Source organism: Carya illinoinensis, chromosome 10 (assembly GCF_018687715.1).
Source record: "Carya illinoinensis cultivar Pawnee chromosome 10, C.illinoinensisPawnee_v1, whole genome shotgun sequence".
Classification (NCBI taxonomy): domain Eukaryota; kingdom Viridiplantae; phylum Streptophyta; class Magnoliopsida; order Fagales; family Juglandaceae; genus Carya; species Carya illinoinensis.
Genome location: NC_056761.1, coordinates 19428751 through 19494332, shown reverse-complemented (window position 1 = coordinate 19494332; position 65582 = coordinate 19428751). Strand labels below are relative to the sequence as shown.

Sequence of the window (65582 nt, the reverse complement as noted above, 5' to 3'; positions counted from 1 at the left end):
AGAACTACGGAAGATGTTAGTAGTTTGGTTTTAAAACAACAAAACACAAAAAAAATAAAAATTTATTGAGAAGGACCAAGGTTATGGAAGTGATCATGATGCAGCTGAGGAGGTGAGGGATGCTTTAAATGCTTTAAGATTGGCAAAGGCTGTATATCAACCCTGCTGGGACCAATGATCGTATTAAACTAGAATTCTCGTGGACTTGGGAACCTAGAGGGAATTTGAATCCTTCATGACTTAGCCAGAAGGGAAGGTCTCGAGGTCATGTTTTTGCAAGAAACACGACTACATGCTAAAGGCAATGAAAAAGTTGAAATTTAGTTTGGATGATATGAACTCGTGAGAATGGAATTCCTTGAACTCACAGTCAATTTGAAAACTCACCTAAGAAAACTAAAATCAAGCCAATGAAAAATCTAGATCCGTCGAGGAACTTTTTTCAAGAACCTAAATTATAAGGAATAATGCAATAAAGGTCATGATTTGCTTTTATAAGTTCAAAAGTTCATTCAAGAACAAAAGGATATAAACTCAACTCAATGAATAAAATTCATCAAATTTCATAAAACTTCTTAAAATGAGGCTACAAGAAGTATTTAAACCATTCCCAAAACATAACCCTAGCTAAAATAAAATTAAGTCTTCCAAAAATACCCTAAGTGAATAGTGCTATGATCACAATAACGTGGCTATAGTAACTCGGCTACAATAGCTTAAAAAGCCTCTTGAAACCCTAGTTCAACAAAATAAAACATATGTGAGCCAAACATCCTTAAACCCAATTATTCTAGACTAATTCTTATAACTAATAAAAAGTCATTTTAATGAGTTAAATAAGTTCAAAACCTCAATCACATAAACATAATAATAAGCCCAAATAATTAATTCTAAGTCATGTCTTCTGTAACTTGTATCACGTGAATCAAAACTAGATTTCTTTGTTTCAAGCCAATCTTGGATGTTGGAGTCTTGATAGTTTCATCTCAAGTTGATTGTACCAATTCTTGTATTATTTTTCTGAGCTTCTTAACTCTTGGCCTTGTGATTGACCCATCTGGAACTTGTAAGCGATCTTTAAGACTCAGCTCACCTTAGGGCCTATTATTGGGTTTTGATAATTGTAAGGCTGTAAGCAATAAAAGAAGAAGTGGTGGCACATTATTTTAGAAGAAGCACACTTAAATTACTATTATTAACTATTCTAAGTCACATACACATGCCCAAGTTAAAGTGGAAGATAGTAAAGTTGAACCATGGTTCCTTACTGGAGTTTATGGCCAACTTGATGTAGCTAGGAGACATGAATCATTGACTCTCATTAGATTCTCTAAAAGTGCCTCATGATTAAGCTTGGTTATTACTTGGTGACTTTAATGAGATTCTAAGTAATCAAGAGAAATGTGGGGGAAAGGCCCTACTAGAAAGAAAAATGATAGAGTTTAGATCCATATTAGATGATTGTGAGCTATATGATATGGGCTATAAAGGGCATCAGTTTACTTGGTGCAACAATAGGGAGAAAAATCAATGCATAAGTTAGAGACTTGATAGATTCCTTGATAATTTGAGATTGTGCTCCAACTATCACATGGCAAGTGTTCACCATGGGACAATAGCTCATTCTAACCACGTACAATCATACTGAAGATGCAAGCAGATCATTATCAAAGGAAGGGTAAAAAATTGTTTAGATTTGAGGCTACTGGGTGGAATCAATATACTGTAAAAAAAAGTAATAGAGGAAGCGTGGAAATGAGTTTTAGGTACAAAAGAGTTGAGCACAATGATGAGGAAAATTTAGAGATGTGGAGAGAAACTGGAAGTTTGGGACAAAAACAGCCTTGGGCATGTGAAAAAGAGCATAGAAAAGGCTAGACTATAGTTGCGAATGTTGCATAGTACTGATCCCCTTTGTCAAAGAAGAGATGAACATAGTGAATCTAGAGCTGAAATGCAAAAATGGCTAGAAAGAGATGAAATAATGTGGAGGCAAAGGTTAAAAGCATTGTAGTTAAAAGAAGGGGAAAAAAATATAGGTTCTTTCATAATAAAGCTACTAAGAGGAAGAGAAAGAATCTTATAAAAGGAGTTAGGGACACATAAGGTATTTGGCAACTGGATTAAGGAAGGAATAAGATTATCCTCTACTTTTTCAGGACAATCGACTTCTAAACAGAATGGTAATCTGGACTTCTTGGATAGACTTGTTGGAAGGATTAACACAAGTATGAATGAGAGGCTCACTCAGGCGTTTAGTGTAGATGAAGTCACTTTGGCGTTTAGACAAATGAACCCTACTAAGGCACCAGGGCTTGATGGCATGGCCCCCATTTTCTTTAAAAAATATTGGGTTGTAGTTGGAAAGGATGTGACAGATGTTGTGCTAAGGGCTCTTAACAGTGGTTAGTTTCCAAATGAGATAAATCACACATTCATTACCTTGATTCCAAAGAAGAAGAAGTCTAAGTTAGTTTTTGACCATGGGCCAATAAGTCTATGCAATGTCACTTATAAGTTGATTTAAAAAATTCTTGCAAATAGACTTCAAGACATCTTACCAAGTCTGATATCAAATTTACGAAGTACTTTTGTTCCAGAGAAGCTTATTACTGATAGTGTCCTTGTAACTTATGAATTGGTTCATTTCCCCAAACAAAAAAGAGTTGGAAAGAAAGATTTCATATCTTTGAAGCTTAATATAAGTAAGGCCTATGATAAAGTTGAATGAGGCTTCTAAAAGTGATGAATAAGATGGATTTTGGTGAGAAGTAGGTGAGTTTGATTATGTTGTGTGTGAAATCAGTGTCTTTTTCCATCTTGGTGAATGGCGAGCCAAAAGGACCTATATATCCACTCGAGGTCTGAGACGAGGGGATCCCCGATCCCCCTATCTATTTCTGTTGTGCACTGAAAGCTTGATCTCACTACTACAACAGGCTGAGGTGAATCAGCAAATAGATGGAATAAAGATCTGCAAGGGAGTACCGAAAATAAATCACCTTTTTATTTGCATATGACAGTGTTCCTTTTTGTAGGACAAATATGCAAACAAATTTGACTAATCAACATCTACTTGACATTTATGAGAAAGCCTTAGGTCAGAAGGTGAACAGAGAAAAGGCCCCATAGTTTTTAGTAAAAATGTTCCTAATAGCCAACAAAAAGTGATCATGGCCTTTTGTAAGGCACAAAATTACCAACAATATGAGAAATATCTTGGACTTCCTCCTATGATTGGTAGAGTAAGGAATAAAGCTTTTTTAGAGCTGAAGCACAAAGTATGGACCAAGCTCCAAGGCTGTAAGGAAAAATTGCTATCTCAAGGGGGTAAGGAAGTCCTTATCAAAGTTGTGGCATTGTTCATTCGAACATATACGATGAGCTGCTTTAAACTCCCTAAAATCTTTGTACTAAGTTGGAAAACATGATGAAAATATTCTTGTGGGGTCAAAAAAATGATGAAAACAAAATTCGATGGGTGAGTTGGAAGAAGTTGTGTGAGTCAAAAATAAATGGAGTTATTGGTTTCAAGGACTTGTAGACTTTCAATTTCGCTCTACTAGCCAAGCAGGGATGGAGGATTTTAAAAGAAGACACAACTTTGCCGCATAAAGTTTTTAAGGCCAAGTATTTCCCAAAAACCAGTCTCAGTGAGTCAACATTTGGTTCAACCCCTTCCTATATATAGAGAGATATATGTGAGGCAAAAAAAGAGCTTGATGCAAGGATGCAGGTGGAGAGTAAGGGATGAGAAATCTATTAACATATGGATAGATTTCTGATTCCGAGATCATAAACTCATGCCAAATACTTCGACTACACCCAAAGATCAAGATAATGAAATAGTGGCTAACCTTATTGATGATGTCACAAAGTGGTGGGATGTGAATAAATTTAGATGGGTTTTACCACCAAGAGAAGCAACTGAAGTTTTGAAGATTATAATCAGCTAAAAAAAAAGAGTACACTGTCTCATATGGGAACATGAAAAGAATGAGATTTATAGTGTCAAAAGCACATATAGGTTTTTTCATGCACTTGGACAATCCAGGCAAGTCAGTGAAAGCTCAAATGCTAAGGAGCAAAGACAATCGTGGAAGAGGATATGGAAAATGAAGGTAACAAATCAAGTAAAAGTGTTTGCATGAATGACCTGCAAAGATGGGATTCCAACTCTGAAGAATTTGAAGTATAGAAAAGTGATTATGGAGGAATACTACAAGTGATGTAATGAGGAGGAGGAAGATGTGAATCATGCTATTTTTAACTGTCCTTCCATAAGAGACTGTTGGCAAAAATAGTTTAGCTACTTGATGTCATCTGAAGATAAAGAAGACTCTATACATCTTGTAAAGAAATTCATGATCAGGGGGAGTAGCGGGGATGTGGAGAAGTTTTTTCTTATGGCTTGGGGCATGAGGTATAGAAAGAACCAAAAAATGTATGTATAGAAGGAATCAAAAAATGTATAAGGATAAAATCCTAAAACCTGAGCAAGTAGTAGATTATGCTTTGTCTTTATATCAAGAACATAAGGAAGCTCATGAAAATCAAGAATAGATAAAGGCTTCAAGTTGTAGTTGGCTACCTCCTTCTTAGGGCATGTGGTATAGAAGGAACAAAAAAATGTATGAAGATAACATACTAAAGCCTGAGCAAATAGTAGCTTATGCTCTGTCTTTATATCAAGAACATAAGGAAGCTCATGAAAATCAAAAGCAAATAAAGGCTCCAAGTTGTAGTTGGCTACCTCCTTCTTGAGGGGTGTTGAAATTAAATGTTGATGGGGCTATATTCCATGATCAATATAGCGCAGAAGTGGGGATTATTTTAAGAGATGATAAGGGTGGGGTCATATTGTCTGCTAGTAAAAAAAAAAAAAATGAGGTGAATAATCTAATGGAGATTTAACTGATTGCTATCGTGAGAGGTTTACAATTGAGTATCCCTTTGGACCTACATGAACTACACATTGAAAGTGATTTTCTACTAATGTTTAATGAATTACTTGTTGATGGAGAATTCATGTCTTTGTTGGGCAACCTGGTATATGCGATAAATGCAGTTGATCCTAAGATGCACTATCCAACAAAATTGGACGCATGGCTAATAAAACAGCTCAAAGATGACAAAACATGCTTGGAGTCTTGATGACTTATAGTTTGATGGGATTCATATTCTGATTGTATTTCACAAATTATTTGATTTGATTCTATGACGTAAGTTTAGTTGTTTTGTATAAAACGATCTCTTGATATATATTTAGTAATTTAAATGCGTGAAACGAGGAAAATCAGAAATATATCTAAATGAAAATGTGTTTTTGGAAGAATTGTTGATTTTTACATGTTTGGTTCGCACCTTAAAAATGTTGCAAAAAAGAATTTCTCTACAATTTATCTTTATTATAAAATATATTTCTAATTTTGTAAAAAACATTTAATTAAAGTTCTTTCGGAAAAAGTTAAAATCTACAGGTGGTAATTTATAATAATAAAAAATGACTTTTGGCCTTGAAAATAAGTCATTTTTCACTCTAGACACATCATTTTTCTATTAACTTACCAGTTAAATTTTAGTGACCTCTCCTCAATATATTTTCCAACTAGGTTAAAAGATTAAAACAAAATATTTCATTATAAAATTAAAGAGAAATAACAAGAGAATTAAAAGATTATAATATATAAAATTAGCTCTTCAGAAACTTAATATAATTCATTTCGAATTTTTTAGATCTTATAAATGATCTTGAGACACATTTTTATAAGCATACAAGAATAAGAAATATAAAACAGTAACATATAAATTAATGAGATATATTAAAAAATTTAAAAATCTTAATACTTAATATATATATATATATATATATATATATATATTTTGAAACAATCAGCTAACATATATATTGATAAAAGAAACAAGCAGTTATATTTACAAACTTAATACTTAATAGATGAATAGACTAAAATCCTAAAAGATAAAATCTGAATATGGGTAATGAAGTTACCGAACTTACGACAATGTTAAATATTTTTCAATTTTAATTTTTTATATCAATTTTTTTTTCTTTTTTTTTCTTTTTTTTTTTTTTGTGTCTTCTTTTAAAAAAAAAAAAAAAAAAGTAAACAAATATAATAATAAAAAATAAACAAACACAAATATTAAAAACGAGTCGACCATCAAATCAACAACGTACATGAATTTGCTCTCGAGACATCAGCCCAGCTGAATCAACCAAATACTCTGGTAAACGACCGCCTTCTATAGCCATCGTCTTGGCGACTTCTACTCTTACCTGCCCCACCTCCCCTCTCCCATTACCCTCTTGCGCCGCTTTCAGGTAATCGGTCTTTCACTTCGTTGCTTCTGATGTACAAGATTCCTGATGAAATTTCTCTACTTTTTTCTTCTTGCTGACTATTGAGATTTCCATTGGGTCTCGCCATAGCATATGTAGCTAGTGTGTTGAAATCACAGAATGAAGAAATTGACCTTTTTTTTTTTCGGTGGTATTGCAACTTGAGACTCTTGGGACAATTAGTCCGTCCATAATGACGCTCCTTTGAGCCGAGTCTAAAGCTTGAATTTTCGGATCTATTTTGCATAATTGAGCTGCAAAGGCTGTACATATGAGCTATATTAAGTAATATAGTGATTCTATTTTGATTGTAATTGTTTTCTCCAAACACCACATGGGATGATTATCTTTTACGATATTATATCTGATTTTTCCCACTCTGCTTTAGTTTCTTCCCCCTTTTTACAAATTGAAGTCCATTATATCAACTTTTCGTATGCTTAACCAACCATCAAAAGGTTTGCTTATAAAACTGCTAAGGTCAGATAGAGGAAATACATAAAATAATTATTGAAAATAACCCTCTCTACAATGCCATTCGTGCTCAGAGGGTTTTGTGACCTTATTGCCATATGCCAAATGCCCTTAATGACTTGATTGATGTGGACGCTTTTTATATTAGAGTTTGTTAGATGTTATTCTTTATGTATTTGTGATGCTATTTTTGGTCTATGATATAATTGGGGAAGTTTGTGCTATCTCGATAGTTTTTCAGATTAGTTTGTGAACTGCAAAGCTGAAAGAGAGATTTTGAAGCATTTTTTAGATGGGGTAGTTCATGGATTTTATTTTTGGCTTTGGTTTCAGGGATTCAGTTGAAACTTCATTTGAGTATTTTTTGGCTCCTCTACTCGATAGACAAAAAATAACAAATTGTCTTTTTTTTTTTTTTAATGATGTAATTTATAGTTTTTTGTGAGTGCCCATCCGTCAGAATGGTCTATTGATTGTTTTGATGAGTAAGTCCCATAATGTGGTGTTCTGAACCCAGCTTGAAGGGGTGGAGTTTTCTTTTTCTTTTTGGTAAATGATTAAGCTATATCCAAGATTGGATGTCCTAAAAAAAAAACTCATTAAATTGCAAGCCCAATACCGGGTGGTGTAAGGAACATCTGTATATATGTTTTGGCATTTGTAGCAAAGCACTGTGACACTACTTGATTAATGGGTTTTTAGTTTTTCCTAAATGCACATTTATTTAGTTTTTCTTTTTAATTCTGCACTACATTTTATAAATATAATATGATTTTATTAACCACTTATACAAGACGATCTTCAGTTTTGTAACTAAAGGGCTTGGTTTATTGAAGTTGAAAAATGCCATCAATGGCCCTCCTTTCCGTTCTCTCTCTTTTTATTTTTTTTTTAATTTTTTTTTCAGTCTCTGTGGGTCTTAAATATGCACATAGGTGATCCAAATACATCTTCTATCCAGACTTCTTCTACTTGTAAGAAAACTGGGGTGATCTGCTCAAAGTTATAAGGTTAAGATTAATATTTTTTATTTATTTATTTATTTTTATAAGTATTTTTTATTTATTTATTTAGAAAACAGATTATGTGTGTGTGTGTGTGTCCAGAAGGAAGTTATAGCTATTTATTAGCATTTCACAATTTTAAAGGCACTTTCATCCTCTCTCTCTCTCTCTCTCTCTCTCTCTCTCTCTCTCTCTCTCTATATATATATATATATATATATATATATTTTGCAGACTTATAATTCATGAAAGATTGAATTTGTCTTAAGGTTGTCTCAGCTTTTTTCTTCCATTAGAATCATTAGAACATTAAACTATGGGTTTCATGAAGTTGAATTAACATGTGCCCTTAGGGACGTGCAATCCGCACAAGTTGTTCTCTGGCTGGCACCATATCTGTGTCTCATTTACAAATAGAACATTTAGCCTGTTGTGGCATTGATGAAATTTACCACAGTTACTTATTTTCTTGGTTCCACCATCCATTCTAGGGGTGAAAATGTAGGCATGGAAAATAATTTTCTTGTCAGAACACCTAAAATGTAGAAATTATGTTCTGTTATCCCGAGGTGGGAATCTTTACTGGATCTTTCTTCTATTATCCTAAGCAATATTAGTTGAAAGAAATTGGCTCCTCGACCCCTTTGAAATTTATTGTTCTGGGCTGGGTTTATGATCCAATAATCAATTTGTTTAGAGTTTGTTTGTGAGCTTAAATTTGCATTCATTCTTCAGGCTGTAGCCTTCATGTATTCAGCATTTCCATGACTGGTACTCCTGCATGAAAACCAATTTGCTTTTTTTGCTTTGTTATTCTGTAATTTGAACCTAGCAGTTAACTTTTTATGGGTATAAAATTGCAGTATTTCTGGCGTGGGGAAACATGTTTAATTTCCAGTAATCCATTAGATCGATTGGGTTTTCTGAGATGGATACAATGGAAGGAAAGATGAACACTCAAAAAGCGGACCCTAAACCCGAGGAAAACAAAGTTTCATCTGTAAAGATAAAGGTTCTGTTCTTTGCAAGAGCTCGAGATCTTACTAGCTTGACTGAGATGCCATTGGAGGTGCCATCTGGCAGTTCTGCACATGATTGTCTGAATGATCTTGTTGCCAGGTTTCCGGGCTTGGAAGAGATCCGTGAGTGCATGGTTCTTGCTCTAAATGAGGAGTACACTACAGAGTCAACAATTGTAAAAGAACAAGATGAGTTGGCCATTATACCTCCCATAAGTGGTGGCTAATTTTTTCTTTTTCACCCTGCAAAAAATGTCTATTCAATATTTCACTCTAATAAACCTCGGATTTTCCATGAAAACATGTGAATTTAAAACTTCGTTTACAACAACATCGTTTCCTATACGACTAATTGTTTTACATTTTGCATTCAAAATATCAAAATTGATATGTTGCATCTTTAAATTACAAAAAAGTTGTAATTTCTACTGTCATTAAAATCTAGTAGTTAAGATTATATTAATGTGAGTTCTGCTACAAACAGTCACTCTTGCGTACTCTTTGTGTACTTTACTGATGTGATTAGTCAAAACAATTATTTTATATTAAAAGAAAATGATACAACTAATCACATTAGTAGGGTGTACAAGTAATACGTAAAAGTGATTATATATAGAGTTTCCTTACGTTTCATCCCTCTTAATTATCAAAATTTGGTAAAAGAATTATTATTTTTATATAATTAGAGGAAACACCATGTCGTTTTATTTTCTAGAGAGAAAAATACAAAGATATAACACTTGAAAATTAAAAACATTAAAAAAAAGTACACTTTGCATCCCCAAATTACTGAAAATGACATATTGCATCCTCGAATTATAAAAAATTGTCTCTTTAGTTTTACTATTAAGATAGATGAAAAGCAAGTAGGGGTGGCACTTTGTATTTTCAGGTGGTGTTTGTGCCTTGTCGAGTCATGAATATTTGATTATATGAATTAATCCAAACCTGACTCATTAAGGTAAACGTATCAAACTTTCAAACTCTTACTTAACCCATTTAGGTAACAGATTATGTCATGTCACCTATTTTTAATAATTAATTATAAATAGGTTATCACAACACGATTAATTTAAACATGTTTTATGTAAATAGGTTGAACTAACAATTATAACTTATTTGACCTCATTGACATAATTTTATATAAAAGTTAAAATCTATATTTATTCGTAACCACAATATTTTTTAAAAAGTAAGAATACCGACTAACAACAATATCAATGTTTTTCAAATTTTAACATGTAACAAAACCAATATTACAAATCCTATAATAACAAATATGAACATAGGTCAATAATTACAATTTCAACAATAAAAATATAAATATCTTGAGAAATATTAATATTACAATTCAACAATAATAAAATTGTACTTTTGAAATAAAATCAAAACGGATTAATTTTGGATTAAGAGGGTTGACCTGCTTATAAATTGTGTCTTAACTGGTTAATATGTTTTGATTCAAACAAGTTAACATCAAATTCAAATCTGCTAATTTCGTGTTGTGTTCGTATCGAGTTCACGAGTCGTATAATATATTGTCACTCCTAAAAATACGTAACAAAAAACAATTTTAGAAATTAGATATTAAGGAATGGTGCATTGTCTCAATATTTATTAAGTTAAGGGTTCACTGTCTTAATGTTAATAGTTTGAAGTGTAAAATACAAGTTACGCATGTTAAATATCTTTTTCATTCCCAATTTCCCCGTCTCTCTTGAAACTTTTTGGGGTTTGTTGATCTGTCAATTAGAAATTTGAATGGTAGTTGCCTTGGCTTTTTCTTATAGTGCTTCGCTTGGTGGCTTTCTCTCTCCCCGAGTTTTCCCTCAATTTGTGGGGAGCAATGGTTTGAATAAGTAGATTCGGATTTAGCCTTTAAACTTTGAAGATTTGTTAGGGCAGTGATCTAAAGCTCCAAAAAAGTTGAAAATTTTGAGGAAAATGAGAGGACAAAAGAAATGGAAAATTTTTAAATATAAGCCCATACATCACACACCACACTTTTTTTTTTTTTTTTACTAAATGTTTAGAATATAGATAATAAGTAGAAAAATTCAATTAGTTTAAGAAAAATAAACCCAAAAACAAATTTTAAAAAAATCAATAAAAAAAAAGTGTGGTGTGTAGGTGATGAAAACATACTACTTATCTTTGCATCATTCTCTTGGTATCATTTTCGTATGCAAAGCTACATCCTTTCCTTTCCGCATGGAAACCATGAAAACAATGACGCACTTATGTTAGAATACTAATGGAACCATGCCATGCCAAAGGTCATCAGCCCGAAGGCATAACACTCAAGTCTCCAAAATGGAGGTCTTGGGTTTAACCCCTCTCCCCCAATTAGAACCATGACCTGGGTTTAGGTATAGTTATTAATGGTCTTTTACCTAAATTAGCAATCTTAGAACATTCTTTTCCTGGTGAGCATTCATGCTTTTTGGCCAAACTATGGACAAGAATTTAAAAGGGCCACCAACTCAACCCCTACATCCAATTGTGATTGATTTGTGATATAATTGTGATTTGTAATAGTTTGGTTTCCACCACTGGGCTATGATCTCTAATCAATTAGCATATCTTATTTGGTAAGTTTCTCCACCTTGTCCAAGACATGCACTTGTGCACACACACAAACACACACATTCACTTACTGTGATGCCTCCAAATTCTACTTGGGATTGAACAAACATTTGAAGTGTCGAGACATGAAACACAAGATTATATACCTCCGTTCATGATATATAAGATGCAATATTCCTAATATGCATCTAGCATTATACAATATTCGCAGCAGATAATTTTTTTTATGCAATACTATGTACCAAATTGATAATATCTCAAATACTTAAAACATATCCATACATATTGAAATACTAACCATCCATAATTACAATATGAGTCCAAAATGACTGCAATCATAAGAGTATTGGAGATTGAACTCCTTAAGTAAAAGTAGTAAATTAGAGCAACCACTAGGCTATCCATCGAGTAGCTTGCTCAACTCATCCAGGGATGCCACAATACTATCTATAAATCAGAGCATCGAGGCTACGAGTTTTGTGTCATACTATTGTTGTCTAATCAACCATCTCTAGTTGGTCGGCCTCTTGTGCGCCTTTTGATCTTGATACATGTTCTACCATTAGGGGGAATGGTAGTTAGGACTACTATAGTAAGATTTGATTATAAATCTTAGTAAGTTAATAGAAAACTTCCATATAGATTAATGATGCATACATGGTAGTAAAGGGATGAATGCATAATCAAATTCATAAGTAAGCACAACATCACTTGACATATAACATGGCATGAATTGACTTAACTTGAACTAAAACGTAAACTGAACATGAACTTAACATGACACGACATAAACTTGAGTGTGAAATACATGAATTTGGAATCTTGTTCAATAAACTGAACTTAAGCATGAACTTAAACATGAACATGAACATAAATTGAACTTAAGTATGACGTGAACGTGAACTTGAAACAGAGCATGTGAACTTGAAACATGACTCAATATGAACTTGAATTCTGACAATCAAAATGATTTCTCCAGTTGTTTCGTCAGGTTTAGTAAATAATCAGAATAATTTTGCCCAACATATTCCATTTGAGATACTTAGAAAATCAAAATAATTACATGATACTCACCAAATAATGCTTCCAAGTATAAAAACAGATTTAAAATGCAATGAGAGTGTCCAAGGTCATTTCCACCAGGTTAACTATATCATAGTCAAGCAAAGTTAAGTCAAAACAATTAAAGAAAAGAAGTATATGGTAAAACAATTTTCCTTTATTGAGTAGGTTTGGTGGAATCTACCAAGGGTAAAGAATGGGCTATATGCACTAGATTTTTACAAAATGTAGGATGGTTTGGTGATTTATCATCTGAAGCGAGGGGTTTGATTTACTCTAAGAAAATGTTTTCATAAAAATGGGTCTACAACTTTAACTGTCTCCCGTTCCCTTCATCTCCGTTTCTCTATCTTCTAACCGTCTCCTCTTCTCTTCTCGAATCTGCCCTCTAGAGGAAAACTTCTTCTTGAATGTTCCCATTTGGATGTTGCAACTTCAATGCAACATAGTTTTGAGTGAGTCGAGTAATGGGCCTTTAAAGGCTGGGCCATGTAGTTGGTCTGATTGCCTTATGAGTTCGAGCTTTAGTATAAGGCTGGGCCTTAGTACCTATAAGAAAAAACTGTTTAGCACATGAACAAATAGGTAAGTATCACTTAAATTTACAATTCCAAAGGGCAAGGCTCTTTTCCTCAAAATATGACATTTAAGGTGGGTTTGGATATTGAGAATTGTTGAGAAGAGTTGTAAATAATAATAAAAAGTAGGTGAGAAGTAATAATAAAGTAATGAATAGTAATAAAAAGTAGGTGAAAAATAATGAATAGTAGTAAAAGTAGATGAAAAGTAATGAATAGTAGTGAGACGTGTTGAGAGTACCTCAGTACTCTCAGTACCCAAATGCAGCCTAATCTCACTTATGGAACTACTCAGACTCAATTTTGCTCTCTTTTAGGTAGATTTTAATCAAAATATCTTGACAATCATTACACCATGAGTATTTTAAATGAATACCCTAATAATTAGAATGATTACGCTATGAGTACTTAGTAATACTCTGACAATCAGAATGATTATATCATGAGTATTTTAAAATGAGATACCTTAACAATCAGAGTGATAACGACATGAGTATTTGAGCAGAGCTATTATAATAATTAGAGTGATTACGCTAGAAGTACCTCGCGTGAATGACAAATAAAGATGCGCAAACAATCATAGTGATTATATTGCGAGTATCCTAGGCATGATTGGCTTGACTTGACATGACTTGAAAGGCTATTCTTGATATACACAAATTGTACTCAAGACAAAAGATGACATGAAACAAAAGGATAGAAGTCCTAATGTAGCGTAACATGATATGAACATAAGTTGAAAGACATGACGTACTTTGAAACTGAAAACATTTCATAGCATGACGTAACATGTAAAAGACAACATTTCTAACATGGCATAACATGTAACAGATGGCATACGTAACATGACATACTTGCAATAGTGAATATTATATGACATGACATACATGTAGCAGATGACATAACGTAACATAACATACTTGCAACAGATAGCAATATGTGATAAAATATACTGTGTAACAGATAAATATTTTATGACAGAATAATGCGTAAAATAGATAAACATGTAATTATATGACATGAAATGACCTATATAATAACATACATACATAAACTGTAGTTCTCTTACCCATCATACATACATAGTAAACTAATAGTAAGTTAAAAACTAACTTACCTCGATTGTCGCATTTTACAAGAATTCAAGGGTGAACATGAGGAACTGTAAGTAGTGATTCTTGGCACCTATTGGGTACGCTTTGCTTACGAGTGCATGCCAAGTTTCTGTTACACTTGTGGTCTGCTTGGACATGTCCACAAGGATTGCCCTCTATAGAAGGGTAGGGGTGTGGATGAAGAGGAAGGATAGTTGCCTTATAGACAATGGATGAGAGCAGGGGACAACTCTGGCAAATGGCTTGAACAATGTGAATATCAGGTGAAAGGAAACAGAGGTAACTAGGGCTCTGTTCTGGCGACGGGGAGACTCGAGGTAAACCAAGTAGGGAGTGCCACTAAGGAGTTCACGTTGGCGGGATAAGTTCAAAATTCTAGTACTTTTATTGAAAAGAGTGCTACTCATGCGGCGATGTCAGGTAAGGAGGTCAAGCGTTATGGTGAAGGGATGGCACATGACACTTTGGGTACCAAGTACTTCACTTACGAAAAATGTTGAGAGAAAGGTCAAAAAGGGGAACGAGAAGGGGGGACAGGTCACTATAGAAGCACCCTTTGAATAAAGGGGTCCTAGGGAAGAGCCTGTAGAACAAAAGGCAATGTTCATGAATAACCAATGGTTAATGGATTAAGAAAAGAACCTGGTGGATTTTCCCATTTCTCAATCAGAGGCCCAACCCATTACCTTGAGAGGTGAAAGGCCGTGGGCAATGGAGGTGGACCCAGTAAGTAGGCCATTCTTAAAAGCCCATCAATAGGGTAACCTCAGGAGGGGTTTACACAGGAAAGGGGACTTGATTGCTAGCCAATGTTTAGTTCAGAAAAGGCAGAAGGCAAATGGTTATGGAAAAAAGGATGAAGAGGAGGGATTAGTGGATGCTAGAGACCAGCCCTACCGAAAGCAATGAAGTTTTTAAGTTAAAACTCCTGCCAGGGAGTTAGAGACCTTTGTGATGTTATCAAGAAGGAAGGTCTTGTGCTTGTATTCTTATAGGATATGAAGCTGTTGGCTTGTAGGATGCAGACCATGAAGTTCAAGGTGGGGTTTGATTTTTGTTTGGGCATAGATAGTGAGAGGCGAAGTGGTGGGCTTGCAATGCTTTGGTAGAAGGAGCTCAACGTAATGATTTCTAGTTATTCTAAGTACCATATTAGTGCATACATCACCAAGGGGGTGGAAGAGGAGAGGTGGTTTGTCACGGGAGTGTATGGCCATCCCGAGACTTCTAGAAGGATGGAAACTTGGAGCAAATTAGAACACAAGCAGTTTTGGGTAACCCCTAGCCATGGCTTGTTTTGGGAGATTTTAACGAGTTGTTGAGCAGAGAGGAAAAGGTAGGTGGTCGAGATGGGCCAGAGAGACAACTAGTATTGTTTAGGGCCACTATCGATGGTTGAGGCTTAAAGGGCCTTGGTTTTGAAGGTATAACATTTACATGGTGCAACAGGCATGGAACTGAGGCCAGTATTAGAGAGCGTCTGGATAAATGCCTAACCAACTAGTTGTGGTGTCAACGGTTCCTGCATGTGAGAGTGGTTCATGGACAAGCAGCTCACTCGAATCATCTCCTCATTTGTTTGCACTTGAAGGCAACTTTATCCAGAAAAGGAGAAGGAGGAGGCCATTCAAGTTTGAAGCCATGTGGATCGAATTGGAGGAGTGCAAGCAGATCATTGCGGATGTCTGAGAGGGTGAGGAGGAAAGACTAAATCTTGATGTAGTCGGGAGTTATCGATTTGGAACCATGAAGTGTTTGGCCAGGTTCATAACCACATCAACCAGGTGAGAGAGCCAATCCACCAGTTGCAAGTTGAGGATCCGAGATTTCTTAGAAAGGAGGAGCAATAGAGCTCTCGGGCTAAGCTACAAAGTTGGTTAAAGCGAGAGGAGATCATGTGGAGGCAACGGTCCAAGTCCTTATGGCTGAAGGAGGGTGACCACAACACAAAGTATTTCCACCATAAAGCCTCTCAGCGACGGTGGAAGAATTCCATTAAGGAAATCCTAGATGAGAGGGGTCAATGGCAAGTAGAATACAGGAGGGATCAAGTTATTCTGGACTATTTCCAGAATATCTACTCCTCTTCAGTGCAGCACGATGTGATAGGGAGCAAACTAGGATGTTTGGAAGGTTTGGAGGGGCGCATTAATGAGGAGATGAATCAGCTCCTTATTAAGGATTTCGAAGAGCAGGAAGTCTTCAAAGGCTCTCCAAAAAATGCACCCATCAAAGGCACCTGGCCCCGATGTATTGGCTCCCGTGTTTTTTCAGGTGTATTGGAAGACCATCGGAAAGACAGTGACCTCAATAGTGTTGGAAGCTCTCAACTTTGGTAAGTTTCCTAGTTCTATTAATCACACGTTTATAACATTGATTCCAGAGAAGCTGAAACCTATTAGAGTCATAGATTATCAGCCCGTTAGTGTTTGCAACATAGTTTATAAACTGATGGCAAAGGTGCTTAGACTGCATTCGTGCCATGACGGCTGATCACGGATAATATATTAGTTGCTCATGAGGTGGTTCACTTCCTGAAACATAAGAGGGTGGGAAAAATAGGGTACATGTCACTCAAAATGAACATGAGTAAGGTGTATGATAGGATCGAGTGGCCCTTTCCTGAGAAGACAATGATGAAACTAGATTTCCATGAAAAGTGGGTGAGAATTATCATGAGGTGTGTGCAAATGGTGTCCTTCTCTATTCTTATCAACGGAAGCCCTACATGTTTTTTTCTCACTATCGAGAGGTCTGAGGCAAGGCGACCCCTTGTCACCTTACCTCTTTCTCTTGTGTTCTGAGAGCCTTATATATTTACTTCATAATGCAATGGCAAGTTGTAGTATTGTAGGTCCAAGATTTGTAGAGGGGCGCCCTATTTGAACCATCTACTGTTCGCGGACGATAGCATATTATTTGGTAAGGCCACTTTATAGGAATGTAGAAATATTCAAAGGGTGCTAGTGGAATATGAGCGAACCTCGGGACAAAGGGTGAATTGCCAAAAAATAGCCATGATATTTAGTAAACACGAGACCTCGGGAATGCAGCAACAGATCCTTAATTTCTGGGTGTACAAAGGTCCAACCAGTTTGATAAATACTTGGGGTTGCCACCCATGATAGGTCGAGCAAAGAGGGAGGCCTTTTCAGATATCAAACATAAGGTGTGGACAAAATTGAATAAATGGAAAGAGAAATTATTGTCTCAAGGGGGGTAGGAAGTACTCATCAAGGCTGTGGCCCTTTTGGTTCCAACTTTTTTCATAAGTTGTTTCAAAATACTTGTTTCCCTATGCTCTGAGTTGGAAAAATGATGGCTAGTTTTTTGTGGGAGCAAAAGGGAGGTGAGAAGAAGGTTCACTGGATTAGTTGGGCCAAAATGTGTGCTTCAAGAGCAGAAGGAGGAATGGGGTTCAAAGACCTCCGTACCTTTAACATGTCCTTTTTGGCTAAACAAGGGTGGTGTATTTTGCAGGAAACAGATTCCCTACTTCACCATGTATATAAGGCTAGATACTTCCCTCAAAGCCACTTGTTTCAAGCAGGTTTAGGATGACATTCGTCCTATGCATGGCGGGGAATATGGGAGGCATCAAAGATTTTGAAGGAAGGATGCATCTGGAGGGTGGGGAATGGATGTTCAATTGACATTTGGGAGAATTACTGGATCCTAGGGTTTAGGCCATCAAGCCTTCGCTATGGTGGAACAGCACAACACTACCCCAAGTCCACTGCCTCCAGTCTTATTGACCTAGTCACTAAGTGGTGGGATCTACTCAAACTCAGGAGGCTCTTTTCTCCTGATTGTAGCTCCAATTACCTACCTAGGATTGAGCTTAGAGGACCACGAGGATAAGTTTATATGGGGGGAAACTCAGGATGGTAGGTATAGTGTTAAATTTGCTTATAGGTTTGGTAGAAACCAAGCTCAAGTTTAAAGGGAAGGGGAAAGCTGCTCGGGTGGGGGGCACAAGATGGTATGACAGAGGATTTGGAATTTAAAAATCTCTCAAAGGATAAAAATCTTCTTGTTATCATCGCAACTTTTTCATCTTTGTCGTCACTTTCCTCATCTTCATCACTTTCACTTTCATGAGAAACAGTTTTAAGTGACAAGCTCTTCTTGGCTTTCCTTCTTCTTCTCCTATTTTCAATGTGTACTCATGGGTGGTAAGTGACCCGATGAATTCATTCATTTCGAGTTTCTTGAGATCTATATCTTCAAGAATCGCTGTCACTTTTGATTCCCAGCATTTTGATAGAGAGTTGAGAATTTTTTTTACTATCTTCACCTTGGAATAAACTTTGCCGAGAGCTGTCAAGTTATTTATGATGTTAGTAAAATGAATGTACATACAATAAATATATTCATCATCATTCATTTTAAACATTTCATATTCATGAGTAAGAATATAAATTTTTGATTCATTGACTTGCAAAATTCCTTCATAAATAACTTCCAAGTTATCCCAAATTTCCTTTGCCGTAGTGCAAATCATTATTCTAATGAATTCATTTCCATTGAGAGCATTATATAAGAAATTCATAGCCATTAAATTCAATGTATAAATTCTATCATATTCACGATCAAACTCTTCTTCTTCATTTTTGACATTTACTCCATCAACCACTTTTGTTGGGATATAATGTCCATTTATAATACATTTATAGATTTCTCGACCTTGACCCTGAAGGAATATTCTCATTCTAGATTTCCAGAATGAGTAATTATTTACACAAAAGAGTGGAGGCCGACTACTAGATTGACATTCACCAAATAAAGTTGCAATGTTAGCCATAAGATCTTAACTCAAAAGATAGTTAATCTTACAACAAAACCCTTACTCTGATACCAATTGTTTTCCATATGACTAACACAAGAGGGTGAATTGGATTGTATTTTAAAATTAACAATTATAAATCAAATATAAAATATAAAATATAAACAAAATACGAAGCAGTAATAAATATAAAGAGTAAAGGTAAGAGAGAAGTAAACTTAGTATGTTAACGTGGTTCGGTCCCACTGCCTACATCCTTGCCTCAAGCTACCCCTTTAGAATTTTTAAATTCATTATTCAACCTCCTTTAGGTCGAGATAGAAATCTATTACACATTTGAACAACACTGCTACAAAAGATCAGTATAGAATACCCTCTACACTTGCAATCACCTTACACGTGGTGATTCAACTATTTCCTGTGTAGAACACTTTCTACACACACAAAGGTTATACACACCCTTTTACTGATACAAGAGCTGATAGTATGTAGGTTATCAGAAAAAACTTCTCAATGAGTGAAATAAAAACAATACAGCGCAAACTATATCTCTCTCAAAATGAATAAGGGTTAAGGCTCAATACTTAGAGAAAATAGATTGAAAACTTTGAATGAATATTACAAAACTTGCAATGATATGCATATACTCTTGGTGTTGTGAATTTGAAGATCTCAATTGAGCTATTTATAGGCATATGAAACATCATATTCAAATTTGAAAAGATTCATATGTCAAAGACAATATCATTCACTTTTTAAAAAATTCAAATAAAAGTTTCTTCTTTTTCGATTGTGAAAAACATTATCCATTTTTCAAAAAATTCAAATAAAAGTTTATTCTTTTTCAATTATCAAAGATAACATAATTCACTTTTTAAAAATTTTAAACCTAATTTTTTTACTTTTAGCATATGACAAAATGAGTATTATTTACTTTTCAAAATTTTTAAATAAAATCATCTACCTTTTGCATAAGTCAAAAAGAACATTAATCACTTTTGAAAATATTCAAATAAAACATGCACATATGAATGATGACAATTAATTATTTTTAATATTTTCAGAATTCAAACTTTTAATCATGTCATATACATGTTATGGATGACAATCAATCATCTTTCAAAATTTTCAAAATATTCATGTACATATGAAAAATGTATTTTAATGCTTGTTGATAAAATATTAATTTTGAACACTAATCCTAATTTCAATTTTTCAAGAGTTATACAAAATTACTCTATGAGCTTTAATGTGAACTTGTTCCATTTCTTACTCATGCTTAGTTCATTGATGTGCTTGGCTCCATTTGTATAGAAAACTTGAGGTTGAAACTCTTTTATACTTTTTTTTTTTGAAATAGACTTCAATTCATTACTGAATGAAGGAAGTTACAGCTGTGACCAATAATTACGGGTAACAAGCCCCGATTACAAGCCAACTACCCATCGGTTGTACGCTCCCCCGTACACAATTTTCATTGCGCCAGACTATGTCTAAAAACTTCTAAGCTCTCCAATGACGACACCATATTGAGATGCGAGACTCTGATAAACAGAAGTGTCCATCTCGGCTCGTTTGCGAGAAAAACAACACAAATCATCCTCACCCTCTAAAAGAGGACGAACTATCCAACCTTCACCCTCTATAAGAGGAGAGGACTCACAACCCCCATCCTCAAAAGAGGAGAGGTACTTGCCTATTTCAAAAGATATTTATTAAGATCTAAAAAAACAACATAATAGACACTGAAAAAACAAACTAATAAGGCATATGCCTTATGCCCACTCGCTTTTCGCCCAACCCCTTTCTGCCCATAGATTTCTGTCAGCCCATAGCCTGCATCACACACATAGCCTACACCACGCAATTCCTGCACAAGGATTTCTAACAACAAACCAACCGTAACAGAGCCACTTCCTGCACCAAGGGTTTCTCACCGTTGCCAGCTTCATCCCCGTCACCGTCGCCAGCCCATAACCACCAAAACCATCCATACTCCACTTCGACTAGACTAAACGGAGACAGAAACGAAAACCAAAACCAAAACAGAGGCTTATTCCATACGCCCAACCAAAAGAACCAGATCTAGCCAAATCTAAACAACCAAAACGAAAACAAAGAAGAACTAAGAAACCATCTAAACACTGCGACACCCGGTTTCCACCACCAATCAAAGGAGTGACCACCATGAGTTGCACCCGGACTCCACCCCAAAACCCCTTTAAAACCTCCATGCAGCTCGGCTTACAACCTGAAAACAACCCTCTGTTTTCCATGGATAAAACAGAGATCCTTTACCCCGCAGGAAGCTCCCCAAACCAACATGCAAAAACATCATCTCCAGGAGCAAGTCACCCGAATCAACTCACACCGTAACCCTCTGAGAAATCCCCACAGCAGACTATACCAAAACAGTCAGGAAACTCGCCCAAAACGAAACCGAAAACCTCCACCCCCAAAATGAAAAGTCTCTCCACCCAGCTGGGTGTAAAAATGGAGAAGAGGTCTCGGGACACAGCCTCTGGTGGAGGCCTCCGGATACAGATCTTATTTTTAGAAGAAAGGCAATGAAAAATAGAAGAAGAAATGTTTGGGGGAGGGAGGGAGGAGCCGAAACTCCACCTCCCTCGAACGGTTTTCAATATAGACTCTTTTATATTTGAATTCATTTGTTATCATCAAAATTCATGTGTAAATATATAATTACTCGAAACTTGAAACTTTGGGTTCAACATTCATCAATGATACATACATTGTGTTGATTCCAAAGAAAAAAAAAAGTTGTCAAGTGTACTTATTTTAGGCCTGTAAGCCTTTGTAATGTTTTGTACAAGATAATTTCTAACGTACTTGTCAATAAAACTTAAGAAAGTGATGAATTCTATCATTTCACCAAATTTGAGTACTTTTATACTTGGTTGGCTTATATTTGATAATATCATTGCTGCTTATGAGACTTTACATACCAGAGGGTTACATGACTTATATGGCTATTAAGTTGGATACGAGCAAAACTTATGATTTAGTTGAATGATGTTTTCTGAAATAAGTGATGGAGAAGTTGGGTTTCAAAAACACGTGGATTTCTCTCATTATGGAGTGTATATAACATTTGTGCCTTATTCGATCTAGGTGAACGGTGAACCTTAGGAAAAACTCAAACCCGGTCGGGGTTTAAGGTAAGGACATTTATTGAGTCCTTATCTTTTCTTGTTGTGTTCATAAGTTTTTAGTTGCTTAATCACATATGCTTAAGGTCAACAAATTCTCTATAGGGGGAGGTTTGGTTTCCCACTTATTTTACTTTTCATCAAAGCCAATTCTCTTGAGTGGAGTAGGTTACAAGGCTTATTAGAGTTGTATGAGTGAGCTTTGGGACAACAATTGAATCATGAAAAAACAACTCTGTATTTAAGTAAAAACACCAATTAAGAGATGAGATGTCAATTCTCAATATTCTCAATATTAGGACTGTTCATCTGGGTTTCGGACCGGGAATCCGGATATACCCGACCCGAAACCGAGTTCCAAATCTGGACCGGATTAGTGCGGATTATGACCCGGGCCGAAACCCGGATGAATCAGGATTTTTACAATCCGGAATCCGGGTTCCGGATTATACCCGAGTTTTTTTTTAAATATATATAACGAAATCTTACTTGTTAATTTTTTTTTTCAAGAAAATGATAGTGTTGAAAAGCATAATTGTTTTTTTTTAATCTAAAAGCCTATATTCTATACAACTTTTTCAAGAAAAAATGTTGAAAAGCATCATTTTTTATATATAAAACAAAAAATATTTCTGGTTAATGTTATATGAAGTTTTTCCTTTCAAAAAGAAAATAAAATAAAACTAATTACCTTTTTAACTAATTACATTATTTGATATTTATACATTACATTACAAAACACAACTATAATATATGAAAATTACATATCTAATGGTCCTATTTTACTGCAGGAGCCTGTTTCATTTATCTGGAACACTAAGGACATAGCACTGCCCATGAAGTCGATCACTGCATTAGCTTTTTTCAATAAGCAGATTACCTAACCATATGTAACCTTTGGTCTGTTGAAGTAGTTAACTTCAACGCCATCAAGCAGTAAACCACTAGAATTAGCTTTCATGGAGCAGAGAAGAGCCTACAAGAAAGAATAACAAGGCAAGCCAACGCCAGCAATGGCTGATTCATCAGTATTCTTTACCTTCATCCATTCATAGAGATCTGCTGATGTAATTACACCTGCATCTAAAAGGTCCTTGCCCCTCATTTCACAATACCTCATCATACTCTGCCAAATCTATTGCAGTTTCACAAAAACACAAATTATTTCTTTCACTTATAATAGAACAAGCTAGAGGGTTGATTAATAAAGATTTTTTTTTTAAGTTTTAAAATTATGTATTTTCCAAAATGCAACTTGTTCAGTTAGAACTTTATATAATTGGTATTACTATCAAAGAGATCCTTTGCAAAATGATTCTTTTACATCTAGATAACATGGCAATGTTCAGACAAAAATCTAGAGAAAAAATTTCTATTAATTTCCCTTCCACTAAAACAATCAAATAGTATGAATTTAAGAATAGTGTTCCTTTCCTATGACCAGATTTCTAGGTAGTCAAAGTTATATTCTCCAAAAGTGAGGCTTTATAAGAATAGGGAAGAGTACCCTATTATCGAAAATTTTCTCACCAAGTTAATGGTTAACATGGGCTTCATGAAGCTTTAAGAATTGTACATTTCAAGAGAGATTATATTTGTGTACCGTGACCATGTTACCTGGACTACAACTTAACAGCTCATCCAAAAAAAAAAACATAAAAAAAATAGCAGTGCAAGATAGAAAAAATTGACATACACTGATATCTCAAAAGTTTCATGGATAGAAAGAATAGACAACAGTTTTTTTTTTTTAATTAAAGAATGCACATTAAAAGCACAAATATTTTTCAACTGTCTATATTCAAACTATTATTCAAAATTATCTCCATATGATGAAAAAAAATTATGTCAAAAATATAATTATTAAAAGCATACTTTTAAATTAATTAATTTTCATTAGTGACAAGAAAAAAAATGTGACGCTTCCAAATCCCACGTACGGATACGGAGAAATCGAGACGTTCAGATGATGACAACAAGAGTCACCACCCTATCGCCAAGTGCCAAGTGTGTATACATGCAATAAGTGTACAAAGAAAACACGCAGCGGATAAACAAGTCATATAACTAAGTATCAGAATTTTTCTTTGTTTAATACAAAGCCGTTCAAAACATACATAATAAAATATTACAAGTTACAAATATAGTTTCAAAACCAACTACAAGGCATAAACTCCAACTCAAAACTCCGGCGGAGCCGCCTCCTCGGGTTCAGCCTCCTCTTCCTCTTCAATCTCTGCATCAAAATCTACGGTACCAAAAATAGTGCCGCAGATAAGTAAGATCCAAACGCCACAAGATAAAAACATATTAAACTCAAACAATATGCATGAAAGAATGCAAATGCACGTCCTATAAAAACCACATTTTTTCCACGCACGCCAAAATCCCATTTTTGGCCCAAAAACATAACCTTTAAAACCAGTCTTGCCATTATCCCAGATAATGGCCCAAAGCAAGAAACTACCATTTTTCCAAAAAATGGATCGCAAAGCCTCAACGTAACCTGACCATTTTTCCCGAAAATGGCCCGTATCCGAAATCCATAAAACCGATCCAATTATTGCATGCACCATGATCTCCCTAGGGATCATTCGCACACTTTGGCTCTTGTGCCACACCGCAGGTAACGACTACACGTGTGACACCTAAACGAGTGATACCCAGTACTCGCGCCCAGCGCGTCCCTGGACCAGGCCGTCCTCTAGTCCCCGTCACTCTAGGGACCACGGAGTCGACACGACAACGTTACCATATCGTGCGATCCGGTCGTTGCCCAACGATAACCCAGGGGATGTCACTCAGTATTATCCACTCCCGAGTGACCAGAGGAGCTCCACCGAGATAATATCTCATCCCGGCTTGGAGTCGTGATACACATGCACCTGAAAATTCATTTACATGAATAAAATAGGATTTTCTAAATTTAAATAAAATGCACGTGAATGCACCATGTAAATGCAACCTCAAGGCACAATTAACCAATCAAACACAAAAACAACCAAACCAAGCAACTCTGTCCTCAATCCATCCGACCCCCGAATTCTTCGGACTCAATCCGGAATCAACCAATCAATCCAATAATTTATTGTAAGAGTAAAAATATATTTAAATCTAAAATAGAGTTTGAAAAATACTTACAGCGCTATAAGGTATTTTTTGAAAGCTCACGACGTTGCAAACGACAAAGAAAAAGCAACGTAACAGTGTATTTTACACTATGGCTATGGGTTGTAAATTACCCACTTTCGAACGGGGACAAACCAATATACAAAATTGATAGGGAATGGTCTAGGGATGTTTATGAAGTTAATGAAAGTGAGCTTTGGCCGTGGGTGGCAGTGGAAATGGCGGTAGAAGTGCAAAAAGGGGCTGATCGGAGTTGAGCTCGTGGGAGCTGCTCTGGTAACGGATCGGGGCCGGAAATGGGTGGGCTAGGACGGCAAGAGGTAGGGGATGAAGTGGTGAAGAGGTGGTGGCCGGCGGTGGAGTGACGGCGCCGGAAATGACTCAAAACCATGCGGAAAGATGGGGCTCTAGGGGGTGAACGACGCTCGGATGGGGTTGATTTTTGGTGGGGTGGTGTGCCGGTTGGAGGGGAGTTGATTGGTGGTGGTTGTGTCGGCCACGTCGGCCGGCGGCAGCGGTTCTAGGTGGAAGACAGATCGATGACGGGAAGAGAGAAGAGAGAGCTGCAGCACGTGGGAAGAGAGAAGGAAAAAGAAGAAGAAGAAAAAAAGAAAGAAAGAAGGAAAAGAAGAAAAGGAAAAAGAAAAAAGAAAAAGGGAAAAAGAAAAAAGAGAAAAGAAAAGATGGAGAAAGAAAATAAAGTCCAATCCTCATATCCGAAAACCAAAAACTGGTCCGACGAAAACGATTTTTAAAAACATAAAACGATTAAAATAAATTAAACACCACATCAAACTAAAATAAAACCAATTAAAATACAATAATTTAAAATAAAAGAGCTAATGTATTAATTAAATTAAAAACAACTCTTTCAGCGAAAATACACATAAAAATGGGGTATCACAAAAAACTAACAAGTAATTTTACTCATCCAGTGCTATGAGTATTGTATGAGCCTCATACCATGTCAGAATATGAGCTATTGTGCTCTGTTAGATGTGGGGTTGTGCATGGTGATGGGTGATCTAACACGGCTACGAGATGCCAAGCTAGTGCATCTATCAAAAGTCACATTAAATATGCTAGCACAGATCTGACCCACAAAATTATTTCCTTAAATCTTTTACATTCAAACATTATCATCAAAACATACCCAAATTAACAAAGTAACAACAGGAAAAAACCCTAAAATATCTGAAGAAGGATGCAATAGATTTGGCATGAACAAAAGCTAAACAGACTCAAATCGAAAAAAAGGACCCAAATCGCAGAGAACAAACCTTTGGGTCACGAGGATGATGACGATGGCAAGGGATTTGGTGCTCAAAACAGAGGGATCTTCTTCTTCCCATATCTGCTTTCCTTTTCAAAAAGTAATCAACGAGATAGTGAAGAACCCGTGAGACACAACGATGGCTAGGGTTCCAAAGCTAGGTTTCATGTGTGAGAGAGAGAGAGAGGGAGGGGAGAGAGAGAGAGAGAGAGAGAGAGAGAGAGAGAGAGAGAGAGAGAGAGAGAGAGAGAGAGAGAGAGAGAGAGAGAGAGAGAGAGGTGGTTGGGACTTGAGCGGGGGAGACGGGCCTCGTGAGACACGGCGGTGCCTAGGGTTTAGTAACTTCTTTCACGAGAGAGAGAGAGAGAGAGAGAGAGAGAGAGAGAGAGAGAGAGAGAGAGAGAGAGAGAGAGAGAGAGAGAGAGAGAGAGAGAAGGGTCGGGACTCGAGACCGGGATGCTGGGTCGACTGGGGAGGGAAGTTTTACTTTTATTTAAACCCGGTTGTACCGGGTATTAAATACGGAACTCGGGTTTCATACCTGGGTCCGGACCAGATGTACCGGTTATTACAAATGTGGGTTTCGGCCCGGGATAGTCCTGGGCCAAAACTCGTAACCGGAACCCGGTGGTTTCGGATAACCGGGTTCCGGACCGGGCTAGATAAAAATCCAGCCTGGATAAACACCCCTACTCAATATTGTTGGAATTTAAGCACCTAACAGTAAAATATTTAATATTTATATTTTTAACAAATTACAAAAAATAATTTGGTCATTTTAATACAAAAAATATGCTACGGTACATTTTTCTGATACTATGGAAACTATTATAAAAAAATAATATTAGATATAATTTTAGAGTGTTGCACTCCCATTTAAAAAAAAAAAAATTCTACAATTAAAAAAATATTTTTATTATATAAATCCTAAATTTATCACCTTTTTTAAAAGAAATAATGTGCCAAACTCTTTTTTGAAAGAAAATTGTCATAATTCATTTATAAACTTACGTACATGACCAGATATATTATGGGATATCCTCATATCAAACATGATATTATAAACCAAAATAATGCATTTAGAGCTCTACTAGTATACTATTTCCTTTTGTGACTGGTATGGTCTTCACTATTGCTGATATTCTCTACAGATAAATGTCTAAGAGATAACACTCTCTGCTTAAACATAGACTCAATCTCACTCTTCATAAAAAGAGATGACTCAACTTCTATAGATAAAAATCTGATAGAAAAACTTTTTTTTTTTCAATTAACTATAAGGAAATAAAAAAAGAAAGCAGTAAGATAGATACGAAAAATGATGGATTATAGTTTGTACTAGATTTGGTAGATTTCAAAATCTGTGACGGCCTGTAAAGGCAACTTATCTCTTTTCAACCACAAATGTCAGAATTGAAAGGTCTGGTGGTGGCGAGTCCGAGAACCACGCAAGGTGATTTTCTCAAAACTAACACTTTCCTCTAAACGATTTTAGACTTGTGAATTTGCTTGTACCCCTCGTGTCTCTTGGGAGTTGTCGAAAAGTTGTAGATATATTTTTTTTTATCTTGAAAAAAGTAAAATAAAACTAAGTAAAAGAAACATTGATAGACAAAGTGGCTAAATGAAAAAATGAGAGGAGGAGAGGGAGGAGGGGTCTCCTCCACCTCTAACGAAAATAAGATCTGGAGGCTTTGGTTTTTTTTTGAGAGAGAGCTAGGGGAGAAAGAGGCGCTTAGGGTTTTAATAATTTGCCAAATTTGAACAATATGATAAATGATTTATAGAAACCTCAAATAGATAAATCTTACTCAAAGTTTTGTAAAATAATGGATCTCTTATTTAAAAAATATAAAAAATTATTATTTATCAATAAGATCTATCTTTTTATAAAAAATTTATGCAAAATTATATATTTGAAACTTGTTATTTATTTAAGAGCATTGGTAATGAGTTATTTATCTTCATCTTCATATTTAAATTTGAAGAATATGCCCTTAAAATAGTCTACATTGGTTTATTTATATCTATAATTATAAATAACTATGTATAGTTCTTATTCAAAGATGAAGACCTCATTTTCTTTCTTCAAATTATATTTTATTGTTTTTTCTCTCTCCTCCCAACTCTCTCTTTTATCTCTTTTTCTTTTTTCTCTTCTCTCTTTTTATTATTTTATTATTATTTGATAAAAAAATACATAATTTAATATAAAAATTATATTCAAAATTAATCTTCAACAAATATAATTTTACATATAAAAATAAAAAATCTATTGCCAATTTTCTTACTACTAGCCGTGGATGGGAAAAGAAGTACCGGTTGTTCTTTATCATTCAGGTGGCAACATCTGATTGGCTGGAGAAACTTGATACTCCGGGCAGCACCGTACGAAAAAATAGATTCTCTTGCTGTACAGTTGGCTTGGTGGTACGTGTTCTGCTTCATTCTAGCGTGTTCTTTAGGAATCCCAAGCTTGAAGTCCCAGGAAAACTCGACTTCTCTGTCTTTCTGATTGATTATTCACAATTCGGCGTCATTCTTTGCAACCTCGTTTTCTAGTCGTTGATGGAGGAAGACTGCTGTGCCACCCAACTGATCGACGCCAAAGGCCAGTTCAATGCGGAAGGGCTTCAGAATTTCATGAACAAGGTGAAGCTCGCCGACTGCGGACTCTCCTACGCCGTCGTCTCCATCATGGGTCCCCAAAGCAGCGGTACGTCCGTTTTTCGCTTCCACCTTCTTTCTTATCAGTTTTGTCAAGAGTTTTATTTCACTTCTCTCGAGCTTTCTTAATCACGCTTCTCCATTTCTTGAGGCATTCAATGATTATCCCATCCAATTTGCTGTAATTTATGGTATAAATCGGTTCAAGCTCGGTTTCAAAGTAGGGAAAATTAGTTATTCATGGTATTGGTTAAGTTTCTGTTATTCTATCCTCGAACTGATATTCAGTTCACAACTTGGACGTGATATTGCATGCACTAACTCTCGCCTTTCCTTTTGTCAATAACACTATTCTTTCAATGCTGAGTATGACAACCGCGACGTCGCAATCGATCTTAACGTCTGTGCACATTCGCTATTAATATATGTTACCACTACATAATAATAGTTTTAATGAACTTTCCTGATGGTCCAATTAATTAGTTCTTCAAATGGTCCATCAGCGGAGGAAGGTTGAGGTGGGAGTGATTGAGGTTGAAGGTGTTACTACTGAAGGGAAGGGAAAATATATTGGATTGATGAGGAGGAGAAGATTTCCATTTTCTCTTATTCTGGGTGAAAGATTAAGTGATGATTTAGCATGATGATATCAAAGTAATGGTTTTGAGCTTGGACCTGACTCTGGAATGATTAAATTTTGCCTCCTCTCATTTTTTACGTTTTTGGTACGAGTTGTGATTTATCATCAAAGAAAAAGGTGAAGAAAGTCTCATGTCTAGGGACAATTAGAGGGTGAAAAAATAAAGCTGTATTAGCTTGTGCTCTTAGGTGACATATTTGGGGTGAAATGCCAATTTAACGTCAAAAAAAAAAAAAAAAAAAAAAAAGAGAAAAAAAGAAAAAAAGCAAGGGAGATTCTTGTTAACCTCTGGGGTGGCTAATGCATGTTGATTATGTTTGCTCAGGGGGTTACTGTTTCTCAGTGATTTCTTTTTGAGAGATGCTTGAATTAGAGTATTACCAAGTATGATTTTATCAATGTTGTTCTCTCTTTCCCTTCTTAGTGAGTGTCTTTGAGCGCGATTTGATTTCGTGACCTGATCTAAATACATTTTTTTTTTTCTTTTTCCAACTTCCCCTTTTCATTCCCCTTCCTCCTGCTGAGCAGGGAAGAGCACCTTGATGAATCATCTTTTCTATACAAATTTCAGGGAGATGGATGCATATAAGGGAAGGTTTGTTAGTTTCTTTATTGCATAGTTTCACCAGAAGACACTTTCTTGTTGCTTCTTGTGGCTGGTTGTGTTGATTTCCTAATGAGAGACAGGCGATATAACTATGATTTATTGTAGGAGTCAAACAACCAAAGGCATTTGGATAGCTAAGTGTGTCGGCATTGAGCCTTGCACGGTTGCCATGGATTTGGAGGGCACTGATGGGAGGGAAAGAGGCGAGGTAAGGAGAATTTTATTAAATTTGTATACAGAAGATAAACAGAAGAAATAGAGCTTCGTTACTCCCAGGTTTGTTGAGATTTCATATTCTTTGTGGCAATAATTATTCTGTGTTTGCTTTGACAGATGCATTAGTAGATGTCAGCAGTTAACCAAATATGGCTATATTCATTTTAAATTTAAGGATAAGAACTGTTCACACACTGAGCTATTTATGCAGCCGCACCCAAAATAAAAAACCTGAGCCTTGATTGATTTCATGTATTTTCGTATACTCTGATAAGATTGTTGCTTCATTTTTTACTGTAAGTAGCAGATTTGTGGTCTGGTTGGATGCATTTGCAGCTCGTGAAAATCCCATTGTGGAATTTTGTTAATTTGTTGGTCAGGTGGGGTTAGAAATTACAATTTGGTATCTGATATATTAACTTTTTGGTTAGGATATGTTTTCATTTCTTTCTAGGGATTTAACAGGTCTAGGAAGGCCTAGGGGGGAGGGTTACAATGAGATTACATCCATTCAATATAAAACTCGAAATCTGAAAGCAAATTAATTCCACATGACAGCACCATTGCCATCTCTTACAACCCAAGCATAACCCGAATTCCCCCATATAGTCCCTATTCCTTTAAAGTTCATTGTGATGTGATTTGAAAAGGAACTTGCCACATTTTAAATGTCCTAAGCTGAGTTGCCCTTCTCTGATTTTCCTTTGTTTTTTCATCTAAAAGTACTTTGTCAGGGTAGTTCTCTTATCCTTCTTTCTTGCTTTTAGGTTGTGTTTGTGTTTTCTTAAATGTCACAAATATTTGATTCTTTTGAGTAATTTTCCTCTCTTAAGATCTTCCTCTTCACTCGTTAACGTGCTTGGAACACCACAAAATTTGAATACCACTGAGTAAACCTCTCTCTTTCTCTCTCCCTCCCCCTCTTCTGTCTGTATTTTTGTGCTTATTCAGCTAAACTTATGGGTGCCAATCTTGACCAATGGCACCCAAAAGCCATCTTTGAGTTGTTTCAGTAGCTCACTCTCCAGCATCATGTAGGGGAAGATGTCACAGCATTCCTTCTCCTCCAAACTGAATAGAATTTTGCTCTCCTTGATTAGTTTTTTGTTAGCCTCAAATTTTTGGGGAGGGACTTGTATTAGGTTCATATGTGCGTGTGTATCTACATATGTTCAATTCACAGACCTCAGTGCTTTTGTTATATCTACTGCAGTCTCTTTACACTTGTTGTTTATCAATGATGCGTGTGAACATTTGTGAACTGTCGAGGCCCATCACACTTGGTTCTATAGCTGGTTTCTTGTGTTAGCAACAGGATGGATGAACTTTCATTTCAGATTTTTTTTTTTTGGATAAGTAACTTGATATATATATATATATTTGATCAAACTTATAATACTGCAGGAATTTTGTCGATTCTTATGATGTTTTGTTTGTTTCTCTCACCAGGATGATACTACATTTGAGAAACAAAGTGCTCTATTTGCTTTGGCAATTTCTGACATTGTGATGATAAATATGTAAGTTTTTTTAATGTTTTGAACATTATCCTTTTTTTTTTTTTGTTTAATTCAAATCTATGAGTCTTCAGAGAGGACTATGCTTGCATGATTATGGAGGATGTTCAAATGATAAACCTTTGGCTTGGAGTTTCATAGAGGTTGAACAAAAATAAAGAATTTGACATATTGTTTACATATGAATGCAGCATATGCATATTTATGGATGTATATGTAACGAGAAATCATGCTAGATTCTGACTGGAGATGTGATCTGTTTTACAGGTGGTGCCATGATATCGGTCGGGAGCAAGCTGCAAATAAACCTCTTCTAAAAATAGTTTTTCAGGTGCTGTGTAGCTATGTTGCTTTTAGTCAAGATTTCTTGATCAGTATATGACCACTTGGTTTTTTTGTACTGTATGTAGGTGATGATGCGTTTGTTTAGCCCACGTAAAACAACTCTCCTATTTGTCATTCGTGATAAAACAAAGGTTTGCACTAAGTCAAAACATTCGCAAGATGTTACCAAATATACTCTTATCTTCTATTCTTCAAATGCACCATTTTTTTATGCATTAATTTTTGTCCTGTGTCTATACATATAGACCCCACTTGAACATTTGGAGCCTATTTTAAGGGAAGATATTCAGAAGGTTGTCTTTTGTGCTCACACTGAGATTTATATTCTTAATCATAATTTTGTTTTTCAAAATTTCTGATACGTTATATATTCTGCAGATATGGGATGCAATTCCCAAGCCCCAGGCCCATAAGAATACCCCTTTTGATGAGTTTTTCAACGTAATATACTCTGTCTCTTACTGGTTGTTGTGCTCTTTGTTTTCTTGGTAATTAGTTTATATCTTGATTTTCTTTGATATGAAGGTTGTAATCACTGCTTTATCCAGTTATGAAGAGAAGGAGGAGAAGTTCAAAGAGGAGGTAGTCCATTCAATATAAGCAGCAGCTCATGAAGTGTTTTAATTTATAATGTCTAGATTCTTTTATTTATTTATATATGTTTATATGAGCATGTTTAAATATATTGATATGAAAAGTTGCTATCTGCTCTTGAAGCACCTCTCTACTGTTTTCATTGCTTGAAATTTTATATTCATTATCACAATCCTTAAAATGTGGCTTTATTCGCTTAGCTACTTGTATGCTTCTCTTGTACCACAGGATACCTGTTTGGCCTTTTATAATAAACAATCTTACTTCTAAAAGGTTTATTGGAACTTACAATCCTCGACACCAAGGCCTCAGTTGAGCAATTCTTAGAAGATTCAATTTTGTTGTGTTCATAGTGGTATCTATAGGCTTACAGCTACCCTGTCTTATACAGGTTGCTCAACTGAGGCAGCGATTTTTTCATTCTATTTCTCCAGGAGGGCTTGCGGGTGATAGACGTGGTGTTGTTCCTGCATCTGGATTTTCTTTCAGTGCACAGCAGATATGGAAAGTTATAAAAGAGAATAAGGATCTGGATCTCCCTGCTCACAAGGTTTTATGCTTTCTTCCATTTTTGTTCCTCCTTGGAAGTGTAGTGCTTTCACATGCATTTATTTGTTTGTTTATCAGATAATGGTTGCCACTGTCCGTTGTGAAGAGATTTCCAATGAAAAGCTACGTCGCTTGACCTCTGATAAGGTACTCATTTATATATTCTCTATGTCGTAAGTGCTTCTAGACTTGTTGCCTAGATGACTAACACGAGAGGGGAGAGGGGGGTGAATTGGGTTGCATTTAAAAACAATTATAAACCTAATACACAATATAAAATATAAACAAAATACTAAATAGCAGTAAATATAAAAAGTAAGGATAAAAGAGACGCAAACTTAGTTTTTGAAAGAGGTTCAGCCCCACTGTCTACGTCCTTGTCTCAAGTCACTCGAGGATTTCCAAATTCACTATTTAACCTCTTTCAGGTGGAGATAGAAATCTATTACACTTTTGAGTAGTACCGCTACAAAGAATTCGTGTCTCTACACTTACAATCATTTTACATGTGGTGATTCAACTATTCTCTGTATAGAATACATTCTACATGCACAAGAGTTATACACACCCTTTTACTGATATAAGAGCTAATAATGGATAAGTTATCAGAGAACACTGCTCAATGAGTAAAATAAGAACAATACAATGCAAACTATATCTCTTTCAAAATGAACAAGGGTTAAGGTTCAATACTTAGAGAAGAGAGATTGAAAGTTTTGAATGAATGTTGTAAAGCTTGCAATTGATGTGTGTGTGCTCTCTTGTTGTGAATTTGAAGATCTTTAGCTATTTATAGACATATGAGATTTCATTTTCAAATTTAAAAAGATTCACATGTCAAAAAGGAGCACCACTCACTTTTCAAAATTTCAAATAAAATTTTCTCATTTTTGCAATTGTCAAAGACAAAATCATTTACTTTTCAAAATTTTCAAACTTAATCTTTACTTTTTGCATATGATAAAAGGAACATTATTTACTTTTTAAAATTTTCCAACAAAATCAACTGCCTTTTGCATATGTCAAAAAGAGTATCAATCACTTTTCAAATTTTCAAACAAAATCATTTACTTTTTGCATATGTCAAAAGGAACATCAATCACTTTCAAAATTTTCAAACAAAACATGCACATGTGAAAGATGACAATCAATCATCTTTCAAATTTTCAAAATTCAAATTTTTAATTATGCCCTGCATATGTGAAGGATGACAATCAAACATTTTTCAAATATTCAAATTTAATTGTCAAAATATCATACATATGTGGAAAATGTAATTTAATGCTTTATGAGAAAATATTAATTTTAAGCCTTAATCCAATTTCAAATTTTTCAAGAGATGTACAAATTTACTCTTAAGAGCTTTATTTGTGAGCTTGTTCCATTTCTTGCTCATGCTTGGTTCGTTGATGTGCTTGGCTCTATTGTGTAGACAACTTGAGTTTGAGACTCTTTTATGTTTGAATTAATTTGTTATTATCAAATCCATATGTACATATATAATTATATGAAGCTTGAAACCTTGAGTTCAACAAGACTGACCATTTTTATTTGTCATGACTTGAATTTAATTCAGGGCTGGTTGGAATTGGAGGCAGCTGTTCAAGCAGGTCCAGTATCGGGTTTTGGGAAAAGGCTTAGCTCAATTTTAGAAGCATATTTTTCGGAGTTAGTTCCGTTCTGCATATCCATTAATGTTCATATCCTAAATATGCTAATTTAGGAGCAATAGTTTTGTACTTCTTGGCTTGTTACACCATACTACATGTGGCAAATGGAGAGGTCCTGTTAATATATTCATTGCTTAAGATGTTTACCCTATGTTATGTGAGCTGAAACGCTGTTACCACTTGTCATTTAGAGGTTTTGTCCAACATATTGGTGGGAAACCGTTAATTACATCATTTGAATCAAGCTCTGAACTCACCCCTTGTTTTGTACTTAAATCTGAGTGCATCCCAACTCAGCATATTTGCCATCATTATTGTCTTGACAAAATCAGCGACGAGAGTCTCAATTAGGAGTGGTTGTTTTCCAAAGATCTAATTGTATATTGATGTCAATAGTGTTGGACTATGTTTCTTTTCTAACTTGAGTTTGTGTGCTCTAACCTTGCTTTTGCACTGTCAATTTAATTCAACCCAACAGATATGACATGGAGGCAGTCTACTTTGATGAAGGTGTTCGAAATGCAAAACGAAAACAACTGGAGTCAAAGGCATTGGATGTAAGGCTTCTTTCACCTCTATAATATTAGCTTCTGTTGTTACATAGATTCATTTAATATGGAGAATGATAAATGAGATATGTTGAGCGAGCCAGTAGTTGCCTCTCCCACAAAGAATCTAGATGTGAACCCACCCTCCACGACACTTGAAATCATCTTACTAACGGTTTCCATCACAAAAACAAAAAGTAGCAGAGATAGAGGTGTGGATTCAATACCTCCGTAGTGAGGATTTCCTTTCATTATATAGGTACAAGTGTGCAAGATACAAGGCTGGAATCAAGTCTAAATTACAGGAATAAATTTACCAGAAAGGAAACTATGACTATGTACAAAATCTGTCTAAGTATGGAACTTCTGCTATCTAAATAAGGAAGTATATATATACAACTCATAAAAGATAAATAAGGCAATAGTAGACGTATCATGCTATCATCCCCCCTCAAATTGATACTGGTCGGTCAAGAAGCATCAATTTGCCCACAAGAAACTCATGTCATGCCTTACTAAACACATCAGCGATCTGGAGGTCAGTAGAAACATGAGGAAGATAAATGATACGAGTGTCCAATACTTCCCGAATGGAATGACAGTCCACCTCAATGTGTTTCATGCATTCATGAAAAATAGGATTGGCAGCAATTTGAATAGCACTAGTGTTGTCAGTATGAAGAGGATTATGATTAGACTGAGAACAACCAAGCTCAGCGAGGAGACCACGAAGCCAAAGAATCTTAGAACAAGTAGTAGACATCGCATTGTATTCGGATTCAGTGGAAGATTTGGAAACACGATCCTGTTTCTTACTCTTCCAAGAGATCAAGGAGTCACCAAGAAACATACACTAGCCTGTAACAGAGCGTCGCTTATCAGGACATCCCACCCAATCAGCATCACTGTAAGCCACAAGATGAATAGAAGTCCCAGTAGGAAAGAACAGGCCACGGCTAGGAGAGCCGCGAAGATATCGAATAATATGACGAACAGCAGCAAAATGTAGATGACGGGGAGCCTGCATGAACTGACTAACCTACTGGACATCAAATGAAATATTAGGCTGAGTAACAGTCAAATAGTTCAGGCTCCCCACTAACTGTCGATACAAATTAGGATCGAAGAGGAGATCACCCTCGTCCCGACAATATTTCGTGTGTACTTCCAAAGGAGTATCCACAGAAGAAGTATCCTTAAGACCAGCAAAAGTAATCAGATCCTGAGCATATTTATGCTGATTCAAAAAAATGCCATATGGATCAATATGAACTTCCAACCCCAAGAAGTATGTAAGAGGACCAAGATCCTTCATATGAAATGAGGCTTGAAGATGCTGCTGCAGTTGGGCGATCAAGGCAGAGTCCGTCCCAGTAATAACAATATCATCAACATAAACCAGAAGAAGAACAATGCCAATAGATGTCTTGTAGAAAAATAAAGAAGAGTCATATTGACTCTGCTTAAAGGAAAATTAAAGCAAAGTGGAGCGGAATTTATCAAACCATACTCGAGGAGCTTGTTTCAACCCATATAACGAGCGTTTCAACTTACAGACATTCGAGAGAGAAGAAGAGGACAAACCAGGTGGAATTGTCATGTATATCTCTTCTTTAAGATCGCCATGAAGAAAGGCATTTTCAACATCCATTTGATGAAGAGACCAACCTTGAGAGCCGGCAACAGAAAGTACAGTTCGCACCGTAGTCATCTTGGCCACCGGAGCAAAAGTCTCCTCATAGTCCACCCCATACTCTTGCCTATTGCCAAGTGCAACAAACTAGTTATACCGATCCAGAGTCCCATCAAAACGCAGCTTGATAGAATAAACCCATTTGCAACCAATAGCTTTCACCTGAGCAGGACAAGGGATAACATTCCATGTATGATTATCCTGAAGAGCTCGAAGTTCGTTGGCCATCACCACATGCCAACAGTCATGTTTAGCTGCCTCAGAATAACCTGACGGAATGGGAATGGAAGACAAAGTAGTATGAAGAGAGGTATGGGAGAAACCATACCGATTACGCGAACGAGACACTCTGGTCGAACGACGAGGAATTGTGATAGTGTCCGGATCACCCATAGAAGATTCAGTCGGAGTAGGTTCAGATGGTGGATCAGGCTTAGGAAGGGGCAAAGTAGGGTGTCGTCTTTCATAGAAAAGTCTAGGTTTGAAGCGAACAGGAGAAGAAGCCAAGTCATCAAAATGAGGCAAGACATGCATCTCAGGCAAAGACTCAACATGAGAAGAAAAGAATGACTGATTTTCAAAGAAAACAACATGACGAGAAATGCGAAATCGGTTAGAGCATGGATCATAGTAAACATAACCTTTTTGCGGAGTACTATAGCCCATAAAAGCGCATTTAACAGATTGAGTAGATAGTTTATGATGCTCATGGGAAGGCAAATGAACAAAACAAACATAGCCAAAAGTATGCATATTAAGGTAGCTAGGATGCGGATGATAAAGATGAAAGTAAGGAGTTTCAAAATTCAATACACTAGACGGCAATCTATTAATCAAACAAATAGCCATAGATAAGGCTTCAACCCAGAATTTAGGAGGAACAGATGATTGAAGCAATAAAGTACAAGCAACATCCAACAAATGTCTATTTTTACGTTCAGCGACACCATTTTGCTAAGGTGTATAAGGACAAGAACATTGAGAAACAATGCATTTTTGTTGGAGAAAATCATGAAACTCACGAGACATATATTCACCACCTGAATCGGACCTTAGAATTTTAATGCAAGAAGAAAATTGAGTCGCAACATAAGCATTGAATTGTTGGAAAACAGAGAAGACCTCAGATTTAGAACGAAGAAAATAAATCCAGATATATTTCGTGTAATCATCAATGAAAGTAACAAAGTATTTATAATTTGCATGGGAGATAACAGGAGAAATTCCCCAAACATCACTATGAATCATATCAAAACAACATTCAGTATGACTACCATGAAAAGGAAAAGAAAGAGACTTACTTTTACCTAATTTGCATGTGGAACAATCAAAAGAGAGATGAGAAGAAAATTGATTTTTATTGCCCAACAAACCAGAATTTATTACATGGGATAAAACAAAGGAATTAGGATGACCCAACCATTTGTGCCACACTCCACACTTATTTTTCACAGTGTTACAAGCAAACGAAATAACAACAGGAAGGGAAAAATGCAGAGGAAATAAATGTCCAACTTTAGGCCCCTTTCGTGAGTATCTGGCCCGACACCTAATCTTGGACAAGACAACCATCACAAGAAAAACAAACATCACAGTTGTTATCAACCGACCTATAGATATGAGATTAGTAGAAAGCTGAGGTGATACAAAAATATCCCGAACAGTGGAATCAACATCTCCAATAGCAGGAATAGGTAACTGACTACCATTAGCAATCTGAATGTGTGACAATCCATTATAAGGCCGACATTGCTAAGAGTATCAGAAGAGCTTGTCATGTGATTAGACACACCCGAATCAACAAGCCATGAGAAGGATGGAAGGGAACCGTTACCTTGTAGCTCTAAGGCTGAAAATGCTGAAATAATCATCTGCTGGACCATCTCAATAGTAAGAGTAGAAGAGTCACTTGCAGTAGCAAAAGAAGAGGAACCCACAGTAGCTTGATAAGCATTAGCCTGATGATTATGGGGACGAGTAGGACAATCTTTAATAATATGGCCTGACTTCTTACAATAGTTGCAAGATTTCCTTGCACAGTGGGCAGCAATATGTTCGTATTCTTTGCAGCTGAAGCATTGAACGTTCCGCATGTCCCATCCCTTGCCTTTCTCGTGAGCAGCATAAGCCACAACATTTGGTATCATTTTGTCGTGTTGATAAGTGGCCTGGGTGGCAAGACGCTGCTCCTCACGAAGTAACTCCCCAAAACAAAAATCCAAAGACGGCACGGGATCATGGTTCATCAAATTGGAGCAAGTGGCCTCAAATTCAGGTCGTAACTTCATTAAAAACTGATCTCGCTTGCTTTTCTCATGAACGACCTGCACAACAGAGAGAGAATCTTCTGGTACCTTGGCATAAATCATGTCAGTAAACTCTCCCCAGAGAGTATTAAAGCCAAAAAAATAATCTTGAATGGAGAGATCGCCCTAAGTGTAACTGGCAATCTCGTATTCTAATTGAAAACGCAGGGCCGTATTGTCTTGATTATAGACTTTTCGTAAGTATTCCCAAATTGATTTAGCAGTCTTATAAGGCCCCAGATTGAGAACAATAAGAGGATCAACAGAGCCTAAAATCCATGTCATCACCCTAGTATCTTTGATCTTTCACTGAGCCAACTTAGGTAGCTCAGTAAGAGCGGGATCACTACCATCTATATGACCCCATTATTCTTTCACCAAAACAAATAAACGAAATTGAAATTCCCAGGCAGAATACTTCTTACCTGTGAATTCCACAGCAAATGATTTTGAAGACATGATGCTCGTAAAAAAAAAAAAAAAAAAAAAAAAAAAAAAAAAAAAAAAAAAAAAAAAAAAAAAAAAAACAGCCAAGAAGAATACCTGCCCGTGCCCACCATGAGAAAGTAAAAGAGAGGGCAACAACAAAGCTGACCCAGAAACTGCCAAGAACCAAAAGAAAAGGCTTCACAGAATCAGCGTGAGTCAGCTGAGATTCAAATAAAAACATCACAGAGACAACCGAGAACCAAAAAGCCTTGCACAGAAGCTGCCGAAAACCAAAAAACTTCAAGGAATGTTGCAGCCCAGCGACAACGAAAGCAAGGAACCTTCATAGACAGTGCTGACAGGGGTAAAACTGTCACCCACCACCAAAAAAAATTATCGCAGCCCAGCCACAAGCAAACAACTCACAGAAAGTGCCGACAAAGTCAACACTATCTTCCAACCAGAAAAAAAAAAAAAAAAAAAAAATCCCACAAGAAAGAAAGGAATTAAGCCTGGGATTTTTTTTTTGAGATATCCGAAAATCCCTCGAGCAAAATCCCATGAAGAAGAACCAGAAATATTTCTTAAGGTTTGGCTCTTGATACCATGTCAAGTGGATTCAATACCTCCTTAATGAGGATTTCCTTTCATTATATAGGCACAAGTGTGCAAGATACAAGGCTGGAATGAAGCCTAAATTACAGGAATTAAATCTATTTACAAGAAAGGAAACTATGACTATGTACAAAATCTGTCTATGGAACTTCTGCTATCTAAATGAGGAAGTATATATATACAACTCATAAAAGATAAATAAGGAAATAGGAAACGTATTATGCTATCAATCCTAAGCTGAGGCAAGACTTTGTGATTCTGTTTGAACTTACCACAAAAAGAAGTGGATAACAATTAAAGCTGGAAGATTATACTGCCATTGCAAATGTGACAGCACTGTGTTGTATCCAACTCTTGGAGCTAGATGTTGATTAGCATTTTTAAGGACACCTTGGCCCTTGAATTGCCTGACAGGGAGAGATTGGTTTTGGGCAATTATTTGTAAACTTAAACTGGTTTTCTGATGGGTTGCATTTAATTGCCAAGGACCTTTCAGTCAAATGGAATTCACCCTGAAGAGAATCATTTTGCGGTGGTCATTTGGGGGTATGGATAGGCTTTAATTTTTAAGGACAAGTGACGGGGATTTGGCTTATTTTAAATAAGAAAAGGCTGGTTTCATCTGGTTGACCCAGTTTTAGAAACCAGATTAGCACTGATGCTGATAGCATTACATTTCTTAAGCTCTCTGAATCAGTTTATTGTCCAAAAACACTGCTCCAATTATCAAACTCATATTCTATAGATCCTTTTGGATATGTTAAATAAATTTGATTAATGTTCCAAGAGGAGTTATCGACGTACATAAGAAGTATACATCAGATTTACCAAACTAGTGAAAGTTTGGATTAAAATTAACCTTTTGTAGTATTTCCTTCTCTGTTGGTAAAAAACCGATTCTGCCAATATCAGCAGCTTTTTCTAGAAAAAGCTTAGTGATTTGTAGAGAAGATTCGGTGTCTTGAGAAGGAAAGTCAACAATTATATTGGGTAAAGGTGCAGATTTTGCCCAAAAATTATCTTCTTCACCTATTTTCTCCCCCAGAAGAAAATATTTTGTAAAGAATGGAGCATTTTCCAAAAAAGAGACATCCAAAGTAATATGGAATTTTTTTGTTTGAGGGTTAAAACATTTATACCCTTTTTGGTTAGGAGCATATCCTAAAAAAACACATTTTTCAGCTCTCGGATCTAATTTAGACTGAGATTTCTTTGGCACGTGAACAAAAATTGTTCAACCAAAAATTTTTAAAGGTAATTCTGAATGAATTCTAGATTATGGAAATTCCTTTTTTAAGCAATCTAATGGAGTTATATACTTTCAAACATATGTAGGCATCCGGTTGATCAAATAGAATGCAGTCAAAATAGTATCTCCCCATAAATATTTTGGAATATTCATATAAAAATTATAGCATGGTCTACTTCAAGCAAATGTTTATTTTTTCTTTCGGCTATTCCATTTTGTTGAGGGGTATCGCGACATGAAGATTGACAAGAGATACTTTTTTGTTGTAAAAAGGTTTTCAAAACTTTATTAAAGTACTCTGTTCCATTGTTAGATTGAAGTATACTAATTTTTGTTTGAAATTGATTTTCAATCATGTTGTAAAAATCTTTGAATACTTTTCCAACTTCAGACTTCTCTCGCATTAGATAAATCCAGCAAGGACGAGTATGGTCATCTATAAATGTCACAAACCACCTTTTTCTTGACATAGCAGTAACCTTTGAAGGTCCCCACACATCACTATGAAATAAATAAAATGGTTTTGATGCACGATAAGGTTTAGGAAGATAAGTTGCACAATGACTTTTGGACAGAAAACAACTTTCACATTGAAAAGATGTAGAGTCTAAATTTTTAAACAATGATGGAAATATATGTTTTGGATAGGAAAAACTAGGATGGCCTAATCTGCAATGCCAAACCATTATTTGTTCACGAACAGAGATAGAATTGATACTACTAAAGCCTTGAGCTTTTTTATTACTAGATAGATTATCATCAAAATAGTAGAGACCATTTATCATCCTAGCACTGCCAATCGTCCTTTCTGAGCTCTGGTCCTGAAAGGTACAATGAGATTCAAAGAAGGTAACACAACAATTAGAATCTTTGAATTTGCTTACGGACAAAATCTTGCAGGCAAGTTTAGGAACATGAAGAACAAATTTAAGATCTATTCTTTTTGAGATTTTTATTAAGCCTTTACCTGCAATAGGTGAAAAACTACCGTTTGCAATTCTAACATTTCCATTTCCAGAACATGGTGAATAAGATTTAAATAAATGCGAAGAACTAGTCATATGGTCAGAGGCTTCTAAATTAATGATCCAAGGACCGGATGAATTTAGACAAGAAGATAGAGCATTAGGTTCGTTACCTGTCTGAGCCAAAGAAACACTAGGCATACCAAATGATGAATTGGACTTTAGCAGTGTCAGAAGATGCTCCATCTGCTCTTTAGTAAAGGGGCCGACCTCGGCTTCATTGGTGGTAGGGAAGGCTTGGCTAGATCTGTCACCAGGCTTGCTGCTCTTCCAATTTGCTGGTTTGCCATGAATTTTCCAGCAACTCTCCCAGGTGTGGCGTGGTTTGTTGCAATAATCACACTAAACCCATGGTTTGTCATCATTCCTTCGCTGGTATGTGATGGCTTTGATGGAATTTGCATCGGCAACCACTAAGGCAGAGCTTTCAACCACAACACCTGGTCCTTTCTTGCCTAGCATCACAATCCTTCTCGCCTCTTTTCTTACCTCCGAAAAAACGTCACCAATTGAAGGGGCTGTCTTCCAATAATTCTCCCCTTTTATCAAGTTTAATATTGAGGCCAACAAGAAATTTAAAAATCCGATTGTTCTCCACAATTTTCTTGTGATGAAGGCTATCTTCCACAAATTTCCATTCATAGGTATTTAATAGATCGAGATCTTCCCACACCCATTTCAAAGAGTTGAAATACTTGGTGACACTATCCTCTCCTCGACGCATCTCACCAAGTTTGAGGGTCAACTCAAAAATTTGAGATTGATTACCCAAATCTGAATACATCTGGTTCACATTCTCCCAAAGCTCTTATGCTGTTGGATAGCACATATAGTTAAAGCTAATATCCTCTTCCATGGAATTCACCAGCCATGTCATGACCATGGAATTTTCAGCATCCCAAGTTGCATAGGCAGGATCATCTGCTGCAGGGGCTGTCTTTTCACTAGTCAAATAGCCCATCTTCCCACAACCCTGGATGTACATGCGAACCGATTGAGACCATCGCAAAAATTATCACCATTCAAGCGGATAGTGGTAATTTGAACAGAGTGAGACTCAGAGTTGGTTCCATTACCTTTTAACAGGCTTGTAGTAGAGGAGAATGGTGGGACAGCAGCGGACTCAAATGAAACATCAGACATGGTGCTACAGCCGAGACAAGAAAAAAAAAACCGGAAGGGAGTCAGTAAGCAATAACTTGGCTCTGATACCAACCCGAGAATACTTTGAGAATAATTTCCTTATATTATTTCTGACTTACACGATTCCTGCTTATAGGAATTACAATAAATCTAAACTAGGAAAAAGAATAATAAAGATACATTCCTAATTTATAATCGACTAATTACTGCCTAACTTACAGCTATCCAATCTTGGTAATTATTGCTATACAATTTTGGTAACTATACAATCTTGGTAATTACTGCTATATCTTTCTGATTTTCCAATAGATTGAGTAGGTGTGTCAAAGGTTAAGAAAGCCCTATTTTTTTTTTTTTGGGGGGGGGGGGGGGGGGGGGGGGGGGGGGTACATGACTTGTTGGTCCTGAATTTAGGTTTGATTGTTGTTGTCTGCCCTCAAACAACTGCCCAGGTGGCTATCTATTGATGGTGGAAACAAAGGCAACTACCCGGATGGCTATCTATTGAAGGTGGAAACAAGTAGCACGGTGGTCTTTGTTTTCAAATTTTGTACTGTTTTTGTATCCGTAAGGTAACTGAAATTAGTTTAAAAATATCAAAAAATATATTCTGCAAATATCTTGGTATGGCAGCAATGGTTCTTAATCTCCACTGCCCCTGCTTGCTTGGGAATAGGTGTGGCATTCAGGATTCTTTGATACTTTCCATGAACTAGGAACTCACGGAAAACACTCATTGGATCCGCCTTGAGGTACCTGTCTAAGTAAAAGAGAAACTGTTTGAACTAGGTTTGTTCTACGCATTTAGAACTTGCAAGACTTTGGGAACCACTTTCTCCTAGAACTCTGGTTCCATCCACATGGTTTCCTTTTCTCCAATAGCATTAGAAGAAATTCTATCCAATTTGGGGAGCTAGCTGAACCGTTCAGATAGAGAGAGTTGTAAAATTGGACAATCTTCTCTCTAACTTCTGTGGGGTTCTGAAGGGACAAGTCATTTTGTTAAAGGATATTTGGGTTTTATGCTGGATAGGTATAGCAGCTGGGGAAAAGGGCAGGTTTTGATTTTCTGGAGAGGCTATGGTATGATTTTGTGGAAAATAAAATCACGGAGGGTTGCTGGAGGGTCTCTCTCAGCTGGAGGCTGTTTGTATTTTGATTTATAGACTCTATCGCTTCTGTTATAAAAGCTCGAAACCCCAAATCATTGAGGCTGGTGTCATCTGAATTCAAGGTTGTGGCGCCCCCGGTAGATCTCTGGCGAGGAACTGTGGTGCCCAGGATGTGAGCCAGTCGGTTATATCCCTTATGAACATGGGAATCTTGTGTGCCCCTAGGTCAAGCATGCGTGTGTAAAAAAAATCGTAGCGGAATAAGGGGTGGATTATTTGGAGACTAATCTAGTACCAAAGAAATGTACAAACACTCCATTAATAATAACACTCATATGTCACTATTGCTTCGTCCCAAATGTAATTACACACCATCATAAGCTCATCACTTACATCACAATGTATTGAGCCATAAAACGTTCGTCGCCTAACTACAATAAACATATTAAAATTTACAAAGATATAAACTAAATGGAGACAGGCCCCTGTGACTATTCCTCCGGCTGGTTAGGTCTTTCTTTCTCGGGGTAGCTCTCCTGGATTACATCTACATCAAAGTCTACAGTTTCAAGGAGCGAAACAATAGTGGGACTACCACAGTCAAATTTTAATGAAACCCCAGTAAGTTAAAATCCATAACAGTACTAGAAATGAGAGACAATGGCAATGAATATGAATGCACAAGTTTATGTAAATAAAGCTAAGAACACACATATCTTAAGCATGGCGAGGAATCACCCTTTGAGCCAAACACGTGTATTCATAAGCAAGGCAAGGAATCACCCTTTGAACAAAACACATATATTCATAAGCGTGGCGATGAATCATCCTCTAAGCAAAATACATATCTAGGAACCATCAGAAGAACAACCAGTACGGGAAATCACTCTACCCATTTAACACGGGAAATCTTTCTACCTGGCTAATACGTGAAATACATTCACCAAAGCACAATGGGAAATCACTTATGGGGAATCTCTCTATCCGGTGAACACAGGGACTCTCTCTACCTATGCTATCATGTGAAGCGATATTGAAATGCCCCACCCCGATCATCATGGGAAATTTCTCTACCCATATGAAACTCGTGGTAATGTGTGCTCAATATTGGTATAGGGAATCTTGAATCCGATCCCATGAGTACAGAGCACTTTGAAATCACATCTCTTTGAAAAACCACATCACTTGAAAGTCACAGCATCAAAGTATATTAATATTCATAGTGAGAAAATATGCACTTTCATGAAAGAAAGAGGTGAGAAGTAGAATATGCAAATTTCGACATACCCATATACATTTACACCACATTTCTACTATCGTTGTATGTGCAAACCTACCTGAATAGTATTCTAAATACTAATAGTTGTGCTGGTGGAAATGATCCCTAGATTGATGGAGGCTCTGAGTTCTTTGTTTCCTTGAAGTCCCTGAACAAGAGAAGAAACAAAAGAGAAACATTTTACAATCTCAAAAGTGAGATGTTGAATACTGTCCAATGTCTTTTGTATGACAGAACTATTAGTTATAATCCTAACTAGTTCCTGACCTCTAATTGATTGAAAGGACAATCTTTAAATCTCGGTTGTCCATGTGTCCTCCGGACTTAAGAATGGTAGAGACTGAGTGGAATGATGGGACAAAGTGCTCACGTCATTGCAGCTTGCCTCAGTACTAGACCTGCAGTCCTCCTCCTTATGAGAATCGCCCATGTGGCACTAGGCCTTACTTCTGATGTCCAACAATATAGCCTGGATGGTCCATATTCCTCCTTTCCCAGGCGTGCTTCTGTTGTGAAATCTTTGATGGAGCATTGTGATGCCCTATATGATAAGGGTAGGTAGTGAATGGGATCCCACGTTGCTTGGGAAAGAAGTGTTCTTGCTCTTTATAAGATTCCAATGAGGCTCCAATTGTATCATTTATTAGTCCTTTTGGAGTATAGGTCATGTGGTTTGGACCTTCTATTGGGGAGTTACAAGCATGGGCCATGGGTACGTCATTTGTTACCCTCTAAGCTCCCTCGTGTTATCTCGGAGTGCTCCCCACTTTGCACCGTGTTTTCCTTTGCTCATTGCTCCTTTCATACGGTCAACACGTCCTTTGCTCACCTAGTGTAGTGCGAACCTTCCCTTAGTTGCCTGCATCTGCTAGGCTCTCTACAATGTGTTGCTCTCCTTACTGCTTTCTCCTTGTCGCCAGTGTAATGCCTGCGTGGGGATTCCTTCCCCCAGTTTGGCATTATCTTTAAAGAGGTCCCCAAACTCTTCTAAAAGCAAGAGATCTAACACCCCATCCCTCTAGGGCTTGTAAAGCTAGGGAAATTGGATGTTACTAACCCTAAAACATTTCATTTTTGCACCAGGTATAAAAGATTCAATACATTTATAAAATAAAAACAAAGTATTTTATCAAAATGTAGGCTCTCAAAATAACATTGTTTGGAAGCACTTATTAAAAGCAAGTCAATTGTCTTGTACTACAAATTTCATTAAAATCAGTAAAATAAAAAGAAATTTTCTTTGCTTGGTGCCTCAACGTTGTTGTCATCTCCCAGAATAGAATCCTTGCCCACAACTTCCTTGTAAACTTCCACACCTGGGGTGGGAAAAACATAAATCAACTAAAATGAGTCAAATATTCAGTAAGAACCATATCATGCAGTAAACATGATAACAATCTAGGGTTTCCAGTTATCAATACATTTTTGAGAAAACGTTACCTTACAACATACATAAACATGCACCTCAAAGCTTTAAAGAACATTCCTTTCCTTAACCTCATAGCATTCATTACCTTAACCTCATCCTTAATGGTTGTTATACATTGTTACCCATGTGTTAGGGTTTGTGATCCATCAATGGTTCTTCTCGTAGCTAGAGGATAAGAACCTAACTTCAGGAATGGGTCATCACTAGGTGCACCACTAGTAATGCATTCCGACGTTGCAATCTGTCTCAACCTTATGGTACCGTCTTCACTATCATATGGTTCATTCATTATCTTCATCAAGCACATGCAGACATACCTTTTTTTATTTTTTTTTCTTTAACCTTGACTTACCTCACCTTTTATTCTTTAAAATAAATAGTCATACTATATAATATTCAATCACATCGTCATTCATGCGGACTCTAAAATCACTTATAATTACTTTCATTGTAGATAGGGGAGAAGGGGCTTCCAACAATGGCTCATACATATTTTTTCCTTTATAACATTTACTATGCATATACAGTTGCAAAAAAGACCTTACAGTTTACATAAAGCAATGTGTGAAGAGCATGATCACAGTTACTTATCTCGGTTCTCATGTAAATTAAGATAACAATGTGTGTCTCCAAGTTTTAAACCGAACCTATAATATTTGGGCAATAGTATATAAGCATTCTTAATCATTAAACATTATGTGTAATATGAATCATGCACTGAACCTTGAGATATCTAAGTTCCCTGGACTACGACTCTTTGCTTGCCTACTACACTTTGCTCGCTTAACACCTTGCTCGCCTAACACTTGTTCGCTTATCACTTCACTGCCCCTCCTTGCCCCCCCTCTCTCCTTGCCTTTCCTTCCCAATTCTCTCCTTGCCTTTACTCCCCTAGATCCTAAAGTCTGTCTAAGGGTCGTATGTGAAGGGAGAGAATACATGAATTCATGTGTACGAGGAAACTTACTGCGGTGGTGCGTGTAGACGTGGGGTGATGATGCAGCGGCTGCCCTTCCTGTTCTGATGATTGGCAACACCTAAAGACACATTCATGGGGTGGTTCAGTACCCAAGGTTGCATTACAACAACCCTTATGCTCTGTTTTTGGTTAGCAAAACAGAGCATAAGTGACGTGATCTGTGTTACGTACATGTCTTCTGGGGTACTGCGACATGAAAGACTTACTAGTGTTCCTTAAGCAGCGCACGAACGAGGCCTAGTGGCACTTGAACACAGCGATTTTGCAGTGAAAACACGAACTCCCACCTTGCAGCATTGGTCTTCTTGCGAGGTTGAGCCGGGTCTCATGCAGCAAAAACAGCAATGAGAGGGAAGAAGGAAGAAAAAGGAGAAGAAGAGGATGATGAATGTGAAAAGGCTGGAAAACTATCGGGACTGATTTACGGAGGAGAAAGAGATGTATTTATAGGATGGAAAGGTCGGTTGGACGTGTGGCTCTTCCATCCCATGCATTACGTCATTGTAAATTACCCTTGTAACTGGTTTAGGTCATTTGTGGTGGTTATGTGTAGGTTCATGGTCCGAGTCACGGTTTGGGCTTTCCTAAGGATCTTGGTTCTAATTCTTGGTTTCTAAGCCCTATTCTAACCCACTGTCATTTCCTAACCACATTCTAAGCTCCAGAAATTTGCACATTTAATTCTCTAAGGGTCTGAATCCTAGTCTTTTCTAACTATTTCTAAATAATAATAAAATACATAATTTAGATACAATATATTATTATCAACCAAGGCAACCAAATATACAATATAATAATCTAGTAATATTATTTATAAATAACTGGGGTTTACAGTAGAACTTCCAAGTAGCAAGGATCACATGTGAGCCTTTTTCCCTAACCAGATCTGCTTTTCTGTCCTAAACTGATCTGGTTTTTATCCAAAAGGACTCTTAACTTAAACTTCTCCTTGGTGGCAAAAAATCATTTTTAAACTAATCTTTCTTCTATTTCACACAAGGGTCCTGGAAATATAATATATATTCTGGTGTGAAATAGACAGTTATAAATCTGAGTCTTGCAGAGAAGTATGTCATTTGTTAGTTTGCATTTCTATGATTATAGTTTTATCTTCCATTGATTCTTTCTGTCTTGTGAACTTTCCAGCTTGTGCACCCTACTTACTCCACCTTGTTGGGTCATCTGCATTCTAAAGCACTCGAGAGTTTTAAGAATAAACTGGAGCAGTCACTGATCAAGGGAGAAGGTTTTGCTGCATCTGTTCGTACTTGTACTGGCTCTTGTATGCTTGAGTTTGACCAAGGATGGGCAGGTGATAGTTGAAGAAATTTTAATCAATACAGCATATGCACAAATTATGTTTGATGTCTATGCTAATGATTTTTGTTTATTCTATATACTGAATGAGGTTGTACCTTCCTTTGCTTGTACATTTTCTACCTGCTTCATAATATATGTTTATGACACACTTTAGGTTTGATGTGTGAATTGTCAACATTAAAGAAATTTGAGCAGACATTGTGAAAAGTTGAATGGGTTACTATTTCTGTCAATATAGTTTGTAGGCTTGGGTCTTCTTTGTGTGCAGGTTTACATGTACTGGTTGCATAATATTGCTGTCCACGTAGTTTGTGGACTTGAATATTATTTTATGCATAAGTAGGCCTGCACATCGACCCGCACAAACCACATTTCGGCCCGACACGAACCGACCCGTAGGGAAAGCTCACTCCAAATCAATCCGATCCGATCTGTAAATTTAGGACCGGGTCGAACCCATTAGACCCGAGCTGTTCCAGAAATTCCAGAAATTCATGATCAATCTCCTCGTAAATTAATAACAGAGCAGCAAGACCTCCAAATTGTCTTCGACGATGAACTGGAACTAGTCGTCAAAGCTTGGCCACCACACCTCCAACCACTGCGACTGCAACCCCACATTCCTGTTTCAATAATGCACAATCTTTTCTCCGAACCACCACTCAAACGCATCCACGAAGCTCAGAAATCGTGCAAACAGTCCAATTTGAGGGTTTCTTTGTTTACGGGAGCAAAATGATCAATGTAGATTAGATATGGAGATGAACGCGGTCAAAGAGGTAGTCGGCAATGGCAAGGGAGTAGAGGCAGCGGGAGAGCGAGTCCAGGTGATTAAAGGTGAGGACTTTGATTATAAAAGTAAAATTTTGGGAATTGATAATGCTAGGATTGGTGTTAATATTATGAGTTGGAAGGAAATAGATGAAATCGGGGTAAGGGTTGGGGTTAGGGGAGGAGAAGTAGGAGTGTGGCATGAGAAGAGGAAGAAGAAGGCAGAGAGGAAGAGAGAGAAGTGGGAGGAACCTGTTAGACCCAAGCAGTTCCAGAACAGACCCAAGCGTAGGAAACCCATAAGCTTCAGATCTTTCACCTTCTTACTCTCATGCCGATCTATAATCAACTGATTGTTGTTTGCAGAAGCGTATGTCAACAAGTGAACTATGAATCGAAAGGAGAAGATGGGGTAGGGGCTAGGGTTCAACGTTGAAGGGACAGTGAAGAAAAATAGCGGGTTTGAAGTTATGGCCTGACGTTCATCAGGTCCGATTGATTCAGAACCGACTTTAGATGTAAACCGACTTTATCAGATTGGATCTACACAGGTTGCACGGGTTGATTGGCCCATCGAGCCTTTTGCATAGGCCTATGCGTAAGTCATGTACAAGTTGCAATTTGCTTCTATCCCTGCTTTTACCATTATCATTATCTTTATTCTATATATTGAATGAGGTTGTACTCTACCTTTTCTTGTGCAATTTCTAGCTGCTTCATAATATTTGTTTACGACACTCTTTAGATTTGATGTGCAATATGTCAACATTAAAGAAATTTGAGTATGCACTTTGAAAAGTTGAATCAATTACCGTTGCTGTCCATGTAGTTTGTAGAATCTTCTTTTTTCGGATCGGTAGATAATAACTTTTTTCATGATAAAAAGTAGGCATAGCCCAAGTACACAGGACATGTATAAGAGTAACACCTATGCATAATTGACTAGGGATATAGTGAAGTCATGAATATTCATGCCGTTGAGGTCTATTATGTGACACTTCAGCTGGGAAGGGAAGGGAAATACGAAGAAGAGGAATGCATCTGAAGTAGTGAAGATCAAACCCTAGGTGTTGATCTTGTGTCGTGGGCCACCGAAGGAAGGGACTTGGTGATGGGCTGAAGATTGAAGTGGTGGAGTGGGCTAACCAGACGGATTTTGGGCTCAACGTTGGGCCAGACTGTTACTTTTATGTTCTTAGTTGAGTTAATATTGTAAGGGCCTGTGGTCCAGTTATGCTAGGGACTTTATAGTAAATTGCATGCTTTAGTATATAAGGTCACTGTATGAGACTTGACCTATCATCTGGAATGTTCTACTGTTCATTGTTTCTGTGGAGGTACTTTCCCTCGAAGAAAGTGTAGCTAATATTACTGTGAGGAAATTCAGAATACTATTACATTTCCATCTATATTCTACTGTATCCCATTACATATTACAATCGGCCAATAGAATAAAGTATCAAAGAAAAACATACAACATTCTAAGCTTGTCCATTCCATGTAGTAGAATTGGGTCTGATTTGTGCACAGGTTTACATGTACCGGTTGCATAATACTGCTGTCCATGTAGTTTGTGGACTTGGGTCTTATGTTACGTTTGAGTCATGTACCACTTGCAATTTGCTTCTCTCTATATTTTTACCTTGCTATCAATAACCTTCTGCCCAATATGCTGCTCTAACTTCTCATCATTTGTCCCCTTTGGCAATGAGCCTTAACCTTCATCTTTTTAATTGTTTTTATAGAAAAATAAAAAATAAAATATTTTCTTGATTGCTTCAGATTTTGATTGTAATGACTAAGCAGATTTTTGGCATGCTCCCTCTGTACATAAGTCCTCATTTTTTATGCTTGATGCACGTGATTTTGTTGCTATGATATGTTTTCTGAAATCCCAATTGGCAATAGCCATAGATTTATTTCAATGGGCTAAGATTTTGTGAGTTCCTTGTATCTGTTTATAATTCTTAACTGGGTGCTTGGGCTAAGCCCATTTATTATCATCAATCTTTTCATTGTTGCAGTTGTTTGGTATGGATTTGGTTTACGATGCATCTTCTTACATGAATATCTCAAGTTCCTTGTGCATAGTATTACAAAACGTTAAATCCCTATTTGAAGGATATTTTGGGTTTTCTTGTACCTACTGCTTTTTTACTTGCCTTAGGAGCATAATCTTTACGATGTAAGATTTACTTTGACATCTTCTGTGTTGTCTACCACTTTCATCTTTTATTCACTGATTTGGCATGATTTATTTTCAAATTTTACTTGGATGTTTGTTAGTCCACTGCATCTGCCTCCTTTACAGGCAACCTTCTATGTTCTTCTTTTAGATGCTACCATAAGACAGGCTAATTGGGATGCTTCAAAAGTCCGGGAAAAACTTCTTCGTGATGTCGATGCTCATGCATCCTCTGTTCGTAGTGCAAAGTTGTCTGAAATGATGGCCAATTATGAGGTATTGCTCTTGAATCTAACTATTCATGATTGCCTTTTGGACTGGGGTTCCTTGAATCATGTCTCTATATAAGCCAAATCACTGATGCTCTATATGGGACCAATTCTTGATTGAATTGAATTTGAATTTATTATGATGAGATGTATTCGTAATGAAATGAATTGATTTTGCTTTGCAATCAATTTCTCTGTTTGAGATTGGATACGAATTGAAATGGCACTCAATTGATGCATGTGCCCAAAATACTGATAGTTTTGTGGTTTACTAAATATTGCTCTGTTAATTGTAATTAAGTGAAACTGGAGCAAATTTGATGCGATTCCCTTGCTGGCTAGTTCATTTGAATTATAATTCAGTTTTATTCATGTTTCTAAGCCCATGAATTGAAATTTAATTTGATCGCTTTTGGTTTCAAAAAAAGAATTGGGTATAAATTTCAATTCAATTCAATTCATATACTTTCAAATAGTGCTAAATGCAGATACCCTTCTTCTTCTTCTTTTTTTTCTCAGAAACAACTTGCCCTAGCACTGACAGAACCTGTCGAATCCCTACTCGAAGCGGGTCAGAAAGATGCATGGGCTTCGATAAGAAAGCTTCTTAAACGTGAGACTCAGGTTGCTGTATCAAAGTTTTCAGCTACCATTGCTGGTTTTGAGTTGGATCAAGCAACACTTGACAAAATGATGCAAGATTTAAGGGACTATGCTAGAAGCTTGGTGGAGAAAAAGGCAAGAGTTGATGCTGGGAAAGTTTTGATCCATATGAAGGATAGGTAGCAAGTTTAAGTAAAGGGAATTTTTCTTTCTTTTCTTGATATATATATATATTTACTTTTGGGTATTTTAACGGCTTACTGCTTGGTTAACAAATCTCAGGTTCTCAACTGTATTCAATCATGACAATGATTCACTGCCTAGGGTTTGGACTGGGAAGGAAGATATTAGAACTATTACCAAGGATGCGCGTTCGGCGGTAATCTGCATATGGCTTTTATTAATGGAGTTTAAATGTATTGCTGGTTCATCAATGATCTATCTGTTGCAGGCTCTAAAGCTTTTATCTGTCATGGCTGCCATACGCTTGGATGAGAAGCCTGATAAGATTGAAAATTTACTTTTTTCATCTCTCATGGATAGTACTCTCACGGTTCCATCTTCTCAAAATAGGAGTGTTAGAGCGCCTACAGATCCTCTTGCCTCAAGCACATGGGAGGAGGTACTACTAGTGGGTTCTTGTAGTGTCTTAGCATAATGCTCTAACCACCAAATTGATTACTTATCGAGGATCAGCTATAATATAGGTTTCCCCAAAGGATACGTTAATTACACCAGTGCAGTGCAAGTCTTTGTGGAGACAATTCAAAGCGGAGACTGAGTATACAGTCAGTCAAGCAATTTCAGCACAGGTAGATTCATATGCATTCTGTTCCTCTTTTATTGCTTGCTGGTTGTTGCATTCGAAATGAATAACTTTCTCCATTTTTCTGGGAAGTTCCTGTGCCTATGATGCACTGACTAGTCTTAATTTTATGTGCTGACTAGAGCTTGTAAGCTTTGAAATTTAATGCATGCAAAGTTTGGTTTAGTACCATATGAAGCTGTTTCATGACATACACTTTAATTAGTGCATGCAATCTCTGAGTTTCTGCTACTAGTTTGAGTTGTGATTTCTATGAAACAAGCCATACAATAATGCATTCCTTAACTACGGTAGTTTGAGCCAAGGAATTGCATAGCTGGAAACTAATAATTATCCAGTAGAAATTATATTTATACATTAGGTTAAAGGCTCATGTTGGGACCAAGTTGTCAGTTTCATGGAAATGGTTTGAAAATTGAATGAAATATTTTGTTGAATATTGGACAAGGGGGAGGTTAGGCAAGTCTGAGAAGTTGTTTTAAGGGTAACTGTTACCAAGTATGATTGCAGATCTTTTAATAAAGACATGCCATTTGATGAATAGATGATAGTTTAAAATTTGAATCAATTGCTTGAGTTAAACAGGCTCATGTGAAGTTTGGGGGAAAGAAGCATGCCCATCGTAGTTCAGCAGTTTGTTGCGGAATCTGTGTTCAATTACATAATTTATTTTTAATCAATTTTCTTTCAACTGGAGTATTTACTACTATGGAACTTGTTTGGTGCTGCGTTTGCCTCGTGCAATATTGAAAATACTTGCTTCCAAGATTACACTGTTATTGTGCTTATAGGCCAAGATTTCTCCATTTTGGAATTGGAGTCTTATAGGCCAAAACTTGCGGAATCTGAGTTTGCTGACAATGGTTTTCTGAAGACTTGATGCATATTGGGAAAACTACTGTAGTCCTAAAAGAATCAAATACACAACTAAGATAATGATCTAGTAATGTTACATGTTAAATTTTTTTTTTCCCGCAGCTGTAATCTCACCTTCGTTTGTTTAAGCCTCTCCTCTGCACCATGTTGCGATTGATGAATGATTATGTTGTATCTAATTTGGTCTATGTCCTCTATGAAACTAAATTCTATCAGGAGTTGGTAGCATTTAACTTTTAACTTTTATTATTATGATGTGAAATGCCCTCCCTATTTTGAATTTCAGCGATTGGTTCTTGATCATTGTGTTTACCTTGTATGTTTTGTGCGGGATGCTATAGAATCGCTCATGATCCTTTTGACATTATCTTGGCAGTTATCCCAAAAGAGCACACTCATGAATGATCGCTTTTCTTTTTCTATTCTTTTCCTTTTTGGTTCTTTTCCGGCAGGAGGCTTTTAGGAAGAGTAACAACTGGTTGCCTCCTCCATGGGCGATACTGGCTATGATTGTCCTTGGTTTTAATGAATTTATGCTTCTTTTAAGGTATTAGTTTGAATTCAACCAGGGGCTTAATTCCTGCATTGGTAGTTATACATTTTGATGTTCTTAACATGTTGGGCTTTCACTCCTATTGTGTTCATTGATAATTGGTTTCTTTTTTCTAAATGAAACAGGAATCCTCTCTACCTCATGATTTTATTTATTGTATTTTTACTGTTGAAAGCTTTGTGGGTACAGATGGATATAGGCAGAGAACTTCAACGTGGCACTGTGAGTATAGAACAAAAACTACTCTTTGCGTCTCACTTTTTCTCTTTATTTAAATAGACTTCTCTTTTGGTAAAACAAGATAGAACCTAATTTACGAGTTCAAGTTTACAAAATAAGACCCCTTAAGAATGTTATAAGCAACTGCTCTTTGTTCCATGTTTAGATGGTACCACCTCCAACATCCACAGCCTACAGGACAAGCACGTATCAATCTATGATATTTGTAATAATCATCTGCTAATTTTCATTTTTGTTATGAAAACCCAGTAATTTACCCCATGTACCCTACAAACTTTTTGGCTGTGTATTAATTCATTAATCTACTAATAATAATAATAATAAAAAAAAGGTAATTCATTAATCTATTTGGTTGAACCTAAAGTAGTGTTTTGAACTTCAGTTTGTTAAAACGCTAGGCCCTTGGAGTTTCCTGGTCTGGAGGATTTGCTTAAGTTTGTATGTTTGTTTGCTTTGTTGCCAGCTTTCTGGACTCCTCTCAATTTCATCAAGGTTTGTTCCCACCATGATGAACCTTTTAAGACGAGTTGCCGAACAAGCTCAAGGGCGCCCAACACCTGAGAGAGAGAGACCACGACCATCATATTCTCTGACTTCTCAGGGTTTCAGGTTTTATGCTCCTTGGCCAAAACCCGTTTCATGCACAGCTGAGTCCTCCGAATCATCTAATAATATTTCGTCCACTGAAAGTGGTGTTGAATACTCGAGCACTGGTTTGATGCATAGGCGAACTACCAACACTCAAGAAGCAGAGTTTTCTTCATGAAACCACACTTTTGTATGCTCTTTATAAGATTAAGATAGCCGCTCCCTTGTGTAATGTTTTTCTTTTTTACATGTTCATTTCTTTTCTCAAGTTTCCTTCTTTGCCATGGAAAAAAGAGAGCTGAAAGGAAAGGAAAGAAGCCAAACGGATATATATATATATATATATATTATTTTTTTTAAGGGGAGGGGATTCGAAATATGTCTGTGTTTATCTAATATCTGTGTATATATACACATAAATAAGATGTATGTACATGTGTATATACCCATAAATAAGACGTGTTTGTTTGCTTAATAAGGTTTTTGAGATTAGCTTGGCCATATTTGAGTTCAATTCAATTCATTTATTATATGAATTATTTGTGACCATAAGGTTATGATAAATTACTAAAGGATACAATTCGTACAAAGTGCACCTCGACTCATATTGTGATGATCTGCTTTTATGTGTATTTTCATTGAAGGGTTGTTTTTAATTTAATTAATATAGTGGTTTATTTATTTTAAATTATTATGTTTTAAATTGGTTTTTAATTTATTTGTTGTTGTGTTTTATTTATTTAGTCGTTTTACGGTTTTTAATCTCGTTTTCGGCAGATCTGTTTTGGTTTCCGGAGTGAGGACTGGACCTTATTTCTTTCCTCCATCTTTTCTTTTCTCTTTTTCCCTTTTCTCTTTTTTCTCTTTTCTTCCTTTTTCTTTTTTTTTTTCATTCTTTTTTCCTTCCCTTTCCCGTGCGTTTTCCCCCTCCCCCGTGCGTCTCTCTCTCCTCTCCTTCACGCCGAACGCTCCAACCACCCAGGCCCATCGCTGCCGGCCACCGTGTGGCACACCACCACCACCAATCTCTTCCCCTCCTTCCGGTAAACCACTCCACAAATTTTCACCGCCAACGGAGTCGTCGTTTAGCCGGAAAACCATCATCAAGCTGCACGGTTTTAGCCCCGATTTGTCGCCGTCGCTCCACATCCGGCCACCACCTCTTCACCACTTCATCACCAACTCTTTGCCATCCTAACCCACCCATTTCCAGCCTCAATCTGTGGCCGGAACAGTCCCCACGAGTTAGCTTTCCGATTTGGGTATTTTGGCCTTCCTCTACCGTTTTCGCCGCCACCCACGACCAAATTTCATTTCCCTTAGCTTTATAAATATCCCTAGACCATTCCCTATCAATCCCAAGCTTTGGTTTGTCCCCATTCAAAAGTGGGTATTTTACAACCCATAGCTACAGTGAAATTTCACTGTTACGTTGCTTTTCTTCCGCCGTTTGCAACACTGCGAGCTTTTCGAAAAATACCATATAGCGCTGTAAGTATTTTCTAAACTCTATGATGGCTTGCAAAATTTCATATTGCAGATTTTACAAGTTCGCTCGAGCGGAGGCTTTTGGCCGCTCGAGCGAATTCAGGCAGATTCAAACGCTCGACTGCCGCTCGACAGGGAGCTCGAGCGGGTTGCTGAAAAACGAAGATCGCTCGAGCAGAGACATTGGCCGCTCGAGCGAAATCAGGCAGAGTCGAACGCTCGATGTGCGCTCGATAGGACGCTCGAGCGAAATCAGGCAGAGTCGAACGCTCGACGCGCGCTCGACACCCCGCTCGAGCGAACATCGTATTTTGACAGATTTTAGGTTTTCCGCTGTGGGACCATATAAAAGCCATTTTTCACTCTAGAGCCGCGAGTTTTGACTGGAGAACACTCTTTGGCAGAGAAAAACATAGCTAGAGGGATTCAAATCATTTGTTTTGGAGACGGAATTCCAATTTATTGCACGTACGTTGGATTCATACACGGGCACGGACGGGAGAAAAGCGTTGAATCGTTCCCTTGAGCTTTTGACGACGAGTTGAGGCTGCAAGGAGGATTTTTCAGTGTTTATTTTCTTCTTACCATCTTCTCAGAACAATTATGGTGAATTCGTTTATGTTGAATTCCATTTCTAGCACGAGCTAAATTTTCTTTATTCTAGGAAAACGATGTAACCTATTTCCGAACTATGCTTGTTTGTCCATGCTAATTTAATGCAATTCTCTCTTTGTTTATCTGATTTATTCTGAGTTTAATGCTTCTAATTAACTGGCCATTGATTAGATGATTATTAATCTTGTGATTTGCTATCGAAAGAGGGAATCATAGGGTAGATCTTGGATATTTCAGCATAGGTAAGTATAGAGATCGAAAGACTTGTATGAACCTGTGTAGTAATTAAATCATTGGTCTTATTGCGTTCTTGATTATTTAATTTGCATACTCTTGTGTGAATTGATAAACTAGAATCACTTCCAATTGACTATCGAAAGAGGCTTTTGGATGAATTAGAGATTTGCTAATAGACAAAATAGGTTTAAGTTAAATTAGCTGGATGAGAAAAGCATAGTGAAGAATTATGGTGAAATCGATTTCCTAGAAGGTTTCTTCCCCATTGAATTTGATCTTTGAAAGTCAGTTTTATTTTCTTTGCTTATTTCTCTTTGAGTTGATCTAAGTTTATTTGCAACTACAAAAACCTTAGCGATTCCTCTAGATAAAATTGAGATTAGTATAATTTTGGTATTTGGCAAGAGTAAGGTACCAATCCCTGAGAACGATACTCTACTTATTACTTTACTATAAAACTACGATACTGTGCACTTGCAGTTTTGCACCAGTCAAGTTTTTGGCGCCGTTGCCGGGGATTGGTTTATTCTTATTCTTTTCGTCAATATCGATACAAAGTAATCTTGGTTTTAATTTAGAATTTTGTTTTAATTTGTTCTACAGGTGTGTTTTTGACATTGGATGCGCCGTACTAGATCTCGTGACATTATTCCTGTTGATCCAGAGATTGAAAGAACTCTTAGATCACTAAGAAGAAATAAGATACTAGCTATGGTTGAAGAAGATCGTGAGGTACTACCACGCACCTTGAAGGACTATGTGCGGCCAGTTGTGAATGGAAATTACTCGAGCATAATGCGCCAGCCAATCAATGCCAACAACTTTGAGCTCAAACCAGCTTTGATTAGCATGGTGTAGCAGGCTCAATTCAGCGGATTGCCACTGGATGATCCCAATATTCATTTGGCTATGTTTTTGGAGATTTGTGACACTGTGAAGATCAATGGTGTTACTGAAGACACCATTAGACTGAGATTGTTTCCTTTCTCTTTGAGGGACAAGGCTAGAGGTTGGCTACAATCTCTACAACCGGGAAGCATTGTTAGTTGGCAGGACATGGCTGAGAGGTTTCTTGCTAAATTCTTTCCTCCTGCAAAAACAGCCCAACTCAGGAGTGAGATTGGCCAGTTCAAGCAAAATGATTTTGAGTCACTCTATGAAGCATGGGAAACGTATAAGGACTTGGTTCGACGTTGCCCACAACATGGATTGCCAGATTGGTTGCAAGTTCAGATGTTCTACAATGGGTTAAATGGGCACACTCGAACTATAGTTGATGCTGCTTCTGGTGGAACTTTGATGTCGAAGACAGCTGAAGGTGCTACTGCACTTTTGGAAGAAATGGCCTCAAACAACTATCAATGGCCAACTGAGAGGACTTTGGCTAAGAAGGTTGCTGGAATTCATGACTTGGAGCCTATAGCAGCCCTTTCAGCTCAAGTTGCTACTCTATCTCATCAGATTTCAGCCTTGACAACACAAAGGATACCACAAAGTACAGAATATGTAGCATCTACAAGTATGATAGTTCCAAGCAATGAGGCGAGTCAAGAACAAGTACAATATGTCAGCAATCGGAACTACAATTATCGTGGTAATCCTATGCCAAATTACTATCATCCAGGGCTTAGAAATCATAAGAATCTTTCATATGGAAATACCAAGAATGTGGTGCAACCTCAACATCCTCCCGGATTTGATAGCCAACCAAGCGAGAAGAAGATGTCACTTGAGGATGCCATGGTTTCCTTTGTTCAAGAGACTAATGCAAGGTTTAAAAAGACTGATTCAAGGTTGGACAACATTGAGACTCATTGTAGCAATATGGGAGCCACTATGAAGAATCTTGAAGTGCAAATTGGGCAACTGGCCACTACCATCAATGCCCAACAAAGAGGAGCTTTTCCTAGCAACACTGAAGTGAATCCAAAGGAACAATGCAAGGTCATCACACTTAGGAGTGGAAAAGAAATTGAGAGGGCACCATTAAAGGAGAGCAAGTCCACTCCTACCGCTGCGAACAATGGCTAAAGCAAAGATCAAGTGGAAGAAGAGGAGATTGTCAATGATACACTAGAGGAGACCGACTTGCCTCCTACAATTTCATTTCCTGACAATCCTCCTATTCTTGCTCCTCCACTTCCTTACCCTCAGCGTTTTCAAAAGTAAAAACTAGATAAGCAATTTTTTAAGTTTTTGGATATTTTTAAGAAAATTCACATTAATATTCCTTTTGCAGATGCCTTGGAACAAATGCCAAACTATGTCAAATTCCTGAAAGACATCATTTCTAAGAAGAGAAGGTTGGAGGAGTTTGAAACAGTTAAGCTTTCTGAAGAATGCAGTGCCATTCTTCAAAAGAAATTGCCTCAAAAATTGAAAGATCCGGGGAGTTTCACTTTGCCTTGCACTATTGGAGATTCATTTTTTGATAGAGTCTTATGTGATCTTGGTGCTAGCATTAATCTTATGCCATTTTCTGTTTGCAGGAAATTGGGACTTGGAGAGATGAAGCATACAACAATTTCCTTGCAACTAGCGGATCGGTCCATCAAGTATCCACGTGGGATCATAGAAGATGTATTGGTAAAGGTGGATAAGTTCATTTTTCCTGCTGATTTTGTGGTGTTGGACATGGAAGAAGATGAAGATGTCCCACTAATTCTTGGGCGACCATTCCTGGCCACGGGAAGAGCTTTAATTGATGTTCAAAAGGGTGAATTGACATTGCGGGTTAATAAGGAAGAAGTTATGTTCAACATCTACCAAGCCATGAAATTTTCAGAAGATCCAAGTACTTGCTTTCGGGTAGATGTCATTAAGCAATGTGTAGAAGAGGCCTTTCAAGAAGATATGCCATCCGACCACCTAGAGCGCTGTATCACCTCTTCATCTCATGCTCTTGATTTTAAAAATTCTGCTGTTTGTGAATCTGACTTGCCTTTTGTTAGTGAAGAATTTCTCCACTATGTTTTTGCTTTGGGAGCATTGCAGCAGGTTACATCACTTAGTAATGAAGTGGGGAAGCTAGAGCCGGTGGTACCAAAGAGTGAATCTGAAAATGATAAAGAAAAGATGCAGAAAAATACTCCGGAGTTGAAGCAATTACCTGAGCATCTTCGCTATGCATTCTTGGGTGATAGTGATACATTTCCAGTGATTGTTGCTACATCACTCACACCCGAAGAAGAGGAAAAGTTGCTGCGTGTATTGAGGGAGCATAGAACAGCCTTGGGATGGACTATTTCTGACATAAAAGGAATAAGTCCCTCCATTTGCATGCACAAGATTTTAATGGAGGAGCTTTACAAGCCAACAATTGAGCACCAAAGAAGATTAAATCCAGCAATGAAGGAAGTAGTGAAAGCTGAAATTTTGAAACTCCTTAATGCTGGAATTATATATGCTATTTCAGATAGTTCATGGGTAAGTCCAGTGCAAGTTGTACCAAAGAAGGGTGGAATGACGGTAGTGAAAAATGAAAATAATGAGTTCATTCCTACAAGAACGGTCACGGGATGGCGTGTATGCATGGATTACCGCAAGTTGAATAAAGCAACAAGGAATGATCATTTTCCACTTCCATTCATTGATCAGATGTTGGATCGATTGGCTGGGTACTCCTACTATTGTTTTTTGGATGGTTATTCGGGGTATAATCAGATTGCTATAGCTCCTGAAGATCAAGAGAAGACTACATTCACATGCCCCTATGGGACGTTTGCTTTTAGGAGGATGCCATTTGGATTGTGCAACGCCCCTGCGACATTTCAACGTTGCATGATGGTTATCTTTTCTGACATGGTGGAAGATATAATGGAAGTATTTATGGATGACTTTTCAGTTTTTGGTACATCTTTTGATCATTGTTTGCATAACTTAGCTCTTATTTTGCAGAGATGTGAAGATAAGAATCTGGTCCTGAACTGGGAGAAGTGTCATTTCATGGTTCAAGAAGGGATCGTGCTGGGCCATAGAGTGTCATCCAAAGGAATTGAGGTGGATCGAGCCAAAATTGCAACCATAGAGAAACTACCACCTCCAAAGAATGTGAAGGGAATCAGAAGTTTTCTGGGACATGCGGGATTTTATAGAAGATTTATCAAGGATTTTTCTAAACTCTCTAAACCTTTATGTAATTTTCTTGAGAAAAATTCTGCATTTGACTTTGATGTTGTTTGTTTGCAGGCCTTTAATGCACTCAAGGAGAAGCTAATTTTAGCACCAATTGTGATTGTGCCTGATTGGAGTCAACCTTTTGAAGTTATGTGCGATGCAAGTGACTTTGCAATTGGAGCAGTGTTGGGGCAAAGGCGAGACAAGCTGTTTAGAGCCATCTATTATGCAAGCCGGACATTGAATGAAGCTCAGTTAAATTATACAACAACTGAAAAGGAGATGCTTGTTGTGGTGTTTGCTTGTGACAAATTTCGGTCCTACCTCATTGGGACAAAGGTGATAGTGTTCACTGATCATGCAACACTTCGCTATTTGTTTGGCAAGAAGGATGCTAAGCCTAGGCTAATTCGTTGGATCCTCCTTCTTCAAGAATTTGATTTGGAGATTCGAGACAAGAAGGGAAGTGAAAATTTAGTGGCTGACCATCTCTCTCGGTTAGAGCAAGAGGAAGAAAGACTAGATTCAGTGGTCCAAGAGGCATTCCCTGATGAGCAGTTGTTTGCATGTGAGATCAAGCTTCCGTGGTATGCTGATATTGTTAATTATCTAGCTTGTAAAGTTTTACCACCTGATCTTACTTACCATCAACGTAAGAAATTTTTGCATGATGTGAATCACTATCTTTGGGATGAGCCTTTGTTGTTCAAAAGATGCCCTGATCAAATCATTAGAAGATGTGTGCCGGAAGAAGAGATGCAAGACATCCTCCATCATTGCCATTCCTCATCATATGGAGGACACTTTGGAGCCACCCGTACAGCAGCTAAGGTACTTCAAAGTGGGTTCTTTTGGCCTTCCATTTTTCGTGATAGTTACACTTTGGTGAAAACTTGTGATCGGTGCCAACGTATGTGAAATATTTCAAGGCGTCATGAGTTACCATTGAAAGGTATCTTAGAAGTTGAGTTGTTTGATGTTTGGGGAATAGATTTTATGGGGCCTTTTCCTCCTTCTTTTGGTTTTGCTTATATCTTGCTAGCAGTTGACTATGTGTCAAAATGGGCGGAAGCAATTGCTACAACAACAAATGATGCAAAGGTAGTTCTTAAATTTCTGCACAAGAACATATTCACAAGATTTGGCACTCCACGAGCTATTATTAGTGATGAAGGGACTCACTTTTGCAACAAGTTATTTGAGAATCTTCTTTCTAAATATGGTGTGAAGCACAAGATAGCACTTGCTTACCATCCTCAAACTAATGGCCAAGCTGAAATTTCAAATAGAGAAATCAAGAACATCCTTGAGAAGATGGTCAAAATCAATAGAAAGGATTGGGCGAAGAAGCTTGATGATGCTTTGTGGGCGTACCGTACAGCCTTTAAAACACCTATCGGGATGTCTCCATACCGATTAGTGTTTGGAAAGGCATGTCATCTTCCTGTAGAGTTGGAGCATAGAGCTTATTGGGCTGTGAAAAAGTTTAACTTTGATTTGAAGGCAGCAGGTGAAAAGTGACTTCTTCAATTGAATGAGATGGAAGAGTTCCGGAATGATGCATATGAGAATGCAAAGATCTATAAAGAAAGGACGAAGAAGTGGCATGACAAACAGATTATTAGGCGAGAGTTTGCTCCGGGACAACAAGTTTTACTCTTCAATTCACGACTCAAACTCTTCCCAGGAAAGTTAAAATCAAGATGGACGGGTCCTTATACAATTC

General features: G+C 37.0%; 2 protein-coding genes and 1 non-coding gene across 4 annotated transcripts; 2 read left to right on the top strand and 1 right to left on the bottom strand.

Moving 5' to 3' along the window:
• The first annotated feature begins 6180 nt into the window (after positions 1-6180).
• On the top strand, positions 6181-9189 carry LOC122278209 (molybdopterin synthase sulfur carrier subunit-like). Its single transcript, XM_043088347.1, has 2 exons — positions 6181-6343; positions 8703-9189. Exon 2 carries the CDS (start codon positions 8768-8770, stop codon positions 9083-9085), a length of 318 nt encoding a protein of 105 aa, XP_042944281.1. The 5' UTR covers positions 6181-6343; positions 8703-8767; the 3' UTR covers positions 9086-9189.
• Positions 9190-28964: 19775 nt separating this feature from the next.
• LOC122278986 (protein ROOT HAIR DEFECTIVE 3 homolog 2-like) lies at positions 28965-57901 on the top strand. 2 transcript variants are annotated; one of them, XM_043089220.1, is made up of 22 exons: positions 28966-29273; positions 30393-30459; positions 30577-30679; positions 32137-32207; positions 32472-32535; positions 32615-32680; positions 32795-32842; positions 32928-32990; positions 33075-33131; positions 33535-33693; positions 33771-33839; positions 35269-35360; positions 35841-35919; positions 50316-50481; positions 53597-53721; positions 54234-54496; positions 54600-54696; positions 54769-54939; positions 55025-55129; positions 56472-56566; positions 56698-56794; positions 57276-57901. In XM_043089220.1, the coding sequence occupies exons 1-22, from the start codon at positions 29126-29128 to the stop codon at positions 57576-57578; spliced, it is 2508 nt and encodes an 835-aa protein (XP_042945154.1). In that variant the 5' UTR covers positions 28966-29125; the 3' UTR covers positions 57579-57901. The 2 variants fall into 2 exon arrangements, with proteins under 2 accessions (XP_042945155.1, XP_042945154.1); XM_043089221.1 differs by lacking the exon at positions 32795-32842 and having other exon boundaries at positions 28965-29273.
• Positions 57902-60844: 2943 nt separating this feature from the next.
• LOC122280170 lies at positions 60845-60951 on the bottom strand. The gene has a single exon (XR_006229757.1). It is a non-coding gene; the product is annotated as a small nucleolar RNA R71 (small nucleolar RNA).
• Between the last annotated feature and the right edge of the window lie 4631 nt (positions 60952-65582).

Bases quoted from the DNA above. Each gene is read 5' to 3' on its own strand.
- LOC122278209 (XM_043088347.1), top strand. From the start codon at position 8,768: ATGGATACAATGGAAGGAAAGATGAACACTCAAAAAGCGGACCCTAAA.
- LOC122278986 (XM_043089220.1), top strand. From the start codon at position 29,126: ATGGAGGAAGACTGCTGTGCCACCCAACTGATCGACGCCAAAGGCCAG. The intron at 30,460-30,576 runs GTTTGTTAGTTT...GATTTATTGTAG, and splicing joins ATGGATGCATATAAGGGAAG to GAGTCAAACAACCAAAGGCA. The intron at 33,694-33,770 runs GTTTTATGCTTT...TTTGTTTATCAG, and splicing joins TGGATCTCCCTGCTCACAAG to ATAATGGTTGCCACTGTCCG.